Source organism: Eurytemora carolleeae, unplaced genomic scaffold (genome assembly GCF_000591075.1).
Source record: "Eurytemora carolleeae unplaced genomic scaffold, Eaff_2.0 scaffold1299, whole genome shotgun sequence".
Lineage (NCBI taxonomy): Eukaryota > Metazoa > Arthropoda > Copepoda > Calanoida > Temoridae > Eurytemora > Eurytemora carolleeae.
This window is the reverse complement of record NW_019397196.1, coordinates 1-55,728: the sequence shown is the minus strand read 5'-3', so window position 1 is coordinate 55,728 and position 55,728 is coordinate 1. Positions and strand designations below refer to the sequence as shown.

Here is a 55,728-nt window from a genome sequence, read left to right as displayed (position 1 = left end):
GAACCCCTGGAGAACGGGGATTTGGCATTCCTTTTAAAATCTTAATGGTACCTTCAAAGGCTTCAATGGATAAAGAGTGAATTCGCCGTAAAACAGTTCTCTTATGATGAAAATACAATTTTTGCTGAATTTCTTTTTAGACTTGATACAGCTAAACCCTAAATAAGCGATACATAGAAAGAATTCATCAAATGTCGTATTCTTCACTTTCTGAAAATGGAATTTTAAAGATTTTTAGTTTTTTAATTAATTGATTATATGGAGCTCTTTAAAACAGTCCTTGCATATTCATGACTACTTATTTATTTACGCAAATACTGAGATTTACGTAAATTATTGTAAAACCCTTTGAAAAATTGTCAAGACGACATTTGATAAATTCTTTCGATGTATGGCTCATTTAGGGTTTAACTGTATAAAGTTTTAAATCGTACTTTCTCTTCAGTTCTTCGTCATCTTCTTGTAAACTTTGTTTAAAACTTTTGATCATTATAAGAAGATATAATGTTCTGAACAAATAAGTCTATCAAAAATTGTATATCAAGTTTTTCACTTCTTATCGTAAAATAATATTTTTTCTTTAAAAGTTGTTTTTTTCCCTTTCCAGTGGGAAAGTAATTTTGTCTATCCAGTGTGGGAGACAGTCTAAGATCTACCCACATGAAACATTTTTTGTCAATTTATTGTGATTGTGAATCGTAATATGTTATTGTCTTTAACCTTATTAGTATTAAGACATAGTATTTATTCATTTCATTAGTCTAATTGAAAGTAACCGAGACCAACATCTATAAGATTAGTGAGTTCGGCTTTTTTTTTTGAATTTGTGATTATTCGTAAATAATTTTACATCTATCTGTTGGGTCCATCCAAACCATAAATAAGTAAATTAAATTCAAAACTAATTTTTCAGATATTACAAGTTTAAAGTAATAAATGTCGAATTTAATTTGGGGCGTTTATTTGTCATTTGGAATCAACCTGCACCTACTTTTTTGTAAACACTTACTTTTAAGATAAGAATAATCGGCAATATCTTTCTTATTTATATACTCATAAACATTTTTGAAGAGTACATCAGGTCCAAATAAGCAAACCATATCAAAAGAGAAACCCTGCATCTAAGAACTAAAAAATGATATGTCCAACCAACTGGTAAAGGACATTTACTAAAAATATCTGGAATTGATTTGTTAGATACGTATTATGTATGTAAACATTTGACATTGAAAGTTTTAAGTGTGCCATATATTAAATATAAGTATAAATTATGATTTATAACAAATAAAGCATTAAATTTTTATGTATTTAGTCATGTAGAGTACTTGTATGTCCTTTAGATTAATATATTATACAACATAAACACTGTTTACTATTACTCACATGTTTAACAATATTATCATGTTATTAACTTCATATTTTTCTTTAATTGCAAAGGATAACAAAAGCTTTGGTTTATTTTGCTTTTTAGATTAAAATTTGCTACCGGCGTAACATGTGGTCTGTTTATAACAATTTAGATAAAAAGGAATCTAAATGCCTTAAATACCTTAGATACCTAATTTTGTTCTTAAATGCTGAATGGATGCCTCAATATTTTCACAAGGCTTTCAAGGGACTTTAGGGGGGTTTCACACCTCTCTTAATAATAATTAAATCTTTTGAATTTTTCGTTATCAATATTTTATTTATTATTTATTATTTTATTGTTGGTGCAACATGTAATTTACACTTTATCTCTTTCTCTCTAAAACATGGGACCTGTTGTTTAGATACTATTTATTATTTGTTTAGTTATTTTAAAATAAACATTGGTCTTAATGTGGAAATAATCGTTCCCATATGTTTGCAATCACTTACAAAATAAAATTGAAGTATATCTTAGCATGCGATAATACAAAAAATGAAAAGAAACATATTTAAAACTTAAAATCTATCTTTTGAAATGAATCATGAATTACAAGCATGAATTAATGAGCGTACAGCTGCAGAGAGCCATACATAGAAGGGAAAAACTGAGTACATCCTACATTATATCCTTCATGGGTAACACTGAATACAAAGGATGAGACTGCACTGAGTACTGACGACCTGAAACTAGAAAAATGCAACGATATAGAGGTTGTTGATGGTTTTAATGTTTAATGTAATTAAAGTGCTATTTAATTTACTTTTTATTTTTTAAAGAAAGAAAAATATCTACAGTTGTAGGAAATCATGAAAGTTGCCGCAAGGGTTGCAAGTTCATTCGCAACCATCGATGATAATTTTATTCATTACTTCTGAACAAGATAACAACCAAAGCTAAAAACGAGTGTAAGAATTTTTTCATTATAAACATTCATTGTAACATTTTTTATATGTTATCATTTATATAATTTTTTTCAGGAAATAAAGAGAATTCTTCATTATCGATTTTGATTTGAGGGTTATTCTGTTGTTTGTCTGTTAAACTTGAGAATCTTGTTTCTATCCGTCAACAAAAGTAGGTTAAAGGGCCCTTTAGGGGAAACAGGCTATGTAACAATGTAACATACTTAAACAGCAAATTAGTTTACTTTAGAATTTCTGTTTTTTTCGTCCTGGTTATTAAATAATTTCTAAAGAAAAATTTCTTCTGTGGACCACCCCATCTGATGAAATTTTACAAACGAATTTTCGCTCTTACTAATAAATTATACACCGTAAAAAAGTCTTAACTAGTCACTCCCTTTCATGAGTTAAATTCAAAGGTCAAAAGTAGCGATACTATAAAGTACATTTTTTAACAGTCTGGATCTATGTGATATAAGAGCAACATCAATCAGCAGTCTGGATCTATGTAATAAAAGAGCAACAATAATTACTTGTAAACCTTGTGTAAATATAATTAGTGTACTTAATTGTTCCATATGTATAGCTCAGAAGCTTCATAGCTCTTACTCTGGTAAGTTCAGAAAAAATGTGATGAAACTATTGTGTGCTTTTTTATTCATAATCAATACAAGCTCAATTTCTTTTTAGCGGTGTTATTAAAGGGAGCACCGTGCTAAATGTTTAATTAGGTTTAAAAAAGGCTACTTGACTATCACATAAAGCAGCCTGTATAAGCCTAGATTTTTAAAGAACACCATTTTTCGGGGAAATTTGTCCGACCTTGTTTCAAGATTCCATAATGTTGTAAAATTATTCCAAAGGTTTATTAGTAAATGCTTAAACGCCTGAAGTTAAAAAAATGAGTATATTCCTAGAGAACGATTTTTGGACCCCCCCCCCTCCTATCAATTTTGTACATGGATCTTACAGAAAGTGTCTTAACTTAACCTAACCCGTGGCGGCAGCGCTCGGCCCCCTAGCTTGTCCTAGCCGCAGCGCTCGGCCCAGAAAGTGTCTTAGCCTAACCTAACCCTAAATAATACTAAATAAATACTAATTTGGTCATGCACGAAATTGATAGGAGGGGGGGGGGCAAAAATCGTTCACTATGACAGACCCAAAAAATGAGCATGTTTATGCATGACAAAAATCTTCTAAATTTCTAGTTATTTAATTAAACAAAATAACCTCATGACAAATTTTAAATTTTGAATTATTTCAATTCATTTCGCATTTAGAAGAATTGATCTATATGATCGAGAGGTATCTAACTACACTCATGAAAGTCAAGTAAGCGAAAAAATATTTATACACATATATGTCTAGAGCTCAAGAGAAATATATATACATATGTCTAGAGCTCTAGAGAAATATATATATATATACATATGTCTAGAGCTCTAGAGAAATATATATATTTATATGTCTAGAGCTCTAGAGAAATATATTTATATGTCTAGAGCTTTAGATATATATATATATGTATATATGTCCAGAGCTCTAGAGAAATATATATACATATATCTAGAGCTCTGTAGTGAAATATATATCTATATATATGTCTAGAGCTCTAGAGAAATATATTTATATGTCTAGAGCTCTAGAGAAATATATATACATATATCAAGAGCTCTAGAGAAATATACATACATATGTCTAGAGCTCTAGAGAAATATATATATACATATGTCTAGAGCTCTAGAGAAATATATTTATATGTCTAGAGCTCTAGAGAAATATATATATATATATATGTTGTTGTCAATCTCAAAAACTAGTAGTTATCTCTACTGATTAATCAAAGGGTTGAATTCGGTTAATTTCCTTCAATTATTTCTGCTCTTAAACCCTAAACCAGAATGTCACTTTTATGGAAAACCTTTTAAGAAAATTATCAATTATCAAATAGAAAAACAAGGGTTTCTATAACATGTTTTTTAATAGAAATTTTCAACGAGTGCCATATTTAATCGGCAGTCCTTTTCACTACAGGGTGTCCCAATAAAGATGGGAATTGAGTGACGAATACGAAATCGTTCTGTCATACTCTATGAATTACACGAATTACAGCTTTATCGGGCGGCATCACTATACTAAATCAAAAATCATATACAAAGACGATTTCCAAATTGTTGCTAAATTTTCATGTTATTGGGACACCCTGTATAAACTGTTGTTACAGGTCACATGTTTTAGAATGATACTAATATTGATAATTGGGAAAACCGAGTTCAAAAAGTACGCGTTGTTTGTAAAAATACTCCTGTATATCTTCCTTCACCACCTGATCTTAAAAAAACGGTATGATTTGATTTGTAAAAAAAAAGTTTTCAATAAAATCGTTTTATGACTAGGTGTTGCATAGCGGAAACAAAAACTTTTCTGAAAATAAAATAATAAAATTGTGTAAAATATTGTTTTTTTTTAATGTTAAATATAATCACCGTTAACGATCATTACCGATCATTAATAAAGGTATGATCATTAATGATCGTTAATATTTCAGTCTGTGCATTTTGCTTTAAAATTATAATTTTTTTAAGTGAAACAAATAATAAATCATAAAATTTTCCCCCAAAAAGGTTAAATTTGCAATTCACTAAAAAAATAACATAAATATCTTAATTTCAGAATTTAACTGATTCTTCAAGGATAAAATTTTTTGAATCGTTTGGAAACCAATTAGTATTTAATATTGCCAGGTTAGAAACATTATAAACGAATTAAAATATATTTAAAGATATATTGTTAAATGAAAAAAATCTTAAATTTAGTAAAATATAATAAACGAATTTTTTCGTGAACGATGGTAACGTTCACAAAAAACATACGATGGCCGAACACATTCAGAGAAATGCAAAAACGATAGTTTTTTTTAAAAATGAATGATTTAAAATTGTGCGAACAAACTTTAAAAAAACCTTTGTTTTTTAATCATCGCACAAATTTTCCAAATATTTTGAAAAAAACTATCGTTTTTTTACTGAACAAACGGTTTCTTAATACACTTTTTAATAAACTAAAGATTTTTAAATTAACTTTTTAAAGAACTATCGATTTTACTGAACGAAAATTTTACTGACCGAACGATTTACTGAACGATCGTTTAAAGAGAAAACAACCGAAATAGAGAGAACAAAATCCTTTTCTAAACAACTAAAAAAAACACGAAAAAAATGGGTCCTTCACCAATGATGAAAGAACGAAATGAAAAAAAAGCCGAGCGCGCCCACCTCTAGTCTCCTTTACTTCATGCTTACTATACTCTATCCAGAATACCAGCTCTGAACCTGGACTGGTGTTTAATTCCCAAGGTTGCCTCGACCTCCCTATCTAAACTGTTCCTACCCTATCTACCTGCAGCCACTAAAGATATCCACGCCCCATTTATACAGAAGGAGGTGTGGCAAAGGGCAGGGCACTTATCACTAGAACAGTTCTTTTCGGTTCAAAATTCTAGGTATAGATAATACTTATATACATGGCAAAATGTATGTAAATTTTCACACATTTTTAAACTTACAAAAAAATCCTTAATTTAAAAAAAAGAAAATTTGCATTTATTAAGAAAGCCAAAATTTGAAAAATTTAATTCTGGCGGGAACTGATATTTTTAAACTAATTAGATAAATTAGCTCTGTCAAAAAAAATTCATCAATTTTTTTTCAAAATAGACGTTTTTTCTTCATATTTAGATCGCAATTTTTATTTAAAAAAGATCACTTTTCTGGTAGAAGATATCAAGTTTTTTTCATGCTGCCAAAACTTTAAATACTGAACAAAATATGTTACCATTAAAAACGAGGAAAACTTCTAATTTGTCATTAATTCAGTAGAAATTCATTTTTTTCTTTTACGAACTATTTTACGGCGAATTGGTTTCTACCAAAGAGCTTGGTAATATAAACAGGAGGCATTGAGACTATACGCAAAACCAGATGCCTCAATTGGTTTATTTAAGAAGCCACAGAATGTCGTCTTTTCTATAATTCAAAAAGATGTTAGGACTTTTTAAGCATATCTCTCACAAAAAACTTGTTTTTTACTTAATTTGCCGTTAAAAATGCGATATCTTTGTTGTCGCTAAGGAACAAGATTCTGACGATGAACAGATAGACAAGGTATAACCCACAAATCAAAATCGATAATGCAGAAAACTCTTTATTTCCTAAAAAAATAACGAAATGAATNTGCGTAACAAAATTATAATTTTAGTTTTATTTTAATAGAGAGCATCCTATCCTACTGATTAAACAAGTATACACTATTCGGAACATTCCTATAATGCGTTATCTTCTACTTTTGGAACATATTTGGTTTCTACCAGAAAAATGATAATTTTAACATTAAAAATGCGATCTTAACATATTTCCTTTTACAATATTTGAAGATTCTTTTAAAACTGATGAAACATTCAACTAGTTCATATATCTGATAAAATGTTTGATCGTTTTTTTCGTCAGAAATTCATATAATTTTTTGGATTAAATTCTTTCTTCAGAACATTGTTTTCTTAAAAACTTTGCTATACATTTTTGACAGATTTTTTCTCAAAAAAATGTGTTTTTTTGTCATTAATTTAGATAAAACTTAGATTTTTATTGTTTGAGAATTATTTTTATTATTTTTCGTTGTACCGCCAGAAAACGTGATATTTTCTGCCAGTAAAGTGATCTGAATTTTTATTTTTAAATTAAATTAGCATTCCATTCCTTAAAAACACCATAATTTTAAAAACTATTAATATGTTTTTTTTTTAAATGTCATCATATATCTACTAAAATTGCATTCTTTCTTATTACGTTTGCAGAACTGTTTATTTCTAAGTGATTTTTAGATTTTTGATTTCTCGGCACCCATTTGCTCGCATCATTTCAGCATTCAGGAACAAACTGGAGAATAGAACTAAATATCAAGACGGAAACTTTTTTTACAATAAATATTCAAAAAGTATAATCAAGTAAGTTTAATAGTTATCTCACTTAAAATGTTAAAAACAAATTGTTCAGATATTAAAACAACACAAACTTTGAGATTTTAATTCCTATATCTTTGCAGTCTGATGGTGTAGACCTTCCATATTGCTAACTTTGAATTCTGTTATACAAAATTAATGCTCAATGTTTGATATATCAAAAATTTAAAAAGTTACAAAGATATAGGGATTAAAAGTTTGTGGTGAGTGTTTATTCCATTTTAGACTGAGTAGAGGAACAGTTGCAAACAATTCTCCGGAACCAAGTTTCTTAGAATTTATCAAATTTATCTTAAACACTGATATAACTGCCGATGATGAACACTGGCAGCCCATCTCTCTTAGATGCAGGTATTTAAAAGATTGTTCACTTTTCTGAAAAATGAGCACAATACCCTATTTTCTTTTTTGACTATAAAATCACCAGAATCTATATATTCGTCAGCTAGGGTTTAATTAATAAAAAACACTTTTACAGAACTCAATACTTTTTTTGTAAAAACTTCTTTAAAGAAAAAAAACATGCTTTTTGGGGAATATCTCGGATTTAATGTATAGTATAGACTTGAAAAGTAAATGGCCTATTGCCTAGACTGGATTCAATAAGAACGCAGCATTGCACACCAAACTATATTTACAAATTAATATTTACAAACAATGAATAATAAAAGATGAATCAGGGCTGAAAAAGCTGAAAAAGCATTCGCCTCCAGTGGCGAATGTGTTTTCCATTGAACCAATCTCGTTCGTTTCCTTGTCGAGACTGATCTTATCTCCCTTCCAATATGGCGGATTCCTTTCCGTCTCGATGTAGAAACCGTGATTTCATTCTAGCTCCACCTTATCTGGATATCCTGATAACGACTTAGACCCCGTCGGGCTTGGCTTGAGGTTCTAAAAATAGATATGTAACGGGCAACTTATCTGGGTTCAAATATATACCCCAGGAGTTGCATCAACTGTCCTATATACAAACGGCACTATATTTACAGTAACTTGGTTGTAAACTATGATTTGGTACATGTTAGATTTAGTTGCGTTTCCAATCCCAAAAATTTGAGAATTATTTTATATCTTTAAACATAAAAGAATTGAAAGTTATATGTTGTAAATGCAGTATTTTGCATGGTTTAATAGAATTGGTTATACATATATGTTTTGCTTTCTGGGATGATAAAAGATAAAATACTATGATTGATATGACTCCAGATAAGCTGTTAAGTTACCCAATACCCATTTTATCCCCTTCTTAGAAACAAAAATAAACATACAAAGTTACCCTGTAAAAAAAGACTTCAGATCGTTAATATAAGGAGTTTTGGGGTCATCAAAACAGTAGCTTATCCTTTGTGAGTAAGTCTGTGTAATTCTAATTATTTTATGCCTGGTTACAAGTAGAACAAAAAAGACCGTTTAGTTACACAGTGAGAACCAGAAAACAGTGCTATTCTCACCGTCTTCCTTTTTACATGAAAAGTAGCTTTTGGAAACTTCATCGGAACTGTTTTTCAATTTGTTTGTTTCTTGTTCGTTAAGGAGCCATTTCGTTAGTTATTTTTCAGTCGTTTTTTCAAGTTCATTCTAAAAAAATTTCGTTAAGTAAAAAATCATACTTTTTCCTGCGTTCTGTCGAAAATCTCGTTCGTTATTGGTCTGGCTGATCCAAATAATGCAAACAATTTGGAACAGTTTTTAATCGTTCGTTTCTTCATTTGTGTTTTATTTTCTTTGAACGATCTAAATCAGTATTTAATCGTTCGTTAACTTTTCTGAAAGAAACCTTCGTTCCCGAAAAATCTTTAGCCCTACAGAAAACCCATTTTTAAAAAAGAAGTATATTTGATGAAACTTTTAAAAAATAAAGAAACCTAAATGTTTAGACTATGCCAGCTGGATTTTACCCATATCCTGAGGTATGAGCAGTTATCAACTGATTGGGAAAACTTTAAACGAGGGATGGAAGGCTAAATTGCAACAATTTTTCAGCCGAGCCAAGTTTTTCCTATTTTCTCTTCCGATCCACTTTTTAGTATTGGGTTATAGTCGTAATGATTCGTCTTGTTTTCAACTTTAAAAAAAATATATATTTAGTTAAGTCTGAAATATTTTTAGGAGAAAAAAGCAAAACAAAATTAACCAAAAACTATTGTTTTTATATATTTTATCATAGGAACAACATTTGGCAATGGCATAGTGTAAGAAAACAAAATTTTAGAATAGACAATTTTGTTTGCAAAACTTCTCATATTTCTGTAGAACTATTAAAAAATGAACCAAATTATTGCAAATTCTGAAAGGTGGTAATCTTCAACGATCGAACCATTTGATTTTCATTAATTAAAGATTTAAAGTTCTGTGTTCTTAAAAATTGCAACAATATTGCACGAATGAGCAATTTGAGTTGGCTCGTATGAGAAAATGAATGTGGCTCGGAAGAAGCCTTCCAGCCCTCTTTTAACAAGATGTTAATCTTCCCTCCTCCTTGATCCTGCCTTGGGAGAATAAAGAAGAAAAAGAAGATTTGTCTTATTATTTTGAACAAATTTCGAGGTAAATTTAAACATATATTTTCAAGGGACCTTCATTTTTTATATTGATTTACAGAGATCCCGGCAGCTCTTAAAAGTGTGAATCAATTTCCAAGACTTAGTCGACTTTGAAGAGTTACAGGAACTTGGACTTTGGTTTCACCTAACTAAGTCACTTACACATTTTTGTAGCACGAGATCCAAGCCATGACATTTTAATAATTACAATCATAAAATAAGTAATTGACAAAATGTTAGCGAGCCTGCACATTTAAGATCACTGTGGATATGTACCTAATTCACAACTTGATCTGAACAACAATTAGGAAGATATCATCGTTTTTCTACGTCTAAAGTCTTGACAAGTTCCTTCCCTTTATCAATTAACCCTAAGTAAAAATGTGAATGTTTAACTAGAAAGAAATCCTAGGAATCAATAATCAGACAATGGTTTAAAGGATACCATCGTGAATTGCGCATACTACATAACATGGCAGTTGGTAAAAAGTTTTAAATGTCTTTTCATAAACTGTATTAGACATTACAGTCATTTTGCAGTTTATTTCTTTAAAAAATTTTTTTTCTCGAATATAGTTACTTTAAAATCACTTTTAATACAATATTACTGCCATATAATATCTTTTATTAGTCTCTTTGATATCAAAAATTTAACAATTTATGGAAGAAGACATTTTAGACTATTCACCAACTGCCATGTTTCGTGAGACACCCTGTACTACTTTACAAATAGACGGTCACTTGAAATTACACAGACCTTTTAACGGGTAAGAGGTAAGAGGTATTAACGATAACCAGAAAACTCTGAAATAGGAAGACGACTTTTAGCCTCAAGCTATGACTTTAAATAGTCCAATAAGCATGGGACACAGCAATAATGCAGAGTAAACAGACCCATTTTTCTTATTTAGTGACTTTAAAAGTGTCTAGTAAAACTGCTTGCTTTGTAAAAACATCAAATACATTTAAGTATTGCTGTAAAGTCGTCTTCTTATTTCAGAATTTTCTGGTTATTTTATGCCAAATATTTCTTTATTTTATTTAAATTAAATTTCTTTTAGGGAGGATTTGAAACAGCTTGGGAAAAGATATGAATCTGATTTTCTGATGTTTGGATATAACATGGAAGATAACTTGTAGACTTGATTTTCATTAGATTTTACATTATCATGAGAAATATTAAACATTTTAGAACAATTGATGTTTTTAACTGATATATTATTATATGTATTTGTAATCTATGAAATAAATAAATTATCAGATTTAAACCGACTCACCTTTAGATTTACGCCTATCCCCATCCAACTCCACTATACCTACCCAGACAACTAAACTTTACTATATCCCCATCCAACTCCACCTACCCATCCAACTAAACCCTACTATATCCCCATCCAACTCCACCTACCCAGACAACTAAACCCTACTATATCCCCATCCAACTCCACCTACCCAGACAACTAAACCCTACTATATCCCCATCCAACTCCACCTACCCAGACAACTAAACCNAACTTTATAATGAATTGGGTGAATAAAAAACAAATTTGATTTTTAGTTATAACAAAAAATCATCGTTTGTAAAGTGAAAGGCATAGAGTCTATGTGAAATGATCATTGGTCAATTATGAAACCAGCCTATTTCATAATTTGGTTTTCTTTTAATATTAATTTTAGATTTTCTATAAAATGATATTCTTGGGCCCAAAAGGTTATATAGCATAAATATGTGAAGTACATCTGCAGTATGGAAACAATACAACAAAAAGGCCGTTTTACACTTTTTTCTAGTATAATTCCCCTCTAATATATATTCTATTCTCTTTGTTTGAACTACAAGAATCAACATTTGCTACTAGATAACTACTCTCGCGTTGTTGTTGGCAGTAAAATTATACCATAACAAATAGTTCAGTGCTTCTTTGTTTCAAGTAAACAAAAAGAAACACCTGTTTAAATCAAGCCTTCAAAAGAAGTTGAAATTGCCAGCCAAAAAGTGTTCTTCGGCCTGTCATATTTAGCAGCAACGCATATATTCAATTAAAGGGAATGCATAATTTTAATTGACCCTCCATGAAAAGTAGCAATGCACGATTTACAACTGTACTTCATGTCAGATAATCTCGTTTTTCTGACTCGAAAAGTGTTTATTTTTCATTTTATTACTGTGAATTTTTCCATTGTTTCATATAATCAAGATATTTGAAAGTCACTTTTGAGGAGAACCCACATATGAAAGAAATATTCAAAAGAAGTTAAAAAAAAATGATGGTTCTAAACCTGTGTACTCAGAAAGCTGTACTGTTCACTTAAAACTTTTTACTGATGATGATTTACTATAGGTTAGGCCAGAATCTTCTTAAAATAAACAAATATGCAGTAGTCTCTCGGTATAGTTCCTGGCATTAGTAAACAATTAGAGTACATTACCACTCTATACCGATACAAAATATAATCTCGTTGATGGAGGGTTATTTGAAATTTAATTATACTAACTCTCACATGTTTTCCTGCAGTAACAATTTGCAGTCACTTCTGTAAAGAACCCACAATTTTGCACCATCAAGTTGCTGAGATATAAGGATTAACAAATTTGAGTTTGTGACAAAGACTCAAGTCCTTTAGCAATTTTTGTATGCATAGGGTGTGTAACAGCACAGTGTGGAGGACGTTCAAACGTTCTGATTTAGAAAAAAAATTAAAAGTAGTCAATAACTTTCTTAGTTATTAATCTGCAGATTAAAGATTTATATATTTAAGAAGTCCTTGAAAAATGGATGTAAAAACATGTTACACACATGTCAACATTATCTAAAATAGAAAAGATATTTTTTCCCACGTACATTTTGAACTTTTTAAAACCTAAATAGCACCCAAACCAGTAAAGTTAGATATCTAAATTTTTTTAATAATAAGTTGGACTATAGTGACATGTATCCCACTCCCCTATCTCAACTCTAAGGAAACATCATGGGGGGGGGGGTGGAAAACAAATTTAAGCTTTTACAAAGAAATCATACACCAAAAAAAAGTCTCATTGGTTTATCAAATAAATTCTAAAATTTTTCTCTATAATCTTGCACTCTCGGTTCAACTATGTTACCTTGCCGATCTCTCCCCTTAAAGATTCACGAGGATTTAGATAAATATCGAGATAACTGAACCGGCGGTATTTCTAAAATATAGTTTAGCGACTTCTCCAAATCATTAAATTCGATCCCTGCAGCTGAGTACTAATCCATTTTTAATTATATTTTGTGATGGATTGTCAAGAAGCGTTTCTACTTTTCATTCCTTAGTTAACTCTGAACTCTATAAGGGCCTTTTTACTAGGAGAAGGGGGGTTTTAAGAAAGTCTCCAAAGTTTTATATTTATTTAGACTCCCCCACTTCCCCCCTCTCTCCACCCCCCGCCGCGCCTTTTCAGATTTAGGGTTGTTATTTTTACTTTGTTTGCACTTTTTTTACAAGAATGATTAATAACAACTGTTCCATTTTTCAATCTTTTAAGATTTATGATGAAAAGTTGGCCAATTAAAATTTTAAGAACCCTTTTTTAACATGTAGTCTATTATTTTCTTTACTACGGTAGATAATCAATTTGGCATCTTGAGATTTCAGCTCATTTTGAAATGAAATCTTTTAGAAATAATAATTCATTTATCATTAAATTTTTGATGATTCGTGAGCAAATAAACATACTGAAAAAATAAACCCCAGTTTAGTTACAAAAAGTTGACATTTGTAGTGACAGAAAAAGTCTATAAATAAACGACCTCTACCTATAAAACGTTACTTGCTGAAAATGTTGCTAGAAAAATGTCAATATTTAAAATTATAATCACTGTTCAAATTGCTGCACTTTCTAGTTATACTTTGCAGGATCCAAAAGAAGCCTAAATCAGGACGTTTATTATGTAATAAAGTTAAATGATAATAAATTTTTTTACATGCGAAATTTTTTAAGATAAAAATATGCATTTAAGGCGAAAATTATCTATTTTATTTCTTCTCTTGATTTTTGGTAATTTTCAAAATTGATCAATAATATTTAAACAATATCATGTTTTGGTACAGTGAGGACCCGAAAACAGTGGAATTCTCGTCATCTTTTTTTCATTTAAATTTAAAATATCTAATAGAATTCTTTCTTTGTAACTTAACTATTTACAGAAAAGTGTAATAAATATATAAGTTTTGAAATTTGTTATAGTTGCAACAATATCAAACTGAAAACTCTTTAGCGATATAAATATCAAAGAAAGAACTAATACGATTATCCATTCCAAAGTTTTCTGGTTCTCTCAATTTACTTCAAATGTGTCATTTACATATTTAATTCTTTGATTCAACATTTTTAGGATTCATATTAATGTCCACACCTTTTCAATTACTTCGCATCAATGGAGGACAAGGAAATATTTAAAATATGAGATTATATGTTTTATTTGATTTAAAATTTATCTAATAATTATTAAGTAGATTTAAAAACTGAGATAATGTTCTGTGAACTTCCTTAACCTTCTAAAAGTGATCAGCTAGCTTTATGCATTTTATTTTCTTTATTAAATTAGCTATAATATTGTAATTTCAAGTGACATTCAGTCCATTTAAAGAGTAGAATGTCCGATTTACTACGGTACCCTTTAAAACTTAAAAAGCGTTTATTTTTTACAATTTCCTCCATATTGCTTCTGTAACAGAAATTTCCTAGTCACTTAATAGAGAAACCACGATTAAAAATAATCAGCTTTAAAAAAAAAAATAATAGATATCTGATTCATTCTATATCAGACAAATCTATTAAGGGTACCGTTGTGAATCGGACATGCCACATTATAAATAAAGATTCATTTGAAATTAAGTTTTTAAAGTTAACTTCACCCAAATCATTTAGTTTTCATACTTTTAAATATTTTCAGATAGACCGACCATAAAATATATTTTATACTATACCAAGGTATAGTTAAAGTATTTAACTATGGTTTCATGTTTTTTTGTTGCTTGTGGGTCTGCATCAAATGTATTTATTTTCCTTTCTCATCACAACTTAATTACTTTATAGGAATTTAATTTTTGCCACAAACTAAAATTTTCTAATCCCTGCACAAAAAGGAAAAATGAAATGATTACCCCCCCCCCCCCCCCCCCCTCCCTCCACTTTCAACCAAAAACAGGTTTGCTGGCAAAGATTGAACAAAATTTGCGTAATATATAAATACAGGGTGTCCCAATAAACATGGGAATTGAGAAACGACTTGAATATCGTCTTTGATTTCCGATAATTGACAAATTTCATAAAGGGCATAAAAAAAAATTGAAAGTCTAATGAACTTTCCAAAATTTGGTCTACCTTTTTTGTATCTTACAAATTGACCGAAATATTAAACATTTAAACAGTTTTGTTGATTCATAATAAACTAGATTCAGGAAAAAATTCCTAATATCTCAGTCAACTTTGAAGGTGAAAGTCAAAGTCAATCTCAATTTCCATGCTTATTGGGACACCCTGTATATTACGTATGCTGTAAATTCTATTTTAATTATATTTTTACATTGTGGTTTAAATTATCTTAAGAATAAATTGGTTTATGATTGTTATATATATTATTGTTAAGTTGTACTTTAATTTTACTTTAGTTTTGGTCCACTGACAACTTTGGATATGGGTTTGGACAACAATCATTTATTGTCAACAATTGTTCAGTGAATAATTGCTTTATAACAAACAATAGGTCAAATTTTTAAAGCACGTTGTCGTTAACTGTTTGAATCTGTGAAAATGATAATTGGCCAATTTCGGACAACTTTTTCAACCCTCTGAACAATAGCATGCTTTCGGTATAGTTCTTTAATGCACTTTTATTTCAAAAATAGTAGATTCTAAGTGAAGGAAACGAACATTATTTTGAGAATTGAGGATTTCTATTATCTTGTTGGAGGATTTTCTTGTTTAGGAAGACAATATATTGAATCTCAACTTGATTTTACTTTTTAGATCGTTATTGTCGGATATCAAAGATTTTGATATGTTAATATTCCATTCCCAAAACATTAAAGATCACCAGGTATTTTAATAAAAACAATGATTTGTCTTGTTGAGGAAGAGGGGGGGAGGGTGTTAACTACGTGTTTAATTTTTCCTCTTCTGAACTTTCTCTCTATTAAATATGTATAAAACTGTGGAATAGGAAGAAAATCTTTAAGCAATCTTATAAGTATTTTATACTGATGTTACAAAGCAAATAGTTTTATCAATTGCTTAAGTAGAACCCATAAACATTGAGGATTAGAAAGACAATTTGCAGGACTTAAGTTATGATTTGAATAGTCCATAGTACACAAACATAGCAATTGTGCTGTACACGCATTTCTTTAAATAAATTGATTTTTAAGCAACTTAAAAACATTCCGCTTTGTAACAACATCATATGCACTTAAGATTGTTTAAATGTCGTCTTCCTATTCCACAGATTTATTGGTTTCAATGTATATTCATGTCTAACATTAAGATCCCGGTTGCTAGAAGTCCAAAACAGTTGTATGTATTCTTTAGCCTTGAATCTCCTATTAATGATAATATTGATGGATTTAGTGAAGAGTGAGTATTTTTTTCTACTTTCCGACTACTGAACACCCCCCCCCTTAATTCTCTCTCTCCTTACTTAAGATAAAAAATTAGCAATGAGCTGGCAATTTATTTGTTGGATGTTCATAATTGCAATCAATTGATCTCGATATACACAATGGGCAATTTTAAATTTTACGCAGAATCGGTTTAACACAACATATTCCCTGGCTTCAGATTGGTTGTTCATGGATATCAAATAAAGATTAAACTAATTTCTAGAATAGTAAAAGACCGAGATCAAGCACTGATAACAGTTATGAATGCGGCACTCGGTCTCAACCAACCCGATTTTGAATTTTGGAAGCAGGGGAGGGGGGTCTATTTGTCGTTAAAGGGGTTTATGATCGATTTACAACGCTATCCTTTAAACTTTTATCTAAACAATAATGAAGAAGATTTTTTTGTTGTTATGCTAAATTGAAATGTGTCAAAATTCTAACAATTTTTGTCATTGTTTCTGGCATCATAAATCCGCCACTATTTACTAGTTTCTCATAAATTTCTGACCAGAGAAACCTTTTAACGAGAATTATTGTAAATCAGACATGTCATCCTACTAATGTAGTTTTACCTAGTCTACAGTTCCTTTAAACTTTGTGAGAATATTTATTTAGGTTTCAATCATTCTTTAATTTAACAATGACTTATCGGAGAGACTCTGATATATTTTCACCATATGGAGAAATGACATCTATTAGAACAGATTCTAGAGACAACATATCAGGAGGAAAGATGGATAAAAAAGAATTGAATTTTAAAACAATAGATGATAGGTATGACGCTGTAGGGGTGGGTGAAACAATTAAGGTTTTTACTGCATTGAGACTCTACAAAACGTAATAGTTCAGAAACAACTTAATTGTCATCGTTAAGTTTTGAATTAATTTGCGGTATTTAATTGTGAACCCTTGTAAAAAAGCAAAACATTGATTATTTTTGAACTTTTTGAAGAAAAAAATATGCAGGCTTATATAATTAAAGATCAAAGACGACCTTAAAATCATCTTTCAAATGTAATGTTAAAATATAATCTAATTAGTTTCGCTTCTAGAACTTTTCCAGATGAACTTGTAGAACTGATTCGTGATTTAATTGTTTTCAATTTAACAATAAATCATTTGGTAAAAATAGGAAGCTGGTGGCCTGGGTAGTTTCTCATTGTCAAACAGATTCACAGAGAGAGGAATATGTTAAGGTACGACGTGTATTTTTCCTTTATGCAGTAAGTTAGAAAGGTATGAGGGTAGAAAGTCTTTTCTTTTAATAAACACTTAATTAATGCCAAATACAATTAAATGATTTCAGAAAAAGTACGTCGGAAAATGTAAACAATAATGCACATCGCCCCCCCCACCCCCCTCGACCTTTAGAGTTAAGAAGGATTTTCAGAATGAGAACAATTTAATTGAAATACATTTTTCAAATATATTCTTTGCAGGAAGTAAAACATTTGAATTAAAACTAGCTTTTAGGAATTGAAAAAATGGATTCCTATTGATCAGTTTGGAAAATGTTCCAAGAATAAAAACGAATGTGATGACAGTTGTTATGGAAACCTTGGAACTCGGTACAAATTCTACCTTTCCTTTGAAAATTCACTTTGCGAGGATTATATCACAGAAAAGTTTTGGAACACTCTAGGAACAATATTTGACATATAAATATATCATACTAGACTTTCTAACACAAAAGCATTAAGTATACATATAGATTTAAGAATAAGATTTTAAAATGAAACCCCGTACGAAAATTCCGGAATGATATATTTTAGATTTTTATCCTTCTCTTCTGAATTATAAGGGAATGCAAGGGGAAGAAACTCCATTTTCTCGATTTTATAATTTGAATGCTTTTCCTCTACTTATGAAAAGAGTGTCATGTAACTATATATTGTATATTGGTAAACAAGCGGAGAATATAACTTACAAAATAAAATATATTTTACAAAACATAATATAATTTACAAATCAAGATATATTTTACAAAACATAATATATTTTACAAAACAAGATATATTTTACAAAACATAATATATTTTACAAAACATATTATAATTTACAAAACAAGATATATTTTACAAAACATATTATAATTTACAAAACAAGATATATTTTACAAAACATAACATAATTTACAAAACAAGATATATTTTTCAAAACATAATATAATTTACAAAACAAGATATATTTTACAAAACAAGATATATTTTACAAAACAATATATATTTTACAAAACAGGATATAATTAACAAAACAAGATATATTTTACAAAACCTAATATAATTAACAAAACAATATATTTTACAAAACCTAATATAATTAACAAAACAAGATATATTTTACAAACCTAATATAATTAACAAAACAAGATATATTTTACAAACCTAATATAATTAACAAATCAAGATATATTTTACAAAACCTAATATAATTAACAAATAAAGATATATTTTACAAAACCTAATATAATTAACAAAACAAGATATATTTTACAAAACCTAATATAATTAACAAATCAAGATATATTTTACAAAACCTAATATAATTAACAAATCAAGATATATTTTACAAAATATAATATATTTTACAAATCAAGATATATTTTACAAAACATAATCTAATGTATAAATATCACAAAGAGAAAGTAATCCCGGAACAATGGCAGGCTGAATATATTAAAAATGTTCAAAATTTTTTAATAAATGTTCTCCTAATACTATTTTTCAATCCTTATGAGTCAAGGGCAAGTGTCAAATGTTAATTTTCAAATATTGTATATTTAGAACAGAGCATGGTTCCAATAGTTTTAGGTAATAAAAACTAGACTTTACGCACATTTGGTTTATTTATTTTCTATCGGCTTTTTTATTACCGACCAGTGTGCCGTGATTCCCCCAACAGCGGGATGTTAAAGCAAAGATAAATAAATAAACATAGGTAACTTATGTACGCAAAATCACCAAGAATTGTACAGTCCGCGAACTCATACTTCTAGGGGTCAAAGTGTACTTAAATGATAAGCGGGGTGGTTTGGTGTTTTAATGGATTTCATAATAGAGTGTAAAATAACTCCGGGAATGGAACTATTTGAACAACAATATTTCACTGAGCAATATATCATATTGACGAGAACTGAAGATGGACATGAGAAGGACTAAACTAACTTAAATTTCTCTTTACAGAACTCATGTACACCACAAGTACTCAATGACATAAGAACAGCTAATGTTCACAACCGACCTAGTTAATCTATAAATATATAAATATATAATAATATCTTTAAAACATCTCTGTACACATTTATATCTTTCAAGATGAAAAATGTCGTCTTATGCGCAATCTATCTTTATCTATGGTTAAAAATTATTTATGCTTTGAAACCGGTTTTTCCTCGATACAACTAGACTTATCAGCTTCAGCCAATTTGACTTTATCTGACTGGGGTAACCGGAAACGCAAACACCTTAACCGAGCTAAAATATCGCTTAGAATATTTTGGAATAATCATCGCAAAAATGCATGAGTTTTATCTTTTTAGAACTTCTTTCACTGAACTCTAAAGAACTCAGAAAGTTAGTCATCAAATTTTTAGACAGCCTCGACTTCAAAGTGTTGCAACGCCTTAGTCTTTGGTTTTACCTCAACAACTCACTTTAACATTTTTGTAGCCCTAGATATATACATTCTTAAACTGCATAGTGCTTGTTTCTAGCTTAAGTTTAGAAGAAGTAATTGGCAAAAATAAGCTTGATTTTTTTCGTAAGAGTGTGCACATATTGGTTTTCAGTGTTTCGAGTATTCTAAAAATAAGTTTTTCTAAAAGGGGTAAAAATCAATTGGGGATTTTAAAGATTTACTGTTTGCCATGAATATGGATTTCCAAATTATTAACAATCGACGCATGTCAGGTTTTCAAAATATGTGGATTGATTTGTAAACCAATGCGACAAAAAAGCCAAACAAGTAAGATATAAAATATACAGAAAACCAGAAAAATCTAAAATTAAAAGACGACTTTTAGACTCAAGTTATGACGTATACTCCAATAAACATGAAACACATCTATTTTGTAGTGTAAACATGGCCCCACGTAACTTAATAAATTGCTATATTAAACCTATTTGCCTAGTAACAACATCAAAAACACTAATGTTGTGCCCCTATTCCACAGTTTTCTGGTTCTCACTGTAGTTATTATTTAACAAATCTAATATAATTGTTGATTCCAGGGTCCGGTAACTATAAAGATGTAGCACCTCCACATTCCTATATAAACGTTCAGGAAGAACTTTGAATTCAAAACAAAAATTTCTAAACTCTGGACTAGAAAATACACAAACCTCGCTGGTCTAACTTACCAAGCAATCTATCATCTATGCGGCATAAATCAATGGCAATTTTGTAAATGTAATTTATAGTGATTGGGCAATAAGCAATTTAATCTTTTCTGTAATTTTTTTTTTAACAATTTATGTTCTTCATTGATCTTTAGTTTGTTCTAGAGTTTGATTTAAGCTTTTGACTAATAAAGGGATAACGCAGTTATTCTTATTTTATGTCGTTAAATATCGTTAAATATCATTAAATATCGTGAAATATCATGAAATATCGTGAAATATCGTGAACTATTGTGACGAAATTTAAGAATCACTGTTGTTCAGAAATCTGATCTATGAACCTTTCGATCTAAAGGGAATTTGATTTAAAAGTATTCTTATCTATAGAGAATTATAGATCTAAAAAATTAAGAAATTGGCCTAAAATATTGGAAATTTCCAATCTTCTCAAAATTTTAAGGATTCTTTGCAAGCTTAAAATGTTACAAAATATGCGTACCCAAGAATAAAACAAAATAATCCACCTTCATTTAGAAGTTAATCTATATGGTTTGATTGCATTTTCAATTTCTGGATTTCTGTGAAGGACTTTAAATCCCCCAAAGAGTTGGCTGAATACCTTCTAAAACTAGATAAAAACAGCAAGGTAAGTATGCAATAATACATATACATTTAAATACAAGAAATTGTTATTAGCATTGTTAGGACCAAATAGATTATCAAGTACAATAGGTGGCAACAGAGAAATTAACCAATTATACACAACGTCAGAAGTGTCAAAAATAACAAGGAAAACGAAATTTTTCTTAAATTAGTTGACACATTTTCCAAGATTAGATAAAAAAGTGTAAAAACAGAAACTAAAGAACTCATAAGATTGCAGTTATTTTACTGTAAGAAAAGCACTTTATTCTAAAATTATCACTATTATTGATAATTTTGTCGGATACAAAAACTGAATTGACACTTGTGACGACAGAATACAACTGTACTGAGAGTGTACAAATTCTACTTTGCCATCTATTGTACTAGAATCTATTTGGGTGGGACTAACTTCTTAGAACAAGATTCGTCACTCTCTATTTGTAAAACTATAACAAAGTTTCATAAATAGGGAGTGTTTGACTGAAAACTCGATTTATTTCATTTCTAAGTGTTTAAAACCTTGGAAACGCCGGATACTCCACCTGGTACATTATAAATGTTAAATTTCGTCTTTGTTGTTATCCTGAAACCATAAACACGAATGGAAATGACAACTGTGTGCTAAACTTTAAAAAATCATTTTATTTAAAATGGAATAATTTAGGATTATAATAGATTTCTAGACTGGAAAACATCTCACAGAATTCAGTCATCTCGTCAATATTTTAAAGGACAGGTAGTGATTAGATCAACTTCATCAAATAAAACAATGAAAAATATTTACAAATAGGCCGACATTTGAAGTGTTTCCAGCCATTGGTTTGTCGATATATCTTTTCATTGGTAGACCCGATCTCAATAAAAATTTAATATTGGATAGATCGAAACAATCTTTAGTCATATTTTTGTTTATCTACTCGTTTTACTTTGATGTAAAAACAAGTTGAGATGTTTTTTTGAGAAAGGAATTTAAAAAAAGAAAGAAAAAGTACTTTGGTAATATTGCAAAAATATCATATAGGATAATTCTTCTTTCTGCAGACGAAATGTGCAAGCCTCATTTGTAGAGAAACCACAATTGAACATAATCAGCTACAAATTTACAAACATTAATATCTCATACTTGAACATTCAATTTTATTTTATTTTATCGTCGCGGGTCCATTTGAGACATCTTTGCATGAAGGGTCACTTGAAATTACGCTTTTAGTTCCCTAAATCACACTTTTAAGCTCCGCCTGTTATTATTCTTTTTGTTTTGTTAGATGTTGTGTGATTTATGTGAGAAAGTACATAACACAGAAAAGAAAGTTTATTCAAGTTTCGGAGATTGGTGGGAAAAGGATAAGTGCTCAAGGTTGGTCGAAAATTGAGAAATCAAGCATAATATGCGCATAATTCAAAAGTGTCCACTGTGCATTTCGAGATTAAGCTAAATTTTACCAAGTTTTTAAACATTTGTGAATAAGTTTACGTTTGATTTACCCAAATTAAGTGAAATAAATGGTGTCGGAAATTTAAAAAGCCTTGATAACGACGACCTTTAAAGTCGTCTTACAGCCGCAGCTATATGTATTTCTTCGGTCTAGAGTTTTCGGTTTTAAATATCTGTAAGTAATAAGAATGTTTTCATGAAAGGTTACTTTTAATGGGAAAAAAGTCTGGTAAAATTTTACTTAATTTCATGAAATTTTTATCGTTTTACTTTTTTCTTCATTTTCTCTTCTTTTTTCCTCCTTGATCTCTTAAATTGTCTTAATTAATGTATGGAGAGGGGGGGGGCACGTGCCTCCGCCCCCTCCTGGGTACGGGATTAGCCGTCCCACCCACAATCCATGTCCACCACTCTTTTTTATCCTCCATCCTCCCAACTCAGAAAGTTAGTCATCAAATTTTTAGACAGCCTCGACTTCAAAGTGTTGCAACGCCTTAGTCTTTGGTTTTACCTCAACAACTCACTTTAACATTTTTGTAGCCCTAGATATATACATTCTTAAACTGCATAGTGCTTGTTTCTAGCTTAAGTTTAGAAGAAGTAATTGGCAAAAATAAGCTTGATTTTTTTCGTAAGAGTGTGCACATATTGGTTTTCAGTGTTTCGAGTATTCTAAAAATAAGTTTTTCTAAAAGGGGTAAAAATCAATTGGGGATTTTAAAGATTTACTGTTTGCCATGAATATGGNCCCACCCCAACGTCCTCGAAAGGACAAGTTTACTCTGTTAGATTCAGTTCCATGAAAGCTGACAGTGTACACTGTACCTAGAGACTCTATTTCTCCCGGATTTCTCTAGAGATATCTCTGAACAGCTGATTTCAAATCTAGACTTGTTTCTTAATTTAAAATTGTGAACTGCTGAAAGCCTGAATGAGAGGATAAATTGAAGAATTTAATGATTTAAAAATATAACTTTGTACTTTGCACAGCGGTGACATGGATTGATATTGACGGTAAGTGTAATTATAGATATTTATAAATATCAAAGTTTATTTTCTGGATATGCTTTATTATCACTTATATTAAATATAAATTTACATCATGTTATTAGGGCCGTTCATCGTTTTTGAAAACGATCCTTGTTTGTTTCGTTTTACAATCGTTTTCGAAAACGATCGTTTTTAAAAACGACCCACTCGTTTTAAACTTATTTTATTGACAATTATGTTAACGATCTTTAACGAAACGACAAACTTTATAAAAATGGTCGTTTTTGTAAAAACGATCGTTTTTGAAAAAAAAATTACATGCAACTTTATTGAATGATGTCTTACATGAAGTTAAACAGTTGTGGGGGGAGCTTTTATAAAAACGATCGTTTTGGAAAAAGACCATTTAAAAAACGAACTTTTAAAAAATGATCGCTTTTAAACCGATCGTTCTTAAAAAACTCGTCGTTTTCATAACAAACGATAATTTTTCAAAAAAATGAAAACGTTAACATCCCTACATGTCATGCATGATGTAACATGGGTAGGGTCGTGCATTTAAAAAAAGGGGTACACACTACACAATACACACGATACAATACACAAAACACACTACACAATACACAATACACAATACACAATACACACTACACAATACACAATACACAATACACACTACACACTACACAATACACAATACACAATACACACTACACACTACACAATACACAATACACACTACACACTATTTGACATATAAATATATCATACTAGACTTTCTAACACAAAAGCATTAAGTATACATATAGATTTAAGAATAAGATTTTAAAATGAANTACACAATACACACTACACAATACACACTACACAATACACAATAAACAATACACACTACACAATACACACTACACAATACACAATACACAATACACAATACACAATAAACAATACACAATACACAATGCGCAATACACAATACACAATACACATCCAATTGTAGATTTTATAAATGGTAAATGTTAAAAAAAATACACCTTTTATTTTGTATTCTGTTATTAAATGATGTCTTTATTTCTTTTTTTTACAATTTTTCATTGATCCAACAATATATTTGACAACAATTGCAAATTGAAAAAAGAGGTAGTTATTCTCCGGACATGGGTATTTTGTTCCAATTAACACTTTTCTTAAACTGGATTTGTGCTTAATCGGTTTTGTCCAGAAATATGAAATATATTCAAGGAACAAAAACAATAACATTTTTTAAATTAACAGACTTATATTGGAACGTACGATTTTTAGGTTGAAAATGCAATGAAAATACATTGAAAAATCCCATATATTTTGATAATAAGAATAACTTCTACAAATAACCTGTCCTCCTTACAACATATTGTCGTTAACCATATACTCACTCACATCCGAGAAATCTAAGGAAGTATATTTACAGGATTTTGGTTGTGAAGATTTTTGAATACAAAGATAGAGAAAGTTGAGAACTTTTTCTAAAGATGTTTCATTAATATTACGCTTATTTTTTTCATGGAAAAGAAATTCTTTATTGCGACGGACTTTGATACCAGTTTCAGTACACTTGTACGCACTTTGTTTATAGTCTCAATGTTGTTCCTCTATCCGTTTCTTCGCCGATTTGTACAATCAGCACAACAAATAAAACTGATTGGCGAAATTATCACAGACACCCGCTTATGTCGGACAATTTTTTTAAATAAAAATCCAATAAAACAAATTCTTATATTTTTCGAAAACGAATAATTGTGAAATGTATTTTTATTGTAAAATCAAGCATTTATTGATTTTAAAAATTCTAAAGTGGAGATTTTGGCCGTCAAAAAAATCCTTATTTGACACCTCTTGGCCGCCTGGCGTACTGTTTTTATTTTTAACCCAAATGAAAAGTTTTGTTTAAAGTACAACTACAGTCAAGGAAAATAAGAATTAGAAAAATGCATATACCATATAATATACAGGGTGTCCCAATAAACATGGGAATTCAGTGACGAATTCGATATCGTCTTTTCAAATAATTCTTTGATTTAGTATAGTGATACCTACTGAGAAAGCTGTAATTTGTAAGAGTNTGTAAGCCCCCCTGGATAAATTCCTGAATAAGCCCCTGAAACAAGAGAGTTCTAAATTGAATGGCGTTTTTAATTTTTACCCACCCTTATAAAAAAAGCTTATCGTTTCGTTAAAGACAAAAAACAATAATTTTCAAAAAAAAATTTAAAATACTTATTTTTTATCATCTTTTTCGTAAAATGATAGGAAAAACACATTACATTGCTAAACATTTCTTACAAGTTAAAACACAAAATTCTTAAAATTTTGAATCTTAATCTATCAATTTTTTACTTGGGCGAATGCAGCAAGTATTTGAAGAATAAATAATCTAGGAGGTTGCATATTCAAATAACATAAAAAAAAATATTAAAAAAGGTATTGTTTGCCTTTTTCAAAGATATTTGAGGCTAAGAAGAAAGCTCAAACGTCCGATCGTTTTTTTTATATTTTTGAACTATATTTTAGAAATACAAATTCTAGAGAACTGTATGCTGCAAATGTGAAATGATATTAAAGGGAGTGTTCGATAAAAATGAATGGGGGTATACGGCGAAAAAAACGCCTTTGATCGCTACTAATCTTACTTCTATCTGTTGCGTCTATCCTGAGAAGAACGCAGCGTCCATACAAATTCAGAAAGTTGCAACATTCGAGTCGGATCGTAAAAGAATCAATTTAATTCCAAACAAATCATTCAGATATTACAACTAATAATCATCAATAATTTTTCGACTCATACCAAAGAACTTACCGTTCATAGAAATTCAGAAAGTTGCTAATTTCGACTTGGATCGTAAAAAAAAACATTTTAATTCCAAACAAATCATTCAGATATTATAACCAATAATCAACGCATTCGTATTTAAGTTATATTTCATTATGCTTTTTATTTTTTTTTATCTGAAAGCTACTTTTGAAAACAATTTCCTGTTTCGAGGATTTTTAATAATGAAGACGACATTTTCTTATTTTCCAGGAATGTTCGAAAATCCAGCGCTAGCGAAATATTATTTTAAAAAACCAAAATCAAAAATATGAAATATTAATTATATAAGAATGCGTCGTATAAAAATGATCCATGACTACTGGTTGTCATAACTGAATGATTTGTTTGGAATTAAATTAATTATTTTAGATCCAAGTTGAATGTTGCAACTTTCTGAATTTTCATGGACGCTACGTTCTTCTGCATGAGTCGGTTTTAACAATTTTCTCCTTTTAGACGCAACAAAAGATTAGTAGCGATCAAAGGCGCTTATTTTTCGCCGTAAGCCGATACCCCCTTTCATTTTTCGCGAACACTCACTTTAAGAATACCATATTTAGGAAGCTGTATGATCAAATGAAAGGATATTAAGAATACTATATTTAGGAAGCTGTATGCTGAAATGAAAGGATATTAAGAATACTATATTTAGGAAGCTGAATGCTGGAATGAAATGATATTCAGAATACTTATTTAGAAAGCTGTAAGCTGGAATGAAAGGATATTAAGAATATTATATTTAGGAAACTGTATGTTGGAATGAAAGGATATTAAGAATATTATATTTAGGAAGCTGTATGCTGAAATGAAATTATATTAAGAATATTATATTTAGGAAGCTGTATGCTGGAATGAAATGATATTAAGAATATTATATTTAGGAAGCTGTATGCTGGAATGAAGGATATTAAGAATATTATATTTAGGAAACTGTATGCTGGAATGAAATGATATTAAGAATATTATATTTAGGAAACTGTATGCTGGAATGAAATGATATTAAGAATACTATATTTAGAAAGCTGTATGCTGGAATGAAGGATATTAAGAATATTATATTTAGGAAGCTGTATGCTGGAATGAAATTATACTAAGAATATTATATTTAGGAAGCTGTATGGTGGAATGAAAGGATATTAAGAATATTATATTTAGGAAGCTGTATGTTGGAATGAAAGGTTATTAAGGATATTATATTTAGGAAGCTGTATGCTGGAATGAAATTATACTAAGAATATTATATTTAGGAAGCTGTATGCTGGAATGAAAGGAAGAAAGGATGTATTTGCCCAGAAGAGAATGTCTAAACTGTATCATCAACAAGGTATTTAGAAACAGCTCAGCTAATCTCATTAGAATATTTCATTGATTATTTATGTGAAAGATGGATCCCATGTCAGGCTGTGACATCCGTCTTGTGTTTACATTACCGCCCAGAGACAGTACACTCTAGTACAAAAGATGTGTACACCTCTGAAATAACTTTCCTTACATTGTAACCTTGCTCCCGCCATTTACCCGCACCTGAACAATAACATTTCTGTGGGTCTCCCGAGTTCCCCAATCAAAATTTGAGGCAAATCGGTCCAGGGGTTCCCGAGTTATGATCGGACAAACAAACAGACACCCACACAGAGATTACAACTTTATATAAATATAGATATGTTTATGTACAGGGTGTTCCAAAAAACGATATTTAAGACATTGATGCACTTACTGCTATGGTTCAATTTTTAAACATTGTTGAAATCTTTGAACATTTCCGATCGATTGATATCTATGAGAGGTATGTAGCACTAAAATTAAGGAAGTATTATTCAATTATGTTGTATGAAGTATATGTTATTTTGGCTTGGTTGAGTTCATATATTATTTTTTTAGAATTTTTAATATATTATGGAATTTTGTTAAGGTCTTTAAAACATGCAAATTTTTAAAGCAAGTCTTAAAGGTTCAGTTATTGTTAAATAATGGCAAGAACTTGCAGCTTACAACGCAGGAAAGTAATAATTTCTTGCTTTTGAGTACCAGGGTCACAGAACTGCTTTATGTCATGAAAGAAGAATTTATGAAAATGTAATGGAGTAAGGAACAGTATTCAATGTGAATAGTAAGATGAGTCCTGGATATTCATCCAGCGGAAGAATTAGACATGGTAGATACTAGATACTCCTAGAAATGTTGTCAGGGTTGCTGCAGTAATGAACAGAGATGCTGCCAAACTCATTGGAGCTAGAAATACTTCTCCTCTGAGTTCTGCAAGGAGAAACTCTTTGATTTTAAGCAAGTCCAGTTGGTCAATATTGTCCAATCAGAAGGGAGGAACTTAAACCTGAAGATTTATCAAGAAGGCAAACTTCAAACGGTCAATACTTTCTTTATTTTAGTGCTACAAACCTCTTATTGGTTTCAAAAATGTACAAATGTTTAAAAATTTAACCATAGTGAGTGCTACAATGTTTTAAAGATCGTTTTTTTGGGACACCCTGTGTATATATATTCTATTGTGTACAACCAGTCAAAAGTAGACAAAGGTGAACTATATATACAATAAACATACATATACAAATCAGAATAATTAAGAATAATATGATACACCAACTGCCAGCAGCTTTTGTATTTTGTACAGGGTGTACATAAAAAAGTAGTTAAAAGAAAAATCTTCATAAAACTTAAAGGAAATCTTTTTTAAATGTTATATTAACAAATGCCTTGTCTAGGCTTTAATCACAGAAACAAGGGCACACAAATCCAGCGAATTATAGGGATTAGAACTCAATTCCTTTATAGATGCCGGTTTTGATGATAGTGGGACACCCTTTATAAATGACAGAAAATAATATATATCACTTTATGACATAAATCCAATATCTAAGATTAATCTGTAGTATTTATAATAATCTATTTGAATTAGAACAAGAACTACATAGTATCATAAAAGTATCAGGAAAAATATATTTTATGAAAATTCGAGTATCTATCTATCTATCCATTTATCTATCTAAATATCTAAATATCTAAATAGCTATCTATATATCTATCTTTCTATCCATCTATCTATTTATCTTTTTTATCTATTTATCCATTTATCTATATATCTATCTAACTATTTATCTAAATATATATTTATATTTATCTATCTATCTATATAACATTCTATCTATCTATCTATCTACCAGGGCTAAACTGCACGGACTGTTTGGAATGATAGAGAAGGAGTTTGAACACCTTTACCTAGAAAATCTAAACCTTCAGGTGGAGCTGGGATCCGGTTTTTATTTTTTTTATTATATATAATTTCAAGTGAACTTCCATTTAAAGAGGTATACATCAATTTACAACAGTGCCCTATAAAATGCTTTATCTGTAATCTGAGCATCTTTACTTTTGCGGATTTGCGGATTTAGCAACAGAAGTAACTTAAAAAATGATCTCACTTTAAGATAGAAACCCAACTATATCTTGCTAAATACTACGCATATATAGGTTTTAAGTGCAGCCGTTATGAATCGATTATGTAACTTTTTTTTTATTTGAGGGTTCATTGAAATTACGTCGACAATCCAAAAAATAGGCTCCATTAGAATCTGATTAGTTTATATTTCAAACTAGCTGAAGGGCCTGTCGAAAAAAAGAAAATTTGTAAAAAATTATTTGAAAAAAAGAAATCGATTTTTTAGCCTATAACACCTCAGGCTACCCCTGAGTGTCCACACACATTTTCAGCCCATTCAGTCCAGCTGTTTGGCCAGCCAGGGGGAGGATATTTATATGAATGCCTTGTTTCATTATATAGATTATTATATTCTTTAAGTTTACTTTCTTTAATGATTTTCCTGAAATGTAAGGAAAGGAAACAAATAACAAATACCATTTTCAACATAAAGGTATTATTACTTTAAATTTAAAACATGGTAATGTCCGATTCACAACGGTAACCTTAAAAGCTTTGTCTGATCAAGTGTGAATTAGAACTTAATGTTTACAATTTTTGAAAATATAATATTTTCAATTGTGCAGTTTTATACAAAAGTGACTTGCACATTCTTACTCTAGAGAAACTTCTGGAAATTTTTAGAATTTATAAATCTTTTATTCCTAGAGAGACAATATCTTCCACATTATTGATCAGATAAAGGTTACTGTTGTGAATAGGGCATTACCATCTTTACATGGATGGAGGATAAATTCAATTTACACCAACTGCACCCTATAAGTAAACGTCCAAACTTTTTATAAAAACGTTTAACAACGAATCAAAAACCCATCCCTATTTAGGAGAAGTTAGAACTAATAACAGAAAGATATGAACGGGAGTCCTTGTGCACGGACAGGTAGATGTTTTAAATTAAAGAGATCGTTCACTTATTTGGATAAATTTCATGGTAAACTAATTTGCCTATTAACTATTCATTGTTCATTGGTATTAGTCTTACTTTTCTAAGATATCTATGACCGGAGAAAGAGCCGATTTATCGTTTAAAATTCCAGCGGAAAGGTATGATACCTTTGCATAGACACTAGTTAAACGTTTTTTCAATAACAACAGACCAATAAAATCTAAAATTATCATATTTTAATGACATCGTGTGTCAGCCATTAAATGATAAAATATAAAAGGTTTTGATTTTAGCATTAGCAAGAAATTAACGTTTTTTGTTAATTTCTTTAATAAATCACTGGGATTCCTGGGAAAGTATAGGAAAACGTCAAATGTTTAAAATAAGTAAAGTTTTGAAAGCAGACAATTGAAAATAATTTTAAAAAAAACTTAAGATATTATAGACTTGAAAAGAATTCATTAGTAAAAAGTTAAGATTGAGTGGAATAACAAAGCATGGTTGCACATGCAAACTATATTTATATTATAACAATACACACGATTAGTGTTGGACCAACTAAAGTTGATCTAAATGCGCATGATATTCGCCTGAGGCGAATATATTTCCATTTGACTTTTCTGATCAGATGCTTTGTGCTAACTGCCCAGTCTTTGGGGATCCCTGGTATAAGATAGCCGAGAGAAAGCTTTGTAGTTTAGCGCCAATTGACAAAGTATGTAAAAATATCAAAACAATGAAAACCACTTTCGATTTCAATTTTTGATTTCTACCAAACTTTTAAACAGCATCGAAACACAAAAACACGTTAACAAAGAGTAGATGTCAATTAACAGTTTCTTTTTGTTAACTTGTAAACTTGTAAACTTGTAATTGGAAAAAAAGCTTGTTGGAAATCAAAACTTATTAGAAAAGTCGTTTTCATTGTATTGAACTAAACACCGACCACTGTAGGGCCCTGGGAGCTGATGATATTGATGGGTTATCTACCTACAGATCTACAGGGTCAACACATAAGGTAGGTCGGAGGGGCATCCTTAAAGAGTCTGTAAGCGCGCGTTGTTTTTATGTAATTAATTATGCAATATGCAAAGATGGCAATGCCCGATTTATATCTGCAATTAAAAACTTTTTCTGACGAAGTATGAATTAGATATTAACCTTTATAATTTTGAAAACTAATTATTTTCAATTATGGTTTCTCTTCAAAGTGATTTACGTATTTCTACGGCAGGCTGACATATTGGAATTAAATACTTTTCAATCTAGAAAACTTTGCATGAAAGTGATTTAAAAATAAATTGCGTTTTATATACTTACTACCATTGAATTTCATTTAATCTCAACTGAAATATGAAAAAGTTCATTTTGCTGGAATTTAGAATTCCTGAGACCAGATTTTATAAATCATGAGACATAGTTGAACCACACAAATTAAGCTGAACTGTTTTTCTTCAGCTTTGCACAAAAGAAGTGGTTCAACGCGGTTATAAACTACATTATCTTATAAATTGTTGAATTTGATCACTGGTGTAATAATTTTAGATTTTAGTTTTTTCAAATATTAAGAAAAGAAAACTTACTTTGTTGCATAAATAGGATAAAAAACTTTTTCATATCATAAACTTTCGTCATTTTTCCTTTATCTTCGCAATCTATTTTTGTAAACATTTGATATTTCAAACTTTGACAATCGATTTGATTCAGCAGAGTTCATAGTTCTTTGTTTGAAATATCAAAGTACCCCTAAATCGGTTGCATGCATATCAGAATTATAAAATAAAAAATTAATAAATAATAAAATTATGCAAATGGTAAAGAACACCAGTTTCCCACACATTTTGATAAGAAAACCTGATAGAACTACAGGAGTGTTCTTAGTTTGGTTGAACATTTTAAAGTTTAGTAAGTTGACTTTTACAGAGAATGATTATAGTTTTCTAGGCTAAGTTGGATTCCTAAGCTATATGCATAAGAATGTATATCCTTATCAATGTATATATATGCTTAAATAAAAGTCTATACCCATGTTTGTTTAATGTTTATATATATGTCTATAACAATGTTTGTTCACTCCCTTTAAATATTCCTTTCTCCAGTCTGTTTATTCCTTTCTCCAGCCTATTTATTTTTTTTCTGACTTTTAGAAACCTTGATATAGCGAAAGGAACTGACTACAAAGCACAAACTCTATTTTTCTAAGTTTTATATCTATGTTATGTCATGTTTGATTTTTGAAAGTTTAAATTCTGACATGCAGTGATAACCAGAAAAATATAGAATAGAAAGACGACATTGAAGCAATACTGAAGTGCATTTGATGTTGTTACAAAGCAAATAGCTTTAAGAAAGTTATTAAATGTGCCTGTTTACACTCCACAATTGTTGTACCACAGCTGTTCAATGGATTATTTAAAGTCATAACTTTGATTCTAAAAGTCGACTTCCTTTTCCAGATTTTTCTGGTTATCACTGTATCTAATATTCAAAGTTTAACATATTAAAAGCTAGAATAAACAGGTATGTTGCATAGATCTTGGATTGTCCGGCCGAGTCCGATGTGTGTTTTTTTAGATAAAAGTTCAATCGTAAGCAAGGTATATTTTGTTTAGGACATTTTGTAATATCCTAATTTTTGAAATTTAAGGATTTGGTATGTTTGAAACGATCATATTTTATATTTTTTTTTCTCAGGTTTTTGGGTCAGGAGGCCGTCTTAAGTCCCACACAAACAAACTAAAGTATCAAACAAACAAAATAATGTCAGGTATGGAAAATTTCAAAGTAAGATTTCTGTATTATTAATTAAATCTATATTTTTGGTTTCCCATAAAAAAGAGAGCTTGATATTTTATTGAAAACTGTAGTGTTCTCCAAGCAATTCAGTTTTTCGCACACAATCAACATTTTTTAAATTTTATAATATAATTCATATTTATTTTATCCACGAAAATTCGTATTTTCTCACATTTATCATATATGGCCTTTGAGCCGAAAGACTGGTTTAATTTTTTTCTTAATTCCTAAAATTGCGTAACCATTTTTTCTTATAAAAGGTGTAAACAATCCCATCAGGAATAAAAATATTTGTCTAGGATTGAAGGCTGTCCCTCCTATGACAGCTGCTCCAGTAAAAAGGTGAGGATTACAAAAATAGAATTTTATTTTTTTTCAAATTCAAATATTTATGTTTTGATATTTACCTTGTCTTCCTTTTATATTTGTTAACCCTATTCTTAGCTGGAAAATTTCGTGTTGGATACTTAAAATCCTGATTGCTTGATCTCGATAACCACTGTAGGCACTTTTAATTTGAGGATTTAGAAAAACTGTACCTTTCCATATCTTCATAGTAGTTACTCCTACCCTGATCATATCAATTCCTTCAACCCCTGATTGGTACGATTACCATGCAGGATATCAAATAAAGATAGAGATTTAGCATTGATCTTGATATTCACAATACAAGAATTCCCAGCTCTTGTCTTTTTGTCTAATATATCTAGGACGGGGGGGGGGAGGTTGCGCANTTGAAGCAGGGTTTTTGTTGAGAAGGTTCTTTTTTTATAGTTTAGACTTTTAAAATAGTTCAGAATTGTTTTTCTAAATTTTAGAAAATTTTATTAAATATTGGAAATTCGTATACAAATTATAATAAAAAAGAAAAATTCTTTTCTAAATTGATTTAAGTTAAATGTCATTTTTGTGATGATACAGAGCCAAGATATCTGTTCAATACAATATTCCAATTATAATGGACTATTTTAAACATTTATGATAATAATAAAGATTTTGAATCTACTGAGAAAGCCTGTCATTTTCACCATTTTCTATGGCTTAGATTTTTGTGCATTATCCAATCTCTTTGAGAGGGTTGCGCCCCCTCCCCAACCCACCTTCTTTTTATTGAGCTTAGAAGGTGCGCTCCTGCACCATTGCGCTTTAGTATAATGAGCAAAAAGCAGGCAGGGATTATTAAATAATGTTAGATACAGTTGGGCTTGAATTCCGTAGGCAGTCCCATTTGTAAATTATTATCTAGGTTTCATCCAAGCAAAGAATTGGTTCTCACAACAAGTGGAGATGGTAATTAATTTTTATTTATTTATTAATTTAACATGTATAATAAGTATAAATATTATGTACAAGGTACTGCACATATATGGCAGTGTGCTGTGAACATGTACAATGAGTCGAGTAGTGGCAGGGTTGCAAGTTCTGAGGAGGAAATTGATAATCCTGATGGAAAAGATGTTTTTGAGGAACCATTTAAACATTTAAATAGAACCTAAACTGGTTTTATCTTTGTTAATTTTAGCATTCTTTTCCTTTCCGGATTTGTATTAACAGGCCGGGGAGGTTGCGCATTGGTGTATATCAAATTTATGAACGATTAGTTTACAATTTTGGCCACCAGGTTTGGCTATAGTGGCGCCAATTTGTAGCGGGTATTATAAAGTGGCGCCTTGGAGGCGGTATTCCAAAGTAGCGCCTTTGTGTTGGAATCCAGCGTGGCGTTCTGACACTCCAAATTATTAACAAATATATTCCAAAATGATAGTTATAATAGCATTAGAAATGAAGATAGAGATTCAAATATTGTAATTTTGATTATACAAGCACAAATTTAGTAATCAGATTGATAGAATATTTCAAAATGTATGGACAAAAAATTGCAAATTGTTGTTGTAATGCCGCAATTTGGATTTTTGGAATTATACATTAAAAAATTTCCTTCAGGTATCTGGGACATAAGGATGGTGTCTGGGATGTCTGTGTCGCTAAACAAAGAAATCCTCTTGTAGCAACTGCATCAGCTGATCATACAGCCAAGGTTGGTTGTTTTTATGGTTTGGTTGGTTTGTTGGTTTTTTTTTGGTTGATTGACTTAGTTGGTATGGTTGGGTTGGCTTGGTCGGTTTGTTTGGTTTGGTTTGATTTGGTTAGGTTGATTTATAAGGTTTGGTTGGTTTGGTTAAAGATGTCAGAATTATATGTAGTTACATTCTGTCATGATGACTAGCGTTTTTTTACCATTGTTATTTTCGTCTCTCATTTCTCTAAACTAATCTAGATACGATAAAAAAACTAAAAATTTTAGTTTGTGTAATTTTTAAAAAGATAAATAATTCTTTAGGTTTGGGGGATGCACAGTGGTAATTGCCTTCTTAACTACCAGGGACACCAGGGGTCGGTCAACTCAATCAGGTAGATTTAAAGGGGCGTAATTACGTAATTTTAAGTGACCCAATTTAAATCGATTTACATTGGTACCTTTAAAGGGAATGTAAGCGTAATTTCAAGTGACCCTTCATGCGAGTTACAAAGATTGATATGACTGTGTTCAATTGACCCTTCATGCGAGTTACAAAGATTGATGTGACTGTGTTCAATTGACCCTTCATGCGAGTTACAAAGATTGATGTGACTGTGTTCAATTGACCCTTCATGCGAGTTTCAAAGATTGATGTGACTGTAAGCGTGATCAAGCAACTGACCCTTTCTGCAAATATGTCATTTTGTTAATAACAATGTCCTTCATGCGAGTTACAAAGATTGATATGACTGTGTTCAATTGACCCTTCATGCGAGTTTCAAAGATTGATGTGACTGTGTTCAATTGACCCTTCATGCGAGTTACAAAGATTGATATGACTGTGTTCAATTGACCCTTCATGCGAGTTTCAAAAATTGATGTGACTGTAAGCGTGATCAAGCAACTGACCCTTTCTGCAAATATGTCATTTTGTTAATAACAATGGTTCCCTTAAAAGCTTTGTCTGATCAAGTATGAATTATATATGAACGTTTATAATTTTAAAAACTCATTATTTTACAAAGGTGACTTGCGCATTTCTACTGCAGGATTATATATCGGAATTATCTGAATTAGATAGTTTTAAACCTAGAAAAACGACAATATCTTCCACATTACTGATCATATAATAATTTCAAAGGTACCGTTGTTAATCGGGCATGGCCATGTGAAGAGCCACTTTAAATTAAGCTTGAAGCCATTTACTGGACATAAAATATGAAAATATGTTTGAAAAGATCAAAATTCCTTCCTTTAATTTGCATCTTAAAGGGACTGTAAAGGAAAAATGAAGAGGGGGTATAGGCTGAAAGTTAATCATTTTAGCTCTTGATCGCGACCCATGAAAGTTTTATCTGATGTTCCTGTTTCGAGAAATTGAAATACAACTGTGTTAAAATTATACGAAAGTTCATATATGTAAAATTTAGAAAATCTTAAACTTAAATCACATGACCAGAACTATCACCAATGGCAGAGCATTATACTGGTCACGTGTCTCCGCCTTTATCACGTGACCACTGTACTGCACTGCCATTGGTGGAATTTCTGGTCAAGTAATACGGACGTATAAATAATATTATGAATTAAATCTATAAAAAATAGAAATTACAAATATAAAATTAGAATTAAAGTAAACCTAAGTTACAATTAGCTTTCTCTGGGATATCTTTGTTTTCAGATTGGTTGCATATTTGCTGAATTTGACCTTTTTAAAGCCACTGCTTTTATACAAAATTGTATATATATTAATTTTCGTATAAATTTGACAAAGTTGTAAATCAATTTCTCGAGATAGGAACATCAGATATAACTTTCATGGGTCGCGATCAANTATGTTAAGATGGTATTTATTGCACAGTACGCTGAATATGAAGATAGTTTATTGGGAAGTGTCCTAAGAACCCCTCTCATGGTTCTTCAGGGGCATTCAGGGGTAGTTATCTCAGGAGATTGGTTCCCAGGAGGAGATCAGGTAAATATGAATTCCCTAAGTATTGGATAGAAATAACAATTGTACCGTAAACGCCGCAGAATTTGATTCCATTTTATATTTTTCTTAAACTCTCCCTTTAACACTCTTTAAATATTGTCCCTTTAAGGTTGTGACAGGAGGTTGGGACAGACAAGCTTGTGTTTGGGATTCTTCTACAGGAGAACTATTAAACCAACTAGTTGGTCATGATGAGGTAGTCATTCATTATTATCTAGTGTAGATAATCAGTAAATTTATGCGAGGCTAACTTAGTTCTCCCATTCGCGGGGTTTCCATTCATCTATTCAACGTTCTACTAGTTGGTCAGCCATCATAAATTTAACTATCCGGGAGAGAGTAAGATGGGCGGCTTCATTGACCTTCATCTAAGGCTTGGCAACTTTCCGTCAAAATCAAATCAAACGGCAAAAAAATTTCAAATTTTGAAATTGAGCAAAAAGAACAGTTCCTATAAAAGATGTTAACCGTGACATTTTTAGGACCTAACACATACAACAACCCATCCTACTCAGAGATTAGTTGTTACAGCCAGCAAGGTAAAAATATACTAAATTAAGGAATGGTTCACTTTTTTATTTACAAAATTTGGTAACTACAAAAAAGTGACAATTTGGTAATAACAATTTAGTAACTACAAAAATGTGACAATTTGGTAATAATATTTTGGTAACTACAAAAAAATGATAATTTGTTAGCGACATAAAAGTCACAAATTGGTAACGATAATTATGGTAACTACAAAAAAGTGACACAGGGGCACAGTAACATTTTGTCAAATTCATTTTGGTCTAAGTAACATTCCGTCAATGTTAAAATTTTCTTGGTCTATGGTTCATTTGGTCTAAATAACATTTTGTCTAAAGTAACATGTGGTCTAAAGTAAATTTTGGTCTAAAGTAATATTTTGTCTTAAGTAACATTTCGTCTAAAATAAATTTTGGCCTAAAGTAACTTTTTGTCTAAAGTAATTTTTGGTCTAAAGGTACTTTTGTCTAAAGTAAAATTATGTTAAAAAATCAAAGGTCTACGATATCAGGTTGCAAAGATTTAGAGATTAGACAATTTAAGTTTTTCTCTCACATTATTGAGGGTTAGGTTAGGTTAAGACAATTCTGGGCCGAGCGCTTCGGCCTTTTAAATGTGGAATAATGTGCTGTCTCTCTCATTATGTTGGGTTAGGTTAGGTTAAGAAAATGTCTGGGCCGAGCTATGCTGCCTCCTAAATGTTAAATTATGTGCTGGCTGCTCTCACATTATATAGGGTAAGATTAGGTTAAGACAATGCCTCTAACATGATGAATAATGTGCTGTCTCTCACATTATTTTGGTTTTGGTTAGGTTAGGTTAGGAAAATATCTGGGCCGAGCGCTGCGACTATGATGGGCTAGTGGGGGCCGAGATCTGCGGCCACTTAAATGTTGAATAATGTACTGTCTAATAATGTGTTTTGGGTCAGTGGGTTAAGACTACTTTTGAGCCGAGTGCTGCGATTAGAAAAGGGTATTACAGTTACAAAATTTAAAAGAAACTTCCTAAATAAGAAGCGTTAAATAATCAGCTAAAACCAACTTCTAAAATTAAGGAGGCCGCAGCGCTCGGCCCCCTAGCCATCCTAGCCTTAGCGTTCGGCCCAGAAATTGTCTTAACCTAAACTAACCCATCATAATGTAATTAATTAATTATTGATAAATAGAATTATGTATACTTACCAAATTAGAACCTTTTTATCAAATTTTCACCTTACCAAATTGGCATTACCAAAAAGTCACTCTTATGTCGTTACCGAATTGTTGGTACCAATTGTCATTATTAAATTGTAATTTTTATTTAATTACCAAAATGTCATTACCAAATTGTCGTTACCAAACTGTCAAGTCATATATTGGGACTTTTGTAAACTTACCAAACTGTCATTACCAAATTGTCGCTGCCAAATTGTCGTTACCAAATTGTCGTTACCTAATTGTCACGTTACCAAATTGGCACCTTACCAAATTGTCATTACCATATTGTCATTGCCAAATTGTCATTACCAAAGTGACATTACCAAAAATCCGCCCATCCACCGTCCACTCTCGTTATACACAGGTTGTAATAGTGTAGTCCATGGCCTGGTCCATTTCTATCCAAGATTTTATGAGAAAAGTCAATTATAATTCCAATTTTACTGAATCCCCTTGTCCCACATCATTCCCATTTCTTACATTTATATTTCTGCTGGAAATTCTTTCTTATGATAATCCGGACTTTTATTTTTTCTTCTTGACGGGGGTGTTGGAATAAAGGGTTCACCGACATAGGGTCAAACGACCCAGGGTCAAACGACCTAGGGTCAAACGACAACCGGTCACTCACGCGACAAAGGGTTAAACGACAAAGGGTCAAAATGGATAAAAAAAAATTTATGTATTGCTTTAGGGTTAGGTTAGGTTAATTTCTGGGCGAGCGCTCCGGCTAGGATTGGCTAATGGGGGCCGAGCGCTGCGGCTACTAGTTCTAATGAACAAAGAAATAGTTTGAAATTAACCAAAAATAGTCTAAAAGAAATTTTGCCCGTTTGTAGCACTTTTTGACCCTATGTCGTTTTACCCTTTGTCGCGTTTTTGACCGTTTGTCGTTCAACTCTAGGTCGTTTTACACTATGTCGTTTGACCCTATGGCATTTGACCCTAGATCGTTTGACCTTATGTCGGTGAATCGAATAAAGGAACCATCAACTTATTTTTTTACTGACCCTAACCCCCCCCCATAATCATTTTTAGAAGAATGCTTGGCCCCTGTGTAAACCCCTGTTTTTGAATCTTTTTTGGAAATATTTTTATTTTTATTTTTATTTTGAAATTAAATTTCTAAAATCCAATCCTATTCATTCAACCAAACAAGTTTGCTTTTTTACTCTTGGAATAATGAAACAATAAAAATAATGAAACGAACGTTTTTGATTGTCCATGGAATTTGGGAAATAATATTTAATTCGTTTTTTGTCTTTTCTTCTCTCAATTTGGAACATTTTTGTGAAAAGGCCCTCCCTGTATTGCAATACAACATAATTTTTTTTTTATATTTTCAGGATTCGACCTTCCGACTTTGGGACTTCAGAGAAACTATTCATAGTGTCATGGTTTTTCAAGCACACCAGGTAATTATCAATAATAAAAATACTCAAAATATCTTTTAAAGGGATTATTCACTAGTTTAAATACCCCCATTTGCTAAATTTTTGGAAAACAGATGTTTTTAGGGTTAGAATTATCGATACATTGTCAAGATAAGGAGGAAAACTGTGTTTTTGCAAATTTGTGTATTTAACAAAATTTCAAAAATGTATTCGGTACATATGAGAAACCCGTGGCCGAATTTAAAGAATTTGAGCGGCGGTTTAAATTTAAGCCGAGGTTTAAATATGGTTGGTTCCTCTTAAAATTGCATCAAATGTTTCAAGATTTAAACCGGCGCTTAATTTAAACCGGGTTTTGGCGGATTTAAACCGCGGCTCAAATTCTTTAAATTCCATCTCCGTTGTGTTGAATTACAAAATTGAGGTACAGGCCGGGTGTCCCAATAAACATGGGAATTCAGTGACGAATTCGATATCGTCTTTTTAAATAATTGTTTGATTTAGTAAATGGCTGCATAAGGGTGTACTTAGCTTAAAACAATTGAAAATCGCAAAATACAAGTAGAGTAAACTTCTTCACTATTCATCTTGCAAAGACATTATAAACACATCTTTACAGTCTTTTACCCTTTTTATAAAATAAACTCTAGCAGACATAATAATATTATGGCTTTTGAAATTAGGTATAACAATGCTAATTTATAACAAAGACGATATCGAATTCGTCACTGAATTTCCATGTTTATTGGGACACCCTGTACTATTTTCAAACAAGTGCACTGTCTCTTTAATCCGTGATTTCAGGATTCCGTGACCTCTGCAGTCTTTGTTCCAAACACAGACTTCATTGTGTCAGGCTCGGACGACAGGTAAATAAACCGGTTTGATCAAGTTAAAAATTTTCAACAGAATAAATAATCCGGTTTTTAACTTGTTTATTAGTAAAATATGCAAACAGGTTTTAATTGTTCAGTAAAATATACAAACTGGTTTTAACTGTTCAGTAAAATATACAAACTGGTTTAGAACTTGTTCGGTAAAATATACAATCTTGTTTATAACTAGTTCAGTAAAATATACAAACTGATTTTAAACTTGTTCGGTAAAATATACAATCTTGTTTATAACTTGTTTAGTAAAATATACAAACTGGTTTGAACTTATTCGGTAAAATATACAATCTTGTTTATAACTTGTTCAGTAAAATATACAAACTGGTTTTGAACTTGTTTAGTAAATATACAACCGTATTTATAACTTGTTCAGTATAAAATACAAACAGGTTTTCCACTTGTTCAATAAAATATACAATCGGGTTTGAGCTTGTTTAGAAGAATAAATAAATAAACCGGGTTTGAGTATAGTTTTTTTTGTGCTGTCAATATTTCCGGAGAAATTAAGAATTTCGTTCAGATTTCAAATTTTTAATTAAGTTGAAATCGGTAATATTTAAAGCGTATAAAATTAAGACCACATTTGAAAAACAAGAGAATAAGACAATTTTTTAATTATTAATTCTAGAATTATGCTTCTAAAATTAAAAATGCCGCAAATTTTTTTAAAGATAAAAAACGACATTAAAGTCGTTTTGCTACTGTCGTTTTCCGTGGGACACCCTTTAAAATAAACTGGTAGAAATCTTTAAACTTTAGATTGGCGTCAACTTGAAGGGAATAAAACCATTGAGAAGTATTGACGAATGTCATTCATTTAGATTAACAACAAATTTTACCTTTTCAGTATTATGAACATCATATTGTTTTAATGTTATTTAGAAGTACTAAAGTGTGGGATTTAAGGAATATGAGAGCTGCTGTGACAAGTATTCAGGTAGCAAATCAAATCAATTTTCCCGCCAAAACTAGAACAAAATATTGAAAATTTACATTTCTGCAATGTAATAACCGTTGAAGCTGAAATAATTTCCAAATCATATAATTTTACCTTAACCTGTAAGCTGATACAATTCTTTTAAAAAGAGGTGGGCAGTGGGCACTGGGCAGGATAGATCTTTTTAATTCGGCATTTTTAACGATGTTATTTAACTAAGTGTAGAAACTCAATTCAGCTAACGGTTCGTCTGATGTTATTAATTATTCAAAGTCTTTCCGTTCAGAATTTTACGTTAATTTTCAAAACATCTTTTAATGGAACGTTGCTTTTAAAACAGGAGTACATAATATTTTCTTAAAAAATCATTTCTTGAAACCCCCCTTGTCTTGACCCCCTTCCCCCCTCCCAATTATAATGGAATGTTTGATTCGATTGAAAAAAAAATAAAATTTTCAAAAGGAAGTAAAACTGTCCAATTTATATCAAACTTTTTTTTATTATTTTCCCTGGGAGGGAAATTAATTCTTCATAAAATAAACCCCTGTGAAACACTGGTCTATTTAGAGTGACAGTGCTGTGAATAGAATAAGTGTCAACAATGTCGGTCTTATAGCTGTACCGTATGATAACAGGTATACATACAGTTGTAGCCAGTAGAAAATGGAAAGAAAGTTATTTTTGTATTCTTTTTAACATTCTTAATTACCAGAAAACAGCCAGTTGTGTCTATACGGTCATTTTTTAGGGATGAGCCTGCAAAAGAGCAAAATATTTTTTTAAAATTATTTTTTCGTTATAGCAAGAAGTTTCATGTCACTTTGAGTCCCAATGTAATGTTTTTTTGTTACATCTCTATAAGTGTCAAAGGTTGGCCCGCTATATGTAACATACATACATGCATTAACACATACATGCATCTATATTTATTCTGATTCTGTATAATATATAAAAGATGAAACAACGACGGATTTGAATTCTCTTTGTGGACTTACATAAAAATGGCAGTGAAAATATCATGACATGATTAATAATATTTAAATTAATCAAATTCCTTTTGATACAGACACAGTTAAACCCAATTTTTTGAAAAAACTTAAGATAATATTTGAAATCTTATTTGTTAAAATGCAATTATTTCACACTAAAATTTAAGTAATTTTAATCTTAATCTTCATTCTTATAGGAATATTCGAATATTTGATCTGACTGGAAATCGTCTTGCAAGACTACCACGTTCTTCGAGACAAGGACATTCAAGGTATTTCGAGTATTGGTAATATGTTCATTCCTTTTATTCAATCTTTTTCTTGCTCGTTCAGTCATTCAAATAATTTCAGATATTAAAATAATGTAAATGGGCAAGTGCATAGTTTTTTTTGTGAAAGTTTGTATGTTTGGTCGAATTGCAAAATATTTTTTAATACATAGAAAAAAGCAGTTCCACCATAAAAAGGTGTTTTACTCCTAAAACATCAACACTGTAAAACAATTCAAATCCCAAGGGTTTTCTATACTCAGAATCAGAACAGACCTATGCATACATTTTAAAAAGTTGCACATTCGAAAAAAAATCACTTAGAGTTCAGGGAATGAAAGCTCTAAACCGGGCTTATATCACAAATCTGACATTGTGTGTCAGATTTAGACAAATCATGCATTGGGACTTTTCTCCCCTGGACTTTATCTAGAATGGCCTGCTGCACTGCCTGGGCTGAGGACTTGAACCAGAGACCAAACCTCTTTAGTGTTGGATTCGACAGGAACAATATAAATATGCTTTACACCAGTCACCACAATATAATGATAGAGGAATACGACCTTAAATTATTTTAAATATTTTTTTAATTCCTTTTACTACATTTTTAAAACTGTTTTTAGTAAACGCAAACGTTTTCTTCTCAGAAACATTATTTTCGTTCTAAGTAGGGAAGTGAGATTATTCCACCATAATTGGCTCTTTACGCTAATCAAACCTAAGATTGCAACTTTGCAACTGTGAAATAGGAAGACGACATTATAGCAAAACTTTTTGTACTAGGAACTTATTAAATCACTTATTAAGTGAAATGGGTCTGTTAACACTGCACATTTGCAGTGTACCATGTTCGTTGGACTATTAAAAAGTAATAACTTGAGTCTAAAAGTCGTCTGTCTATTCCCAAGTTTTCTGGTTCTTGCTGTATATAAGAAATTTCTAGAACCCCGGCCGGGAGATGAATCCCTTCATTTATATTTTAATAAATCAGACAAGTTATTGGATGGTCAATACAGCAGAAGGAATTGCAAGAAGAAAAAGAAGGATTCAGGTATTAAAGGGGACTGTAAGCGTAATTTTTAATGACCCTTTCAGGCTGAGATTACAATGCCCGATTCACAACGGTACTGTGGAAGACAGTGTCGTTTTTCTATGTTTAAAAGCATTTTATTATGATTATTCCCATATGTTTTCCTTCAGTAGAAATGAGCAAGTAACTTTTGTAGAAAAACCACAACTGAAAATTATCAATTTTCAAAATTATACGTTTATATCTAATAAATTCTTGATAAGTCAAAGCTTATAAGGGTACCGTTGTGAATCGGGCATTGTTATCTCTGCATGAAATTAAGCTAACAGTCCCTTCAAACATTTTTATCAGTTGAAAATGTTAAGGCAATCCTTCTAAAGGTTTAAAGGAAAATTTAAAATGCTACGAGATAAAGCCCGAAGATTGAATCGGATATTCTATCGAAAATGTTCTTAATTTTAAAATTTTGGATTCAAATTCAATAGATGGATATTTCATGAATCCGGGCTGTGCAAAGATAAAACATTAAATTAAAGGGAATCTCTACGTAATTACAAGTGACCCATAATTCAAAGATGTTCAATTTAACCCTTCATCTAGATGCAAAAATGACAAAGATTAACTTTTTTCCGCTGAAAGTTGATTTTACTTTGTGGGGATTCTACAAAAAACAATCGTCGCGGTTATACGCAATAGAGACAAAATGAAGAATGAACAGATTTAACATATTTCAAAGCAAAAACTGTAATCACATAGGAAGGGGGGGGGGGTATAAAATTCCGCTTACAACTTGCCAGACACATGGAACAGTTTTGTATTTTTTCCGTCTAAAATCATTCATTTGCAGAAATTTCCGATTTTTGCAATGTCTAAACACATGAAATGTGACAACATTGTGTTGTCCTGTTCTGCATAATGCACAATGTACATTGTACAATGTACATTTACATATTGTTCATCTTGTTTAGGCTAAGTCTGAGTCTCAAGGGAAAAGATATTTCCTCTTTGAAGGAACATTTACTGACCTCTTTGAAGGAACATTTACTGAAGGAATAGATCAACAAGATCAACAAGATCAACAAGATCAACAAGATCAACAAGATCAACAAGATCAACAAGTTCAACAAGATTAGAAAGAACTCCAAGTCTTCAACCTATTTACACAACAAAGGCAACAACATCAATAGGGAAACTAGAGGGGTGGCAATGCAATCCTATATTTATAAAACGTACAGTAGATTTAGAGCTTCCTGGTAAAACTATCCTGATTTACTTGCGCCCATATCTTAGTATTAATCTTAGCTCTTCCTTACTCATCTTTCTTACTTTTCGTACATTTTGAACAATTTCTTGTTTCTATATAGTTGGCGGTTTTTTATTTTTAAACCCAGAATGATATTTTCAAACAATACAAAACTCAAAATTCCGGTGTTGCACTAACTAAAACAAGAGGAATTTTTAAAATATATAAAATTTAAAAATCAGTATTCCCTAAATTCTTATCTAAATATATATTCTCATTACATTTCTAAATTCTCAGCTTATTTTTTAGAATCTCATTTTAATTCTAAATTCTAATCTTATCTCTGAATTCTCATGTTATACTTCTAAATTCTCATATTATGCTTCTAAATTCTCATATTATACTTCTTAATTCTCATTAAAAAAATCATTTAATGTTAATATAAAATGTATTCTTTGTTTAAATTCTCATTTTATTTATAAATTTTTATTCTATTCATAAATTCTCTCACGAAATTAAAATCATAATTTTTAAATCTAAATTCTCATAAAGTTAATTTTACACGATGTCTTGAAATTGCGTGACCCCATGGTAAATTGTTTTAAAACCGTAAAAAATAATTTGCAAATAAAAAGTTCCAGTCAGGGGCGGATACAGGAATTTACTTGGGATTTCGTAAACTTACATTTCGTCAATTTACATTTCGTCAACCTTACATTTGGCCAATTCACATTTGGTCAATTTAAATTTCGTCAACTTACATTTCGTCACTTTACATTTCGTCAACTTACATTTCGCCAATTTACATTAAGTCAATTTACATTTCGTCAATTTACATTTCGTCAACTTACATTTCGTCAATTTACATTTGGTCAACTTACATTTCGTAAATTTACATTTCGTCAACCTTACATTTGGTCAATTACTACATTTGGTGAACTGTTACCAAATGTTAACTGATACATTTCATCCCACTACATTTGGTCAACTGAAACAAAAACTTAAAAATTTGGTCAATTTTGATTTACAGGGTGTCTGCATTTTACATATATTTAGATATCGAAAATGGAACAATTGTAACAATTGTAATATAAAAGTACAAATAAAACTGACAGATGAGAGCCGTCACAATAGTTTAGTCTCCTCTGAGACCAAACATGAAATATTTGCATGCAGGTAGCTCGAGTATAGTGTTGTTCCATCTACCAATCTACCGTTCCATGACTTCACTCCATTATATTTGTGGTGTTGATCCTTGTACTCGAAGTTCTGACAATCTACCAAAATGTTCTTTTTCCTGTTGGACAAGATGAAAATATGCCCGAGCCTGGATTTCCATGTTGAATCTGAAAACTAACTAAAATATTGAGTTGTTGCGAAGTTAATGTGCCAATATTCATGGATTTGTTCTGCTTATAATCAAGCTGGGATTGGGAATCATGCTTTCAAATATGAAAGTTGACCAAATTTTAGGCCGTTGTCACAGATGACGAAATGTATTAATTGACGAAATATAAAATTGACGAAATGTAAATTGCCCAAATGTAGTAATTGACGAAATGTAAGGTTGACGAAATGTAAGTTGACCAAATGTTAATTGACGTAATGTATCAACTCCATTTTCCTCAGCCAAATTCACCAATTTTTCACGGGTGAACCATTGCTTTAATGCTCTAAATATTGAGTTGTTGCGAAGTTTGTGTGCAAATATTCAGGGATTTGTTCTGCTGATAATCAAGCTGGGATTGGGAATCATGCTTTCAAATATGAAAGTTGACCAAATTTTAGGCCATTGTCACAGTTGACGAAATGTATTAATTGACGAAATATAAAATTGACGAAATGTAAATTGCCCAAATTTAGTAATTGACGAAATATAAAGTTGACGAAATGTAAATTGCCCAAATGTAGTAATTGACGAAATGTAAGGTTGACGAAATGTAAGTTGACCAAATGTTAATTGACGTAATGTATCAACTCCATTTTCCTCAGCCAAATTCACCAATTTTTCACGGGTGAACCATTGCTTTAATGCTCACCCCTGTATCCGCAACTCGTTCCAATTTATTTACGGTTACTTTGAATATAACGGTTACAACTTCAAAAAGTTCTTTTTCATTGTAACTTCATGCTGAATCTTACAAATAACTAAAATTATAAATGGAAATTCCCTCGTCTTTCGGAATTTTTGTATTCTAAATGTTTAAAACTGGGTGTCTCAATAACCATGGGAATCAAGAAAAACATGTATCACCGAAAACTATATAATCTTGGGATTTTTAAAATGTGGTCTACCATTTATGAATTAATTAGGACTAGGTAAATTCAAAGACAGTCTCACATTCTTCGCGAAAGGACAATTTCAAAATAGAATTGAAGAAGCTATTAAACTGGAAAACGGCATTTCATCGACTCAAAACTGACAAAATATTTCGAGTTAGTTTTACAAACAACTAAACCTAATCAAAAATACATTTTTTAAATTCAAAGACATGGTATCAGGGAGATATTAAAGAAGTTTTTTTTTAATTCAAAGACATGGTATAAGGTAGATATTCATGAAGTTTTTTAATTCAAAGACATGGTATAAATATAAAAGAGATATTATAAAAGAAGTTTTTAAAAACTAAATGAAATTACCAAAATTCAAAGTCACAATTCATCGTTCCTTTGAAATGTTTATTCCAGGGTATTCAAGCAAACAATTGAAAAAAAATTACTCAACTTTTTTTCTTTAATTATTCAAATAACAAAAAAACTGTTTTAACATTTAATATTTTCGTCAATTTTTAAAGACTCGAACACAATTTGGAAAGCTGAGAATAAGAACAATCTATTTTTATTCATACACGTTTTGACAGCAAAGTCGATTTTTAGAATTTTAGATGTTTACTGGGATACCCTGCATAATGAATTCCCATGTTTACTGGGATACCCTGAATAATGAATTCCCATGTTTACTGGAATACCCTGTATAATGTATTCCCATGTTTACTGGAATACCCTGTATAATGTATTCCCATGTTTACTAGGATACCCTGTATAATGTATTCCCATGTTTACTGGGATACCCTGTATAATGTTGAATTTATTACCATGTTTACTGGGTACCCTGTATAATGTTGAATTTATTACCATGTTTACTGGGTACCCTGTATAATGTTGAATTTATTGCCATGTTTACTGGGATACCCTGTATAATGTTGAATTTATTACCATGTTTACTGGGTACCCTGTATAATGCTGAATTTATCACCATGTTTACTGGGATACCCTGTATAATGTTGAATCTAAATTGTCGATAAATAGATAAAAATGTAAAACCACTACACTAAAGTTGTTCTCTCATTGAGCATATAAAATAAATATGAATCTCTGACACACCCATGTTGTTAAATATCATAACTTATCATGTTTACAGTGGTCGTCGTATATATCAATTCAATGAAGACTACTTTCGATTTCAGTTTCAATCCTAACAAGGTTTTAAACAGCATGGGTACATCAAAACATGGAAATAAAGTAAAATTGTCAAATAAAAGCTTTTCTTTGTTTACTTGTAAACTTGTAATAATCAAAATTTGAATAAAAAGTCTTTGTATTGATATTGTATTGGTATTGTATTGACCACTGTAGTTAATGTTATATATATATGTATCATGCATTGTTGTAATTTATTCAAAAAGTTACACAGTTGAATTTTTTCCCTTTTTTAAATTTCTGTAAATCATTTTTAATGATTTTGATGATAAAACGTTGTACTGCAAATTCAAAACAATCATTTTGTTGACACGAGTATGAAATCAAAATAGATTGCGCTATTTCCGATCTCTAGTGCCTTTATATTCAATTCATTCAAAATAATTATTTATGACTGGTTTACTAATAAAGTTTGACCAATTAACATGAATGGAATTAATTGACGACTTCAGTTTATTGAGAAAAACATGCAAATTATCGGTTATACTCCATAGAACATACTATAGCAGACGTAATTATATGAAAAGGCTAATCCTTAAAAAATCGTCTCTCAATTCCCATGTTTATTGGGACCCCCTCTCTACTTAATACGATGCGTTCGATGTAAATAGTCGTAACATTTTTCAAACATTTTTTAGAAATTATTAAAATTTAGCTGGTTATAGAATTAAGTAATTTGTCAAGTTAATAAGCCAAAGTTTTATCTTTGGTATTATAAAATGTTGTTATTATATTTTAGAGTTTATCTTCAAATAAATATTTAGAAAAAGAAACTATTTTTTTTTGTATAAATGATTTAAAAGTTCAGCGTCGTAATTAATTTCATTTGTAATTTATTTCCCGGTCGTAGTATTAATAAATAAATATCAATTAAAGAATATGGGGGTTTATCTTTAACTTGTTTATTCTTTTTGAAATACAAGTTTTGATTTCTATCCCATTACAGTTACATAGTATTGAACTGTATCTATCTATAAATTTGGCTTGTCTGCCTGTTTGGGTGTCTGTTTGTTTGTATCCAATAAACGTCAAAACGGCTGAACCGATCGGGCCCAAATTTTTTATGGGACCTCACGGAGCCCCAGGGAAGGTTTATGAATTATCAAAATTTCAAATATTTGTCTCCATCAAAATTCGATCTTCATTATATTTTTGAAAATTTTGAAAATCCACGAAATTTTTTTGTAAAAATCCGCGAATTATTTTTGTTTTGTTTTACGATGTACACAAAGAGAACATGTTCACAATTAATTTAGAAGATGGGCGTGTAGCGCCAAAGTGAATAAATACTAAAGTGGAACAGACTAAAGAAACGACGATTCTGGAAAGTTTATGATCGTGCAAACTTTTCTATAATATATAGAGTAGAAACAATGTCTAAGATAAAAAAACGCTTTAAAGAGAGTGCAGACGAAATTTTAAATGTACAGCTTCCGTTGTGAGTTGTCCTATTAAAAACTTTGGCTGATCTTGGATAAATGAAAATTTCTTATTAGTCGAGGTGAAAAATGATTATTTTTAAGTCTATTTTCTCTGTAAATGTGTCTTGCACATTGACAGAAACAAACAGAATTCTGCAATTTTTTTATAGAAAAACGCCGATTACTTCCTCACTGATACTCATATAGGTTTACAGGGTACCCTTGGTAATCATATATGCCACTCTTCTTTTTAAATGAATGGCCAATTAAAAATTAAATCTGTAACAATATTTTTGAGTCATCTCTCAATAATCTTATTTAGTTTAAATATTTTATTTCCGACTTTATAAAAACAGAATAACAACAATCATCAGGGGAAGAATAATAAATAAGGAACCTGAAACAAAATAATATAATATCTATCAGAGGTCAAAACTGTTAAGTGAGAACGCGCTTATCTACAACCCTTGATCGCGATATCCACTGAGAAAATTTGAACTTTTTTGTTAAAAACACTTAAAAATATCTTGTTTGATGTGAATCTTGGGTAAAATGTTATAATTGGCAAATGAGTTGTTCAATAATTTTTGCGAAATTTGAACGAATTTCGGAGAAATTTGAACGAATTTTGGAGAAATTTAACGAATTTTGGAGAAATTTGAACGAATTTTGGAGAAATTTGAACGAATTTTGGAGAAATTTAACGAATTTTTGAGAAATTTAACGAATTTTGGAGAAATTTGAACGAATTTTGGAAAAATTTAACAAATTTTAAAGAAATTTGAACGAATTTTGGAGAAATTTAACGAATTTTGGAGAAATTTGAACGAATTTTGGAGAAATTTGAACGAATTTTGGAGAAATTTAACGAATTTTTGAGAAATTTAACGAATTTTGGAGAAATTTGAACGAATTNTTTCAGAATTGAGCATTTTTTTTCAGAAAAATTAATTAACTGAGTTCTTGCCTCCAACTCTGATTTTTCAATGTCTTAGTCATTGCAACTTGATGTCGCACACCTTTGATATTTTCAACTATGAATTCTGTCAGATCAAAAAGTGCACATGTAAGTTATAAATTCTAAAGGTTTTTTACCATCAGGTTGCAATGATATAGGGCTTAGAAAATGTTTGATGAAAAGGCATTATTGCAATTGGCATATTAGTTGATGCTCTTTAAATGGGGGATCAATTGATATAACGTCGACAGTCATTAATTGAATTTAAATTAATCAATTGGAATTAAAAACTTTTGTTTATTATCCTGTGTGAAAATACCTGAATTATCTTTTGTAAAATCAGTCTTTGATGTTTATTTTTCTCTTCTTTTCTACGCAGGTGTTCTGTTCTCCTAATACATATAACCAGGGGCGTATACGGAAATTATAATTTTTTTTTGGGGGGGGGGCTTTGGTTTTAGCACCCGTTGAGGCCTAAAACCCCCTCTGGAAATCATAGAGTTTACGGTTTCAGAGGGGGCTCAGCCCCAAAGTCCTCCCCCCTCTGATATACGCCTCTGTATACATATTGTATATCTACTAAATGAATACATATAAGTTAAAAAGGTTTAAAGTCTCTTTATGATAACAAAGTAAAACAGTCGTGTATCTATCTACACTTTATCCGGCCCATATTGAAGAGGACAACTAAAGAATTTGCATCATATCATGTCGTTTTCAAAGCTTATTTAAAATCGATTCTGTTAAAGTCGATCTACTCAACGTAGAATCTCAAAACCAAGCTATAAATAAACATTCATTTATCTTTCCAAAAACAAACAAATTCAGATAGATTTAGATTTTATTCTAAAAAAATTGATATTCAACACAGAAGTTCTGATTATGTTTGAGCAAATTAATCATGTACCCCTTTAAAGCTGAAACATAACCCTTAGGCATTTTGGAAAAATACAGCTTTAGTAAACTTTTTGTTTACATAACAATCACTAAAGAATTTTCGATGCAACATTAAACAAATTCTTTTTTCGCCTTCATTTAATATGGGATATTCTCGCAATTCTGCATTATGCCAGCAAATGCACTTATTACCTTGATATATGTACTCGTTATGTACAACTGGTTACCTGTATATGTACTTCATATTTACAGCAAAACACCTGTATAAATATTTACAATGTACACTAGTATAGCTGGATATACTTGTTTTGTAGAACTGTTTACCAGGAAATGTACTTGTTATATATTTGAATATATATTTGTTATTTACAACTGTTTACCAGGACATGTACTTGTTATATATTTGAATATATNACTTGTTATGTACAGCTGTTTACCTGGATATGTACTTGTTATGTACAGCTGTTTACCTGGATATGTACTTGTTATGTACAGCTGGGAGAAATGTTGGAGGAAATGGGTTTAAATTATACGCACACTTCTCAGGTGGAAGTCGTCTTATATTATTTCTCTTAGAATTCTGGAATTAATCAATCAATAAAGCACAAGGAACACACGGGACCTTCACAGGTGTCCTGCAGTGAGGGGAGGAAGGCCAGCCACAATTATTACTAGTTCGAGCCACATTCTCCTCATTTTCTCGTCCGAGCCACCTCTAAATCCTGGTCCTTCCAATATTATTTTTTAAAAGTGTCTAGTCCTCCAAGATAAAACATTTTTTTTTAAGAATCGGGCCACGTTAGGGCATAGATGAAATATTGAATTTTAGTAAATCTAAAAAAATAGTCTCAATTGAATTAAAGTTTTCGAGTTCTATGTCTTTAAAAATGTTCACCTTTTTTACGCGCATTTTAGATATTCCTGGTGTAAAATGCCGCAAATAATTCTGAGATTATAGAACTTTAATCTTTTTTCTTAATTATCTGAAAACCATAGATTTTATCCAGGTGGTTCCATGGGGAAAATAATTGCAATACTTCAGTCTATCCATATTTTATGCCCTAACGTGGCCAGGTTTGTTAAAAAATAGTTTTATCTTCAAGAATTAGAAACTTTTTAACACATAACAAACGAAGGACGAGGATTTCGATGTGGTTCGCACGAGAAAATGAGGAGAATGTGGCTCGGACGAGAAGTTGTTGTGGCTGGCCTTCCTCCCATCCTGCATTAGGATCAATAAAAATCTTGAATATGAAGACGACTGTTAGACTTAAATTATAATTATAAATAGTCTATTGAACCTGGAAGCACAGCATTGTACAAATAAATATTTCACTAACTTACAGGGTGATTTTTCATCGTCTCTTATCTCATTAGATATACGTTAGATTGCTTAAATGTCGTCTTTATGTTTTAAGACATTAAAATTGAAATCATTATTGATACAAATAATGTCCTTATAACAGTGTCAAAATTAAAGACGATCCGAAAGCCGTCTCTCAACTGTCATGTTTGTTAAGGGACACCCTGTACATATAAGCTAAAAGAAACATTTTATGCTGAGTTCAACTCTTCCCGAATCCCGGGACTGACCAGTATCATCATCATTTCTGATTCTACATATCACTACGGTACTCTTAAAAACCTTAGTATTATCAAGAATTTTCTTGAGATATTCTTGTTTTTTTTTTAGCTAAAAGATTATTTTTTTATCCTTGCTTCTCTGTTAATGCGATTTGCGGATTTATGCTGCAGTCACAGTAAAGGAATTGTCAGAATTAAACATTTTTCAAATAGAAAAACTACAATATCTTTCTCATTGTAATACAGATATAAGGGCTGAAAGGTACTGTTATGAATCGGACATGCCATTTTATTATTAATTGAGGGTCACATTAAAATCCCTTAAATCACGTTGACATGTATGATTATGAAAATAAATGAATGCTTTTAACATGATTTTTAGTGTCAAGATTAAAATTTTTAAAAGTATGGATTATTAAGGGTGAAATAATTTCATCAAAAATGTCAAATTCTTTTTTTCGCCAGCAGAGAATTTTATTATAACAAATTAGGATTAGAAGAAACTTTTATAATAATACAAAAATGTTAATAATTAGAAACTCACTCAGTAATTAAGTGTTTAATAAACATGCATTGTCCATTTGTCCGTTTTTTATATTTCAAAAATTACTTTATTTTAGGCAGAAAAAAAAAAGTTTTTTTGATACTCGTATCAAATATATTTCCAAGACCCTGTTTTTATTATGATGACCATTTAATGATTAGCAAAATATACCTGGAGAGAGATTTGTGCGATAATGGCAGCCATACTTTCTAATTTATCAATTAATTATTATAAAACATCGAACCAAGGAAAAGTTTTTTTTTAACCTCCTTTAAATTCGTAATTCAAGTCCTCTAAGATTTCGGTAAACTAGTCTGACAAAATCCAACCTATCCAATATTGTAAGAACGACGGAAACCAATCTATAATCTTGAAAAGATTGGTTTACGTCTTTCATACAATCTTGGATTGGTTAGTTTCAGTCCTTCATATAATCTTGGATTGGTTGG

The 55,728-nt window shown here is 30.6% G+C and overlaps 2 protein-coding genes and 1 long non-coding RNA gene across 3 annotated transcripts; 2 read left to right on the top strand and 1 right to left on the bottom strand.

Moving 5' to 3' along the window:
* Window positions 1-12,011: 12,011 nt before the first annotated feature.
* LOC111712670 (alpha-(1,3)-fucosyltransferase C) lies at window positions 12,012-22,861 on the top strand. The gene is made up of 14 exons (XM_023487352.1): window positions 12,012-12,218; window positions 14,238-14,291; window positions 14,799-14,836; window positions 15,517-15,611; window positions 15,875-15,944; window positions 16,389-16,477; window positions 17,122-17,280; window positions 17,639-17,702; window positions 17,980-18,148; window positions 19,290-19,316; window positions 20,736-20,788; window positions 21,430-21,489; window positions 22,153-22,224; window positions 22,754-22,861. The coding sequence occupies exons 2-14, from the start codon at window positions 14,249-14,251 to the stop codon at window positions 22,859-22,861; spliced, it is 1,047 nt and encodes a 348-aa protein (XP_023343120.1). The 5' UTR covers window positions 12,012-12,218; window positions 14,238-14,248.
* A 7,077-nt stretch (window positions 22,862-29,938) lies between these two features.
* Window positions 29,939-46,208, top strand: LOC111712668 (WD repeat-containing protein 37; the record flags this gene model as incomplete). Its single annotated transcript, XM_023487348.1, has 19 exons — window positions 29,939-30,019; window positions 31,043-31,098; window positions 32,059-32,122; window positions 33,799-33,871; window positions 34,200-34,242; window positions 35,845-35,938; window positions 36,242-36,312; window positions 36,812-36,836; window positions 37,764-37,895; window positions 38,023-38,109; window positions 38,396-38,452; window positions 40,987-41,055; window positions 41,839-41,903; window positions 42,810-42,864; window positions 43,432-43,499; window positions 44,051-44,125; window positions 44,556-44,627; window positions 45,114-45,173; window positions 46,121-46,208. Coding segments are annotated over 19 exons (1,335 nt in total), but the record flags the coding sequence as incomplete, so codon positions are not given.
* Window positions 46,209-52,587: 6,379 nt separating this feature from the next.
* Window positions 52,588-55,490, bottom strand: LOC111712667 (uncharacterized). Its single transcript, XR_002767513.1, has 3 exons — window positions 55,451-55,490; window positions 53,622-53,731; window positions 52,588-52,646 (listed from the first exon to the last, which is right to left on the bottom strand). It is a non-coding gene; the product is annotated as an uncharacterized LOC111712667 (long non-coding RNA).
* Window positions 55,491-55,728: the final 238 nt, after the last annotated feature.

Excerpts from the sequence above, each read along its gene's own strand:
- LOC111712670 (XM_023487352.1), top strand. The coding sequence starts at position 14,249 with ATGTCCACACCTTTTCAATTACTTCGCATCAATGGAGGACAAG. Across the intron at positions 18,149-19,289 it reads AAAGTTTTGGAACACTCTAG|AACAGAGCATGGTTCCAATA; the intron begins GAACAATATTTG and ends TTGTATATTTAG. Across the intron at positions 21,490-22,152 it reads AACTAGATAAAAACAGCAAG|GATTATAATAGATTTCTAGA; the intron begins GTAAGTATGCAA and ends GGAATAATTTAG.